Consider the following 72,089-nt stretch of genomic DNA (forward strand, 5'->3'; position numbering starts at 1 on the left):
CCAAATTTGGATTTGGTTTGTATTTGAGTGGGTTTGTCACTTCTCTACTTTTTTCCTTTTGTGTCTAGATTTCTGTCCACACATGTTTCAAGCAAATGACTCTTTTTGGACTAGTGGTTCAACCCTCCATTTCCCCCCTTCTTTCTTTCTTTTGGCCAAAATCTAAATCTGTCCATTAATATTATTTATACTCTCAAGATTCTTTGCCTTTTCACAGTTCTGATTTATGACTGTGGGTTAATTAGATCTTCTTACCGGGCTTTCATCTTGTCCTGTATGCTCCTGTTTAGTTGTTTTGGCTGGAAGCCAGATTCTTGTGCAACTATGTTGTCATGCTGCTGCCCCGACTCTGACTCAGAGAGCAAATCTCCGACATACGAGGGACTTGTTGCACTCCCTTTGAGTCTGATGGGATGCTGCCCCTTCTTCATACACACACTCAGGGGGGTTCTGATCCAAAATGGATATCGGAATTGGTTTGTCAGACTCTTCAGAGCTTACACCCCCTCATCTGTCCAGCTGGAGAACTTCCAATCGACTCCCGCACTTGGTAAAACTTGTATGGTGCTCAAATTGGTAGCAACCATTTGCATGGTGCTCAAATTGGTAGCAACTTCATGAGAATTACAAAGTTATTTTTCCTCCTAGCATCTGGAAATAAACTATAATATATATTAAAGAGAGAGAACTGCGGTCATGATTAAACAGACGACTAAAACAAGGCTGATTCTAGGACTTTTGATCTTTGGTAAATGTCATCTGTGTGCTGATGTCATGATCAGACTGAAACATTTATTAAGGCAATCTATCTAATTTATAGCCTTGGATGAATGATGTAAATTGTCACACTAGATGAAAGATCAGGGAAAAAATGCAAGAAGTTGAAGACTGTTGCTAGAACCAACACACGCTGATCAACCAAAGTTGATTTGTTTTGCTGACGCCGACTGGGCGAGCGACAAGAAGTCACGCAAAAGCACTTCTGGTTACATGATGTTCCTAAATGGTTGTCCTGTTTACTGGCAAGTGAGAAAACAGAGTTTTGTTTCATGTTCATCTACTGAAGCTGAATATGCTTGTGTTTCAGATGCTTGTAATTCTCTAACGTGGTTTGATGCTTTGATCACAGATATCTGGACACGTCCGATTCGACCAATCACCGTGATGGAAGATAATGTATCTGTGGTTTATATTTCTGAGTCACATTTTACAGGTTCTAGGTCCAGACACATTGACATTCGTTATCAAAACACAAAGCAATTAGTTAAGCAAGGTTTTGTTAAATTGCAATATGTTTCTACACATGATCAGATCGCAGACATGCTTAACAAACCACTTGCCGCAAATCAACACGAGTATCTGCGAAAGAAGATGTGCCTTAAGTGATGATTTGATGACGTCAGCCCAGACTAGCAAAAGAAGGGGTGTCACGATGTTAAAAAGTTTGCTAGGCATGAACTGACATTCAAGAGTTAAACTAAGAAAGAGTTATTGCGCAGGTCATAAAAGTTCTTATCTGAAAGTGATTTATTGCGCATGCGTTACACATTCCAGAATTCCTTTCTTCTTTGTTCGGCTGCCAACTTGGCAACCGAAGCTTTCATTATCAAAATGTAACCATTAGTTATTTCTGTTTCATTTACTTTTTTTATTTTATTATTAAAGTTTGTTTATTAATTAGAATACTTGTCAAAGACTTTTATTTTATTTTATTTTTTTAATATCTCAAAAGATATGCGGAAGGGAATCAGCCCGATCCATTGATCTCAGATTTTCCCAGGGCATTTTTTCCCTGTCAGGGAGGTGCATAGAGGCAGATATGAGGTCAATGCACCAGTATCCAGGTAGGACTTTACTCTCCTCTCTCTTCATTTTGTCCAGTGAATTCTAAGTATTCATTTGCACTACCCAAAGCATTAACTAAAGCAACATCACAATTCAAGGAACCAAAGCAATCAACAGAGTGTGTAAACATTGCCCATCCCATTGCCATTATTCTGAATTATATGTCAGCTCTCAGCTTCCTGCTGTGCTAGCTAACCAGACACTGAAGATGCTATTGGCTGCTGCAACTCTTATTGCTTTCCATATTCCATATACCTAGACTTTTTGGTTCCCCTTAAAATATGTCTCAGAACTTATCAGATATGATATCATACACTGTATATATTGAATATACAGAGTTGTCATATACTAGAATATATTGTTTGAAGAGATCTCATAATTACCAGAAACCACAGATTGCCTGCTGCATAACTAAAATACTTAAAACAGTAGCTAAATAATGCAAGATAGGAGAGAGAGGGGGGGGAGAGGGAGGGAGGGAGGGAGAGAGAGGGGGGGGGAATATATACACACCAAGATATATTTTACTGAGTCTAAACATATTGCACAAATCCAATGGCCATGTTATTTTTAGAAACTGGCATGAATAATTTAATTATTCAATTACCTTAATTTAGACAGCCACTTAAGATATACAGGAGCCAGGGTAATATAGCAATAATGCTGATAGAAACTAATGTTTACAATTTTAGAAAAGGCATAGAAGTTTTTTTTTTTTTTTTACAGAGAAAAAAAATTGACAAACGATTGCAGTGTGGGAACATTGTGGGAACATAACATCTCTGTTATCTTCTACATAAGAAAATGATCGTTTGTTCATTTTTTACCATGGTATAAACTATTCTTTCCTTCCTGGATTCAAAATGAAATTTTGTTTTGTTCTTCTTTCTATTTGTCTCTCTTTGAAGCAAATGTGAATATACACCCAGCACCATACATTTTAATTTGTTATCTTTTTACCTGTCTATCTATGCACTAAGAAATGTTTCAATTTTTTCACTATTATTTTTTTTTAAAAAATATAGCAAATATAATACATACATGCATACATACATATAATATATGTATTATATATTGTAAAATCCTAATTCTATTATAAGATCTTTAGGCCAATAACCATCATTATCACAGCAGAACCTTTGTACAAATATGTAGAAAGCATGGCCCTTTTTTAAATCAATCCATAATTTATTTAGCTGTATTTTAAATCTAGATTTTGTGTGCTAATTTTTATTTTGGAGGGGATTAGATGATATTCCCCAATTTTGCATAACTAGCTATGTAAAAAAATGTATGTGTTTCAATAAACTTCAGTGACCTGTTAATATGCTAATATAAATACATATTTAAAGGAGCCCTTGTGGCACAGAGCGTAGAATGCATTATTGCAGGCTAACTCTGCCCACAGCCTGGAGTTTGATCCTGATAGGGCTTGAGGTTGACTCAGTCTTCCATCTTTCCAAGATCCATAACATGAGGAACCAAATTGTTGGGGACAAAGACTAACATTGTGAATTACTCAAAGAGTGAGAGAGTTTAGAAGTTTTAGTGCTATTGCTAAATAGCAATCACATGGGGAAAATGTACCCAGATATACAGAAAAATCAGCTGTGTCCCATGTGCTAAATGTGATTACATTGGGATACATTCAATTTCAACTTCTTTAGACTATTGCAGGCGTGAAAATTTCAACTCATCCAGAATACAAATGTAACTATAGTAAGGACATGATTCCCTTATTAAAATAATTTGACTGGTATATAGTTCATTTCTTTGCACAGTTTAAAGTACTGTGTATGATCTCTACATAAGCTCCAAGTAATATAGACTGTTTGAGAGACTATATTCTCCCATGTGAACTCGAGACTTATGATCTTAAAAGGCTCTTTTTATGGGACCTCCTCACCCTTCAGACACCTATGAGATATATCATGCTCATCACTTGTTCCAGGATTTCTTGGTGATGGACACCAGATTTAGTGCATTTTTGTATGCATTTCTGTCACTGGGCAGAATATATATATATATTTATGACAAGCTTTTAAACATTTAAATTCATTGCTAAAATTGATTTTAATCTGGGAAAGATTATAATATTTCTTTGAGATTTTGGAAGCTATTTTTAGTGGAAAGGCAAAATAATGCTTTTGTAGATAGGTTTTTAAATATTCTGAAGGAATGGCTGCTCTAAAATAAAATCATCTATTTTGTACAAGAATATATGTATACATTTGTATGTGTGTGAGAGAATGTGAAAATGTGAAAAAGAGTGACAGAAAAATGTGGGAAGCTAATCAATTCCTGAGAACCCCCCCCCCCCTTGGGCAAACATTGGATAAAATAATATAAAGTGTAACAGGTAAACAAATAAATGTAAAATATGCAAGTTCTCAGTTTCGGTGTGCATTTATTTTCTGTTCCCAGCCTCCCTTGTTTTCATTTCCTATCTTTGCCAGTTGCTGTGATAGCTCATATCTTATCTGATAAATGTGCACTCTGTACTTGACAATGACTGAAGCTGACAAATATTTTCCAAGATGTCATTTGCAATCACACAGGTTCTTGAAGTATCTTTATTTTTTGCTTGGGTACTGTGGCAATGGATGTTAATGTGGTATAAGTGAGCATGTCAGCTCTCTTGCACCTGTGCTGACAAGTGCTAGAAAGGTTTGTTTAAGACTGACATGTGAAGAGACCTTTTACTGTCCCTCATGGTTACATCAAACAGAGATGTACCTGTACTGGCCTTTTTAAATGTATAATATTTTAATGTCTATTATCTGAATAATTTCTCAGTATTTAGAATTGTATAGCAATCATGCATTCTAGTTTCCCCTACAAATTTTCATATTTTTACATACATATTTTTTCTCCATGTTTTTATCAGGATTTCTTCTGAATTATGAAATCAAAAAGTCCCATTGTTGCCTTCCTTGTGAGGAAGAAAAGACCCATCCAAAAAAGGAATGTTCTTTGTCTCATCATATGAATGAATTGTTTGTCAGAAAGATATGGTAAGATTTGGCCTGATGCATTCCTACTTAGGCATAGCTACAACTCAAGGTTCATCTACACCTTGCTCTAAGTAATTACAGATAACAACCTGATCATTAAGCCACAAGGAAATGTCTGCTCTTGGCAATTAATACCAAATCCATATGGATATATTTCTACATATGACAGTTAAAGTCTGGAATGTAAAGAGATAAGCCATTCTCTTCCAAAAGAGAATACTTGAGATGGAATGTTGGACTCTTTTAGGTATACTGTCTTGTGTGCATCAAAGCAATTCTTTGCACACCCCTAATAGATATTTTTGAGGTGTTTATCTTTTTCATATAATGTATATAATGTCAAATTGTGTTACGAGTTAGTGTACATCTGAAAGTATTTATTTATTTAAACAATTTATATGGCCACCCATCTTACAGCAGTGACTCTAGGCAGCAAGCAGAAGATTAAAACTGAAAGGCAGCCCAACACAATTTGCTGAAATAAACAACCCAAAGCCATCAATATAACACATGCCGGTGGTCTAAAACATTCCATATTCACAGTCGGTAAAGAAAAAACAACCAAATCAATCAACCAGCAGGGCTCATTTAACACCCTAGCCCAAATGCCAGACAGAAGAACAGTCAAAAGTCTTTAATGCCTTGAAAAGGGCAATAAAGGTTGCATCCATCTGGGTTTCTTGGACGGAACTGTTCCACCAGTTGATGTTGCTACAGAAAAGGCATGACACCTAGATTCTACAAGAAAATATTACTTAATAGAGGGAACCTGGCACATGCCCATCTTATTCGTTTTGCAAGTAATGTGGCCTTATTTAATATGAGGTTTTATAAGTGATATCAAGTATAATGGATTGTAGTTGGAGATTGACTAGATGCCAATGCAACTCATTCAACAGTGGTACTATATGAAAATATTATGAAGATTAAAAGGTTCCTATTGGCACTCTCAGCCAATGTAATTATTCTTGAATTTCAGTAAAAATTCTGATTTGCACTGCTATGATACCATATAGCTATGCTACTGTTTCTTTCTAAATATCTGTAGCTAAATACAGAGCATATTTCAAGTAAGTTAACTTTCCTTATCAGAAGGCTTAAAGTTGTTTAATTAACCAAAAAGGTTAAGAATATTTGAGATGGTGAGAAGTCATAGCATAAGAGGGAGTGTGATACTGCAAATTCTGGCAAATGACTTTCTACAGCCTAGACAAATGCTCCTCCTCCCCACCCCACCCATGTTAGATGTACTGTGCTCAGCTTATCACATACTCTGGGTCATTAAAAAAAAATAGAGATGAATCTATGAGTTCAACAAGGCAGGACAGGTCTAGCAACTGGTGTGGAGAAAGTTTGTCAGCAAATGTCCTTTTAAAAATGAGTAAGATTGAAAAACAAAAGAAGAATGGGGAATCCCTTATCATTTTCTTTCCTTCCACAGGGCCCCCACTTTACTAAATTAAAGTACCCCCCCCAAAAAAAAGCTAAATGGTGGGTTGCCCTAGAGTCAAACATTTAATATTGTCACTCATCTGCAGGAATAGTAGTCCATTTTCAGCCATTCTTGTTCACTCCAATATCAAGAAGCATGAGTGAAGAATGGCTTTCCTTGAGCTCTGCTTAATGCCTGCTGCTTTGCCTCATCACTTCACTTCCCAAATCACCCTACCAAGACCAGGCCAATAGCCTATAATCCAGTCTTTCTCAAGCTTAGTATCTCAGTGGTTGGGGAATTCTGGGACTTAAAATCAACATATATTAACATTGCTAAAGTTGAGAAACATTGTGTTATACTCACAATGTGGAATTATTTGCATCCTTATCCTTGTCATCGCAAGCTTCAATACAGAAGCCTAATTGTGACTCTAAAAAGACATTCAAAAGATTCCAAATGATCCAACCTCAACACAACTATACTTCCTAATTTATAATATTTGCTTCAATTTCAAACTAAAATCTGGGAGAAAAAACCCACATGCATTTTATATCAGGCTTGAAAGATTAGAATACTGTATGGCCTATTTAAAGATTTTACACATCTCTAGAGAGCAGCTGAAAATTTCCTGCTACTGTCTCCAAAGCAGAAAATTTTAGTTACTCTGAGCTCTCTAAGGTCCTGAATTCTGTACCTATTTCTGCAGATGATTTTTTAAAAACTTTTAGCTGCATTGTTCCTGCCCACTTCCTTTGTTATTTCAACTGGATTTGACCATGACTTCTCTTCCTGGGTTAGATTTTCATATACACACACGCTCAAAAAAACCTCATTCTTGGGGAGGAAAAACATGTTAACTTTCAAAGGCAAACTAAGTCTTAAAACAAGCAATATCAAACAACAAATATACTCTGATTTGCTGCAATACCTTGTTGTAATTATCTTCTTTAATCGATAAACATTTTGCTGTTAGTCAGATTCCCAGGTATTTGACTTTCTTAGTCATCTTCATATCCATTTTTTCCTGCAGGTTTTTTTCGGTTTGTTGGTAAGATTTTTTGTTATTATCTTTGTCTTATTCTTATATATTATACATTATAAAATGTAAAAAATATTTAGAATAGTAATTACCATATTTTTCAGAGTATAAGACTCACCAAGATTTTGAAGAGGCAAATTAAAAAAAAGTTTTTGTACACTGCTCACCTCCAAAAAACGGCCCATTTTTTCAAATAAATGGGCCCATTTTTTGTCAAAAAAAATGGATAGCCTTTAGGAGGCTTATAGAGTGCTACTGGGGGCTGGGGGGAGGCAAAATTGAGCAAACAAACAGTGTGTTTTTTGCTCATTTCTGCCTTCCCCAGCTCCCAGGAGCTTTCTGAAAGCTATGCACAGCCATTTTGGTGAAGGGGGCAAAAAATGCTGTATTCAGTGCATAAGACGCACCCAGATTTTCAGCCTCTTTTTTGAGGGAAAAGGGTGTGTCTTATACTCCAAATATAAATATTGGATGTATACTGATACTTAAATGTTGTAAAAATGAAAACTGTGATAAAAATTAAGATAAATGTTCAATAAAAATCATTTTAAAATATTCTGAGATTATCTTATCCTTCACCAATAGGTTACATGAACTTCCCCTTCCATTTTTGGCTTATTTATTATAGTAATTAATTGCCTTTCTACCCAAGGGGCTTTGAAACTGAAAAACAACATTAAGAGAGTTACATTAAAATAGGTAAGATACAAGCAGGACAGAGAAAATTATATAACAAATGTAAAAGTAAATTCAGGCCCATCAAAAACCAGATATAACAAAATCACTTTAAAGACTCCCTCAGGCTAATGAAAAATGAAGCCAAACTAATTTTGTAAGCAAGGAAACTCTGGAAAAAAGCTCTGCCCTCTGGACCAAACAACTTAAAAAGTCTTTTGCTACTGTTAACAAGCAAATGACATTTTAAAATATATATTGTTAATTTTGATCAAATGCATAGTGAAGGGTTATACCTTACTCCCAGCCTAGCAAGTAATAAGCAAGAAGTCCTAGTATTTCAATTCCAAGTGAAAGCAACAAGTCAGGTTTGTTTAAACATTTTGTAGACTACAAAAGTACACATAAATACTGGAAAGTAGATCCCAGTCACATAAATCTAGGTAGGGTTGTTTTTCAGTTGTTATTTTTTTCTGGCTTACACAATGAACACTGAATATGTCTTTGGTTTCTTGTACCCTAGAACAATGAAGTACAAGAAAAAGAATGACCATTTTCAAGTCAAGAACGACAAGAGTAAAAATGATCAAGCCTCAAGTGCCCCCTTGGTCCTACTAATCTTACATTTGGTGCCATGACAGGAAAGTATGTAACAAAAAATAGAAATGTTACATGCTACCAGATTCATCTTATGACTGAATTTTTTTGTGCATTGTGTGGCTTTTTCATGGACAAAAGACCAAAGTTGACAAGGTATGTGCCCATATTCTGTTAGTGTTGCTAAAAGGGATTATACTCATTTTGTCATTTCATGTTTTCCTTTTCAGGTTTCCATGGACACAAACCTTTGCCTATGACTGGGGAAAAAAAGATGAGTATATATAATTTCTGTCAAAAACTAGGACAGTTGTGAATGTTTCGGTGTTTCCATAGAAACACAAATGTGTTGGCGTACTTTATTATCACACCCCTTTGTGCAGCATCCCCATTTCAGTAAACACAGACAAATGTTTTCATCTCATGTGCAATATACCATGTTACAACAAGAAAGCTTTCTGTAGTAATGAGTATCTATTCTTCAAGACTGAAGTACCACAATGGACTATATATCTGCATCATAACCCAAGTCACACATAAATCATCAGACAGACACTCCTATGGCTTTCAAATAGATAGGATATTATGCCTTTTTAGGGCTTAATATACAAATATATGACAGCAAACCTGTATGCTTTCAGAATTGCTTTTTGCTTGGAAAGGTGTCAATTCATCTTGTAGAATCTAGGAGAGACTCTGTTGTTTTTAAAAAATATATATGTTATTAAATTTTTACAAAGAATAAAATATTAAAAAGGGGGGAAGAAAAAATGGGGAAAAATTAGGAAGAGGCACAGTGCAAAGAAAAGGAAGGAGAAAAAATAAAAAGAGAGCAATTGCCTGCTTTTTTCAATACTGTTACAAATATAAAATACATTAACCTTTTAATCTTAAACTCAGTAATACACAATATTTTTACAATGATAAACAATTCTAATCATCAAATACAAAAAATAGTACAGCATTTCTTTTGGTTTCAAGCAAAAAGTCCAAAATTGGTTTCCACATAAAAAGCAAAGCTAGACAAAGTCTTTTCTTTAAGCGAAGTACTTAATTTCACTGTCTCAGCCAATTACATTAATTTTATCAGCTATTTATCCATGGTGGCAAAAAGTAAGCCCTTTCAATATGGTACCTAACAAGTAAGTTAGATTTCAAATTTTCAGAATTTCAGGCTAGCAGAAAGGGCACTCTAGGACTAGCAAATCCAAATTGCAATATCTTAACATCATTCAATTTGGTCTCTCTGTTATAGGATAGCATCAGTTTCCCCGAAGTTTATAATTCTAACTCATCATTTTATCTCCAGAAAAGTCCCGACATGAATTGTCCCTTTAATTAATTAATTAAATAATTAATTAAAAATAAGATGAGTGAGACATACAAACTAGGTAAGCTTATTTTAGAGGGACGCAGGGACTAGTGGCTAAGATGCTGAGCTTGTTGATCAGAAAGGTTGGCAGTTCAAATCCCTAATGCCATGTAATGGAGTAAGCTCCCATTACTTGTCCCAGCTTCTGCCAACCTAGCAGTTCAAAAGCATGTAAAAATGCAAGTAGAAAAATAGTAACTGTTAGGGATGTAACCCTTGTCTTGGCTTGGCAATGTATATAAGCCATGATTCTAACAAATGTATCTGTTACTTTAAATGCTAGAGAGATGTAATTGTATGCTAATTGCTTTAAGCAGCCATATAAGAAAGAAGGAACTATTACGGTCTCCCACCCTCCCATAGCTACTGATGTTCCTGATTGTTCCTGACTGTTTCTGACTGTTACTGAGCTTTGTATTGGAGAGAAGACCGTGTATTGGATGGTGGCTAGTCTGTAACTAAGTTACCTGTTTACATGGTGAATTGTGAGTTGAGCAACTGTAACTTCAACGAAGTGTAAATAGACTGTATATACTTCAAGACTGCTTATAGTCTGTTTGGAGACTATTTATCCTATTTTTGTTACGCAAGTAAAGCTGTTCTTTGTTTTACCTTTGGTGGTTGTGAGTGACTATTCAACGGCTTATTCTTTACTACATTCCGCTGCTGAACTCTAGTCTCCTAATGGGGATAGACTTAACACTAACCACCTTTGATGGGAAGGTAACAGCTTTCCGTGTGCCTTTGGCGTTTAGTCATGCTGGCCATATGCCCACGGAGATGTCTGCGAACAGCGCTGGCTCTTTGGCTTTGAAACTGAAATGTGCACCACCCCTAGAGTCGGGAACGACTAGCACGCATGTGTGAGGGGAACCTTTACCTTTACCTTATTTTAAATTGATGTCTACTTACTTTCTAAGACTTTGCTATTGAAAGACAATTTTCTATTGAAAGACAATTTATTCAAAACAGTGATGTGATCTTTGGAATAGAATCATTATATAAAGAACCTTTCTGGCTTCAAGAAGAGACCTTTTACAGATAAGAGTAAAAAAAAATAACATCAGTACTTAATTATTTCCTGATAGTCAAATTCTTAAAAAGACTTACAAATTAATTATTAATACTAAGTAGTTTTCAAATTTATATCTAAAAGGAAGTAAAAACATAAAAATGAAGTATAATAATATTGAGTAAGTGTTCTTAGTTGTATAGAATATTATAGCTACTGAATAAGTGCTATTAAGGCCAAACCACTCAAAAAATCAGAAAAAAAAAATATTTGTCTAATTCAAATTACTTTTCATACTACATTGATATCCATGTGAGATAGAATTGCCTCAATATTAGACTGAATTTGAAAATATCATTGGCATAATTTGTTAAACATTCAACTGTGAAATTATTCTTTGCTCTCCAATCACTTTACTAGATTATGTACAAGAAGCTGTTCAACCAATATTAAATTATACAATAACATAATGTAACCCAAAGCAAACAACCCTTACCCTAACCCTAACCCTAAAAGCATATGTACAATATAAATTTATTTGATACAAAAAAAACTATGACCTGTTGTGTCATCATTTCAGGGATATTTCCTTACCCTAACTGAGAAACAGAATTACCATAGGCAGGTAAAAAGCATGCTAATGGGAAGGTGGCAAGAAGTCTTAGCAATCGTATCAATTCTTTCAGATTTCTCCATTGACTTGTTGGAAGCTGTCAAGGAACTTTGGAAATTAGGATCACATGACCATGGCTGATCAGAGCAGTACACAGTGGCACTGAACAGCAGGGGCATAGTGGTGCTGAAGTGACCACAACTTTCCCAAACTTCATTCACACAGGAATCACGGGTCCTGGCAATCTGTAAATTCACCTATTTGAGTTATTCTGGTTCAATAATTGTTGCCCTATGTATTCCAATTTCACCAAACTGAAGGCTACAAGCAATCAAGCACAAGAGTTTTAGTAGTATATGGATTATTTCTGTTTACTCTCTTTCAGTTTGTAAAGTAATGCTGAAACTTTTTAGGGATAGTTTTGGACTGGCAAATTGACCATATTTTTCATACCATCATATGAGAAGTATTCATAATCTCTGTGGTTTAAAACAGAGAAGGTGAAAGAATTCTTTTGGAAACCTATGATACAATAGCTGGCTGAGCTCAACAGTCTTCTGTTTGGGTTTTTGTTTTTATTTTCTGCTTCTTAATATTGCCGCAGAAGTTTCACATCTAATTTATATCTAGCTTCCAATAGTGCCTGGGGACAAGACAAGATGATACAGTACCATTAGTGCATTAGAGTACAATAAAAGGCAGTTTACAGTTTAAAGGTAATCCTCATTGATCAAAGCCTTCCGTGAAATAAAGTAGGGCAGATTATTTTTCTAGGAAACAGAGGGCGGACAATGTTTCCCTTATTGATAGGAGTGTGTTCAGTAGCTGCTGTTAAATCTTCATCCAGAAAATGATGTCTTTCTTGTTCACAGTCTACAACAGGTTCTTAGTATTTATCTTAGTATGGATCTCTGAGCATTTCTGACATTTTGAGAGTATGCTGCAGGTACTCTGACAAAATGGATGTCCTGGCAGACATGATCAATAACCAAGAAATCCTATATTAGATCCTATATCCTATGCCATCCTCCCCTAGCCTGTCAAGACAATCTCTATCTTCTCACCTTACTTTTACTTTTCTGGGAAACAGAGAACAGTCATTTTCAAACAAAGCAATGAGCCAAGCCCTTCATGACATTTTCTAAGACTGCTTCTGCAATTTTTGTGGTTTTGCAAATCATTATATCTGGCACCATATAAGAGATTATAATTGAGAATGGTCTATAAAATACTCAACCACTCTTTTAATTAAAAGGATGCTTTAAAATCATAGGGCCAATGAGTTTAACAGGTACCAAAGAAGGGACCACTGACACTTTAAGAAAACAAGAATAAAACAACAATGCTTTTGCCTGGATCTGACTTATAGTCTTTCATATTGTTTGTCACATACATAGATGCTTCTGGGATTCTTATAAGCAGCAGACAGAAACATATTCCTCTCAATGCATTGTTTACCTGCAATTGACATTTAGTGGTGTGCTCTCCCTAATTTGGGAATAACTCTAATTCTTCATAAGGCATGAAGTATGTTGTTTCCCATCTCACAAAATAAACAATTCTGGCAAACTTTGGCTCCAATCCTTATTCCCAGTCTACTTAAGGCTGCTTTGAGTAATTCAAAAATGGTAGGAGCATCTCTTCTATTCCTTCATCACAAGTGATGTGAATTATCAGCCAATTGTGACTCCATCTGGTAATTTAACTATCCATCCCATATTATTGCAGTTTGAAGAAGATGTACTGAAGCTATGGTCTTCTTTATCTAAAGCCTAAATGAAGTCTAAGTAAACTACATCCATAGCATTCCCTTGCTCCACTTATTGAGTCATATTGTCAAATAATGCAATAAGATTTCTTTGACCTATTTTTAACAAATTCCTACTGGCTTTTGATAATCACCTTGTTTGTTTTTGAGTACTTGGAAATCTACTATTGTTCTTGGTTTTCCCAATTATTGATCAGTACACATTAGCTTGCCCTGATCACTTGTCAGTCTTGTTATTCAATCAGAAAAGAACTTGGCTGGTAGGACAGACTAATTTATGCAACTGTTGTTTGACTTAAACTTTTGTTACACCTTGTGGACTAAGGAAAAACACAATACACTGGTTGTCTCAATGTGTTTTCCAACAGCCTGTTCTCTTAGGGAACTCCATTACTAGAGCCTCACCACTTTGAAGAAAAGGTACAGAGAAGAAAAACATAGTAGGCTTTTCCCAGAGATAGTCTCATACAACTTATGTGAAATAGTTTCCAAAATTCCCACCATTATCATATGTTTGATTAATGCATGATTAATTAGAGGAGCAAGTAATTTTAACTAGCTTCACAATGGTGCTGGAGGAAGTCAGATTTTCTTTTTAAAATGTTGGCATGTCATGTTCTTCATACTCCTTTCCTCATATTATTATATTATATTGATTGGTAATTTTGATATTATGCAAATGTTGTCCCAGAGAAAGGGAAATATCATCTGAAGAGCAATCAACAGCACCACACTTATATCATAATTTGGCAAAGAGATACAATTATTTTTTTCATGAACACCTCTGTTACGTTATCACTGTGAGTTTTTTTTTAATTATGCATTATTCCAGCTTTAAAATCTACAAAGTGGAAAAGTGATAGACTAAACCCCACTCACAGTAGATTAATCTTCCACTAATATGGCACAATGGTATCATAATGAATTGGAATATGTTTATAGAACTGGTTCATAGAGATTCATTCAGAAAAGTAAGATTATGGTAATGAATTTTGTATTGTTCAGTTTTTCAAACTTAACAACAACAATAACAATAAAAGTACAATCACAGCAGTGGTTAGATTCAATTATTTTCACTACCGGTTCTGTGGGCATGGCTTGGCTTATTGGGCGCAGCTTGTTGGGTGTGACAGGGAAGGATAAAATCTCCATTTCCACCCCACTTCTGGGAAAGGATACTGTAAAATCTCCATTTCCACCCCACTCCAGGGAAAGGATACTGTAAAATCTCCATTTCCACCCCACTCCAGGGATAGGATACTGTAAAATCTCCATTTCCACCCCACTCCAGGGAAAGGATACTGTAAAATGTCCATTTCCACCCCATTCCAGGGAATGGATACTGTAAAATCTCAATTTCCAACCCATTCCAGGGCAAGGATACTGTAAAATCCCCATTCCCTCCCCACCCCACTAACCTGCTTTCCAGCTCTATTTTTCTGTGCAGGGCAACAGAAAAAGACCCAGCCAATCAGCAGGATTTGGGAGGCAGCAAATAGATGGGGGCAGAGCCAGCCAGAAGTGGCCTTTGCTGGTTCTCCAAATTACTCAAAATTTCTACTACCGGTTCGCCAGAAACGGTCAGAACTGACTGAATACTACCACTGAATGACAGCTAAAATCATGGATCAATATTCTTAACCTGGCCTTAGAAAAGTTGGAAAGTATTACATTTTCTCTATGCCATACTTTTTTCTATTGTTTTGACCATTCTAATTCAAGTTTCAATTATCTAGTGGCATTTTATTAATGTTTATCATGATTTCTTTGTTATTCTTTCTAAAATAATATATGTAATCAATTGCTCTTTTTATGCTGCAACAAAGGACCCAGGAAAGTTGTTTATATGTCACAGCAGTCATAAAAGCAAAGGACAATAAGGATTTTCTTTTAATAAAAAAGAAAATGAAGACCAGACATAGAAAAATAAAGCCACTGCTGCTGTTTTCCCATCATGCATTCAATAATTTCATATTTTGACATTTTAAAGGTTGCAATTGTTAGCAATGTTTGGAAGTCTTTGAAGGCTATCTTCGTAATTTGGGGAAGAGGATGTGCAATGCATATTACCTATGGTATTTTCACCTTTATGGAATCCTGTAAAATGTAACAGTTCACTTCTGTTTATTTTATGTGCAATTACTCATCTGTGGTTGAGTAAGAGGTAGCATCTAGCCAGCTACTGTCATATAAATGAGCAGAGCTGACAATGTTAGCATATGGATGGGAGGCCATTAGGGAATTTCTAGGTGCCTACACTACACTTGGAAGTAAAATAATAAAAATCATAGAAGACAATAAAAAGTCACTTCTATACTGTTGTTAAGAAAAACACTTGGAAATCATGAATAATTTGAGCTCAGCTTAACTTTGTCTCAATAATAGGCAAGAGTTTTAAACATTATTTGGTAAATGATATACAAAGAATTGGAACAGCAAGAGTCTTTCTAATAGACATCTGTCCATAAGAGAAATTTAAATATAAGTTTAAATGAGACACTTGGCAAACTCAATTAAAGAAAACAATACACTGTTCAAATGAAAGGTGGGACATTCATGAAAATAAGGCATCTACTTGAAATAAAATAATCTTCGGTTCATAAAAATAAGGAACAGATAGAAATGCAAAGTCCTTCAGGACTTCATTAGTGAAAAACTATAAAAAAAGGAAACTATTGCAGATGATAAAGAAAAAGAAACTTAAAATAGAAAATAAAGAACACAGTGACTACAGAATTCTTAATGTTTGTACTGCATTTTTACCTCCTAAATGCTGATTTAGTATATATTATTGGATACTAACCCTGTGGCACAATAGGCCAAATATATCCATTTAAGCACATTTACTGTGCCTGTGTCATTTCAAATCCATAACAAAGTGTTGGGAGAATTCAGATTTGATCTGTTTTCCAGAAGGCCTGGTTCAATTTGTCCATCTTCCAAGTATGTCAAAATAAAACTTTTATTTGGTTCAGGATTTATATAAATTTCAAGGTCATGCCTACTATATAGAAAACCATCTCTGGCATTACATTGTTGATATAATTCTTAGAAACAGTGACTTATGTCCAAATGTGTTCAAAGATTTTACAGTCCAGAAATAGATAGTTTCACACTCCTTGGGTTTTTTTTTTTTTTGCATTCCGACTATCTCCTCCATTTTTCCAGTCAGAAACAATAAAATAAAATATTCTAAGCAATATAAGAGGAACATTGTGATGGACAGTTCTGTTCCAAATAAATAAAAATGCTAATTAATATTCAGAAACAGAAATAGCCTGTGAAAAACAAGAAACCTACCATATTTAAAATGCTTTGGAGATCCTACAAAGAAAATTACAAAGGTGGCAATTAACTTTCAAGCAATTGGGGAAAAAACTCTGGGGCAGAGTTCAATGACATTGATGAACCCTTAAGCACAAAGGATTAAGTAAGAATCAATAAGACTGTATTTTTATTCGTTATTATGACAAATGTGGAATATATTCTAAAAAAGGCCTGATAAACATTTTAGGAAATCTAAGACTATGGTTTCTCTTTGTGCTGGTAGCATCTTAGAGACCAATTTGGTCCTAGTGATTAAGGCATCAGGCTAGAAAGCAGAAGACCATGGTTTCTAGTCCTACCTTAGCCATGAAAGCCAATTGCCTGAATTTGGGCCAATCAGTCTCTCTCTGACTAACTTACCTTACAGGGTTGTTGTTATGGGAAAATAGGAGGAAGAAATATTAGAGATATTCACTGCCTTGAGTGTTTATTAAAATAATAAAAGTGGGATATAAATAAATAAAATAAAAATCTATGGAAGGAATGGATAAGAATATTGAAAACACAATATTGACTTACTGGGAAAAGTTTAGTTAAACTTTATGGGTTGCAGATTACGAGAATTTGGTGTAGCAAAACACAAGGATTCATAAGATCTTTATGAAGCTATGCATAAATGGAGAAAACAGCAGAAAAAGGCTTGGGCTGAATATCCCACCTGCACACATGAAAGTAAGGGCATTTTCTGAATATCTAAGCTGCTGGCACAACTTTCAGGTAAGTTACTCTGTTTTAAAGATTTTAAAGCAGGGAAGAAGAATGTTTAATTTATGGTTGTACTCTAGACCACTCGACCGCTTTTCAGTTCACGGGGATACTAAAATTCTTCATAACAAGAGTGTGGTTGTAACTGTCACAATGAACATTTGGCCTGACTGCTTGTGTTACAGCTGTCTTGAACTTTCTCTGAATGTGAATCAACCATTTGGAGCAATTTTAGTGGAAGACATGGGGTGACTGAGGGCAATGAAGTTAATGCTTGAAGAGTTTGGAAGAGTCATTTCAAACCCTTTCCCCCCTTGAATTCTACTGCTCTCTTCAGCCAAAAGATGTCATGATGTTATTGGAATGAGGCATTTGTTTATCCGTCCTTCAGTGTTGTTGGCTTACCTGAATTAGGCTAAAGCATCCTGTTCCTTCCTCTTGCTTTAAAAGCCAAGGCTAACATATTCAATTTAATATGTATAGCCCAAGCTGGGGAGGGGGGGGCTTTCTGTCGTATTGAATATTTATGTTGTTATTTTTATTATTTCCCTAAAACTAGATCCTTTTATTATATGCCATGATTCTGCTAGACTACAGTAATATACTATCCAATCTTTCTGGGTGGGCAGTAAGAGGCACGATAATTATTCGGAAGCATTTCTAGTCACATCTGAGGTAATTGAATGCAATAGTTATTGCTGAAGCTTTGCCTTTAAAAACAGGGAAAAAAAGAATCATTTATCTAGGATGAATAATATGTTAACCATTCATTATACACATAGTCACACATACATTTAAAAAAAAAAGATTACAAGCTTGTTGGTTACCCAGGAAATAATTTGGCACTTAGAAAGGAAGAGAGAATACAGCTTTCATACTGTATATCTATATAAAAATGTCTGAAAATAAGCTATTTTAATTCCAGAATTTTTATTTAGCATTTTTTAGTCTTTGAAGTGGTTCACCATCTTTGTATTCTCTTTACCCAGTGAAATCTCACGAAAACATGAAAATAGAGTTGAATAAATCCTATCTAAATCCCATAATTTCCCTTTGTTTACAATGTACAGTTCTCACACATTACTCTTCCCTCCTGGATATCTTGTTCCGTCTTTAACTTTGAAGTACCATAAATCTTATAATCATAAGAGGCGAGAATCTGAAAGGAGCATATTGGAAATAAAGGGAACTGTAGTTCTCTATCTGTCACAGATCCTTGGGAAGTAGAAAAAAGATCAGAGAACCATGACATTTATAAACATTTTAGGCCTGGAAGAGGTTTATGTTGAATAGACATGATTATGTAGAAATATCATTTGGTGGCAAGTTGAAGTATTTCTTCCTCTATGAAGCTGAATAGAAAAACTGTTATTAGCTGATACTACAGCTTATTACACTTCTATAGAAAAAGTATTTGACATCTTTCAGACTTTCTGATTTTTTTGTGTAGTTTTGCTGTTGAATGTTATAAGAACATCATGTGGAATTTACTGATATAAAAAGAGAATGTTGTTTGTTTCATCCAATAAGAAACATTCCTAGATGAAAATCTAGTTCAATCAATCTACTTAAAAGCAGTAACTTGGGCAGTTATTATGAGTGCCTACACAGAAAAGAAGAATAGCATTAGCAAAGAAACTCACGAGCCATTAGCAGATAAAAGAGACACAAATGATATTCAGTCATGGAAATAGTAAGAGTATGAAAAAGTGATTCAAAATGGCTTCACTTGATTCTGTATGGAATGAGAGGGGCCAGGGGAAACTTTGACAGGTTTTCAAGATTGCTATTATGACTGACAATAAAATAGTATTCCAATAGTACTTGTGGCTTCTTGATTTGGCCTATCTTCCACAGGTGATTGTACTTCATTAAAAAATCTGGATTGATTTGACCAGCCATGCTGTCTGTATCTTACAAACTTTGCTTCTGCTTATCACACCACTCAGTTTGTAGAGACACATCGTGCCACTTTCAAAAGAAATTTCTGAAATCCTGATAAAAAAAATGTCATTGGTGTCTATCAATCTAGAAACTGTGACAAAGCTATTTCTAATGCTCTAAGGCTTAACCTATCTATGGTAAGACATCTTGAAAAAGAAATTTGGGACTACAGTAAATCTTCCCAAGAAGAACCATCCTGTCAAAATCACTCAAAATCATCCTGGAAGTTACTAAGAACAGAAGAACAATGTCCAGAGATCTTCAGGCCTATTTTGCTTTAGCTAAAGTTAATCTTCAAGACTCTTAACGGCAAAAGAACATTTTTGTAAAAAAATAATATTGGATTAATGGGAAGGTAGCAAAATGGAGTCTATGGTTCACTGAGAAGTACAATGATATCTTATCTCAAGTTTCCAAACTGCACCTGTCATCTATGGAATGATAATTTTTCGTGTATTATTATATCTGGTGAAAACAAAACATTGAATTTCACAATAAGAACCTTACTGTTAAACAAGGAGACGTAATGTCTGCAATATGAAGTACTGCCTCAAGACCTGGGCAAAATTCTGCTTAATATCAAATAAATCTACAGGATATTATTAAGTCATCTATCCCAGTGCCAAAGTATATAGTATAATAAAGATATTTTTCTTAAAACTTTGTTTATTATGAGCTGCTTTGGGGGGGAAATCATTTTTCTTAATTTAAAGGTGAAATCTCTGAAATACAATTAGTTTGAAATGAAAATGATGGCTGACCTTTCTTTTGGACAGCATACATTAAAAGGGAAGCAGTGATAATAGGAGTGCTGTAGATAGAGAAATAATATTGATTTGGTGAATAAGTAATCATGTAGTGGTAACTACCCAGGATTCCAGATGCAATAATGACCTACTGGTTCAATTAAGTTTGAAGCTTCTGAAGAAAGGTAATGCCATTGAGGGCTATTGCAAACCAAAAACATCTCTTTTCATTGGATTCATTGATCCTTGGAGATATTATATCAAATATAGTGAATGATCTTCCCCCTGGACTACAAGGATCTTACTGAGGTTTACTCCCAGTTACAAATCTCTTCCAGGGGTCCATGCAATTCTATTGCACTGATATCCATCAAACATCCCTTCATTTACTCCAAAGTTTCAAATAAAAGGAAAAAGCTCTTACCACAGCTGTTCAGAAATAAAGATTAATGGCCAGGAATGAAGACGAATATATGTATCCCAGGATAATGTTGCAGGATCCAATCTGAGTCAATCACCGGGACCAGAGATTTACTCATCCATGCTTTCGGATCCGTCCTAGAGCCTGTTTTCAGGAAACTTCTCTTTAGCAAAGGGTGTGGAATTAATTTAATTAATTTCCACACTTTATATATTTGTATATTTTGATATATGTATTTTTTTAAAAACTGGGCTGCTTTTTAGTTTGTCTTGTTTATTATTTTAAAGTTTTAAAATTAAGTAGATTAAAATGCAGTAAATAAACATATATAGACTAAAGTTTAAAGGAAGCAGTCAATGTGTAGAAATTATGAAGAATTGAATATTGGTGCAGTAGATAAAGGACCAAAACTGGAAATCGGCATCATGAGTTTAGATCCTGCCTTAGCCATGAAAGCTAGGTGACATTGGGCCAATCACTCTCAGTCCAACGTAACTCACAGGATTGTTGTTGCAGAGAAAAAAGAAGGAGTAAGGAGTATTAGGTATGCTTGCCATCTTGAGCTACTTGTAAAAATAAAAATGTTGGGTACAAACAAAAAAACAAACAAATAGATGTAATATGTATTCAAATAAGACATAGAGATGCAATTTATTTATTTTCATCTATCTGCAGCATTATTTTCAGTTTCAATTTAGCACATCTCTACCAAAAACCTTACCATATTCTGCAATCTAATTACTGAAAAATATGAATAAAAGGGTGGGGGGAATAACTGGTCAATTGACAACAGAAACTTATTTTAGCAAGACATTTTTTTTCTACAAAGGGATTAAAATTAGGACAAATTAGCCCTCTTGTGCCAACTAAACTTTGTCTCCTGAAATTGCATAAGAAGTTATAAATCCATTTCCCACTACCCAATTACTTAAGTAATAATTACAAAAATGTTAACAATTGGGTGACTCTTTAATGGCCCAAAACAAAAGACTGCAGGGTTTTGTTGTGTTTTGAGTTTTTTGTTTTGTTTTTTTTGCTCCATGCATGCATTATAAACTTGTCATTTTTGAACACTATCAATGTGCAGGGCATACTCCGTTATATTTATAAATTCATTAAAAGCCCTTCAAACCAGATAACATAATATAAGAAAGATTTGAAGTACTCCATAATTAAAGCTGTTCAATTCATAATGGTCTAGCAGTATATTTGATAGTTTGCTATATACATTTATGCACAAAAATGGGTAAATAACACTTCCATTTCATTTTTCTAACTCCTGGGATTTCACAGCATTCAGATGGAAGTGTTTGTCACTACCATAAATTTCTATTTTTATTCTTGACTGCTGCAGTCATTCACTCTTTTCTTTTCCTTAAGGGTAGGGGATATAAGTCTATTCTGGCAGTTATTACATGCTCACAATTTGATTTATCAACCATGCTAAGATTTAAATGTAGCGGTCAGCTGTTCACTTCCTCAGAAAACTAAATATTCTAGTTCTAGTTGGTGAAAGATCAAAATGTCTGTATGTTGTTTTCATTTTCCTCTGAGGTTCAAGCCTGCCCACCTTCTTCCGAACAGAGTTCAACCAGTTTCGGCTTGCCGAATAAGAACAAGGAGAGCTGGCAATGAGATGCCAAAAAACAAAAACAAACCAACGAAACGAGCCTTCCAGTAAAAGAACAGAAGTATTTTTAAAGTGTGGTAGTTATTTAGTCTTTTCAGAGGCCTCTTTTGTTATGCAAAGAAAATACCGTGTTTCCAAAACTATTATCAATAGAAACAAACATTTTTTCAAGCTAAAATGACAGCTTTAGGAGATAGCACTTTATCTGTGTATGCATTATAAATGGTTATTATTGGCTTACAGCTAAGATATTTAAGATACTTCAATTCCTAAAATGAGATTGGCCTATCTACCCCTCCTGGAACACCCCAGAATTCATTGCATAGTCCATGAACAGATTTGGAAGGTAATAGGAAGGCCTGAAAGCGTATCTGTGTGTGTGTGTGTGTGTGTGTGTGTGTGTGTGTGTGTGTGTGTGTGTGCGCGCGCACGCGTGTGCGTGTGCGTGTGCATGTGCATGTGCATATGCATATGCATATATATGTATGTATGTATGTATTTGTGTCAACTGATAAGGAGGCGAGCCTGTGGCTTGGTGGCTAAGACTCCTGCCTAAGATATAATACAGCCCAGGTTCAAATCCCAGTAAGGGTATGGCTAGCTGATGAGAGCTAATTAGCTCGAAATAGATCTATACTAGTCTCCCTTTATTTATTTATCAGTACAAATACAACATATATATGTGTGTGTGTGTGTGTGTGTGTGTGTGTGTGTATGTATGTATGTATTTGTGTTACAACCCCTGGTATGCCCAAATATTTATCAGCACAAATACCACACACACACACACACACACACACACACACACACACACACACACATATATATATATATATATATATATATATATATATATATATATATATATATATATATATTCAATAGGCAAATGCGATTTGATCCAAACAGAAAGATAAATGGATGATTTTCACTGGCAGAAACCTATTTTTCTCCTCTGTTAACCTTCTTTTTGTTAGAAATCTGTCTGCATAAAATACTGGTGGATGTTGTTAGATCTGGGCAACGAGAGAACAGACTACGGACACGAAGTGACTTAACAGCTCTTTATTAATAGTAGTAGTGATCCAGCTTGCTCTGTGGTCGGAGGGTTCCCCTTTTATAGGGATCGGGTACCCCCCTCGACCAATCAGAATGATACCTGTTTCCCGCTGTAGCAGCGGACCAGAGAGGAGACTTGCCACGATATATGTTAATATCTAACACCCCTCCCCTCTTAGACGGAACGTTGTGGTTAGTAATATAGTCCTTAAGATACGTTGGTGTTTGCCTTACTCGGGTGGAGCGTCGCAGTTCGGGTTGGTCAGAAGTAGTTGTAGGATCGGTTTCTTTCTGTGTTTCATTTCCGGGCGTTTGCAGGCTCTCGTTGCTTTGGCGTTCGGGGATCTGCTCGCTTTCGTTGCTTGGGGGTTGTTCCGTTTCGCGCTCGACCTCTTGTTCTGTCCTTGGCTCGCAGGTGTCGTAGTTCTCTGTGTTGGGGCTCTCGAGTGGCTGGCTTTGCAATGGCAGGTAGCTCTCGTTCTCTGTTCGTAGATCTGAGTGCGCCAGGCGACCCCGTAGTTGATCGATGTGCCTTTTCCAGTTCCGCCCATCTTCTAGTTCCAATAGATACGATCGTGGACCCGTGATGCCAATGACCTTTGCCGGCATCCACAATGTCCCCCCTGCATAGTTGTGGGCGTATACTGAATCCCCTATGCTAAAACTCCGAATTTTGCTTGTAGAGTCTGGGGGAGCTGTGGCAGAGTAATTTGGGTGAAGACGGTCCAGGTGAGACCGTAGACGGCGGCCCATGAGTAGTTCAGCGGGGCTCCTACCCGTCGTTGCGCTGGGGGCAATGTGTTGGATCAATAGGTAATGGTCAATGCGTGTTTGCCAATCACCTGGACCCATCCTAGCGAGGGCCTCTTTTGCGAATCGCACCATTCTCTCCGCCTGTCCATTTGATGCCGGATGGAATGGCGCGACGAGGGCGTGCCGAATTCCCTGACCTGCTAGATATGTCTCAAATTGCATGGCCGTGAACTGGGGCCCGTTATCGGAAACCAGGAGGTCGGGCAGGCCATGAGTGGCGAAAAGTCGCCGTAGAACCTTAATGACTGCCTCTGCCGTGGTTGAAGTCATTAGGACTACTTCTAGCCATTTGGAGTATGCATCCACAACTATGAGGAAGGTCTGACCTTGAACTGGCCCTGCGAAGTCGATGTGTATTCTCGACCAGGGTTCTTTAGGCTTTTCCCATTCTGTGGCGGGCGCTTCCGGGGGTGCTGGTCTCGATTCCTGGCATGGGTCGCAAGTGGCCACCCATTCCTCTATTTCTTTGTCCATGTTTGGCCACCAAACGTAACTTCTTGCTAACGCCTTCATCCTAACAATCCCCGGGTGACCAACATGTAAAGCATCTAATACATTCCTACGTAAAGCATACGGAATAACAACTCGATCCCCCCACAATAAACAACCTTGTAACACTGAGAGTTCGTCCCGTTTTGACCAAAACACTTTGAATTCCGGGCCCACGTTTCCCTTCGGCCACCCCGTCCAAACCCAAGTTTGAACTTGCTTTATTAAATTGTCTTTAGAAGAAAACCTTGCAACATCGTAGGAAGAAACCGGTCCTGAGTCCAAACAATCAATGAGCAGCACCGGTACTTCGGGAGTGGGGTCTGGCAAAAGGTCCGGTAGTGGGCAACGGCTGAGTGCGTCTGTGTGTCCTAGAGTGGAGCCCGGTCGATGAATTAACTTGTATGAGTACGCAGCCAGGAAAACAGTCCACCTGGTCATGCGTGGAGAAAGGGAGACTGGAGTGGGGCGGTTTCCTGCCAAAAGTCCCAACAGCGGTTTGTGATCTGTGATCAGTTCAAAATCGCGGCCGTAGAGGTATTCGTGGAAACGTTTTACTCCAGCTACAGCAGCTAGTGCTTCCCTGTCCATCTGGCTGTAATTCCTCTCGGCCGATGAAAGAGTCCTGGAGTAGAAGGCGATGGGTGCTTCTTTTCCGTCTGGCATCCGGTGGCTGAAGACTGCGCCGACTCCAAAAGGTGATGCGTCGCAGGTCAATACCAGCGGTAGTGTCTGGCTGTATTGGACTAACAGCGAGTCAGTGGTGAACAGATGCTTTACTCCGGCAAAAGCTGCTGCTTCGGATCGTCCCCATTTCTATGGTGTGTTCCTCTGGAGTAGACGGTGTAGTGGCTCAGCAACGGTCGCCTTCTGTCTCAGAAAGAAGCTGTAGAAGTTAAGTAGTCCGAGGAAGGCCTGCAACTCGGTCTGATTCCGTGGTGTGGGGGCGTCCTGGATCGCCTTAATTTTCTTTGAAGTGGGGTGTATTCCCTGACCATCGATTCTATAACCCAGGAATTCTACGCTAGGCACGTTAATTTGGCATTTTTTCCTTTTTGAGGCGGAGACCCTTCTCTCTGATTCTGGCCAAAACAGTTCTGACTCTTTTATTTAATTGCTCCTCGTTTGCAGCGGACACCAAGATGTCGTCAAAATAGGGGACAACTCCCGGTATCCCTTGCAAAAGCTGTTCCATGACGCTCTGGAACAATCCTGGAGCAATACTCACACCGAATTGTAGCCGGTTGCATTTGAATGCTCCTCTATGCGTCACTATAGTTTGGGCCTCCGCTGTGGCGCTATCTACGGGCAGCTGCTGGTAAGCTTGTGCCATGTCTAATTTAGCAAATACCTTTCCTGGCCCCAACGAGTGCAATAAGTGCTGTACTACAGGCACAGGATATGCGCTTTGTTGTAGCGCGACATTAATTGTGCATTTATAGTCCGCGCAGATGCGGACTGATCCATCTGGTTTGACTGGGGTCACAATGGGCGTTTCCCAGCGCGCGTGATCCACCGGCTCAAGGATTCCTTGCTCCACTAACTTATCTATTTCCTTATCTATTTTTGGGCGGAGTGCAAAAGGCACTCGTCTCGGTTTAAGTCAGATTGGCGCCACTTTGGGGTCTAAATTGAATGAGATCGGTTTACCCACATACTTACCAAGACCGTGGCTGAACACATCCTCGAACTCCTTAAAAATCTGTTCAGCGCTGCTGTTTTCCACGGCGTTGATTCCGGTGACTTCTAGCCCCAAGGATTCAAACCAATCCAGTCCTAGGAGGTTTTGTAATGGTGCGCTGGCGATGGTCACGGGCAGCTGGGCTACGATGTCCTTGAAACGGATCTGGAACGTGCCTTGGCCCACGATGGGGACTCGGTTCCCCTGGTAGTCTCGTAGCAGGATGTCTGGAGCGCGTAGTTGGCTCTTTTTGAGGCTAGGGATAGCCTGTTTCATGGATGCCCATGAAATGATCGTCAGGGACGATCCTGTGTCAACTTCCAGCTCGCAAGGTGAGCCCTCCAAGAGGACTGTGACTTTCAGCTTTTTAGGCCGCTTGGTGCGGACCTGGCTTATTGTTGTGAGATACGTTCGCAATTCCTCTCTCTGGGTCAACTCTATCTCAGCATCTGTATCCTGAAAATACTCTTGTTGAGCGTCTTGATAGAACGCTCTCTCAGCTCTTTGTGTTTAGTCTCTCTGGGAATACACTCGCTCAGCTCCTTGTGTGTAATCTCTCTGGGGATACGCTCGCTCAGCTCTTTGGGAATTTTCTCTCTGGGTAAACACTTGTGGATTTCTCTCTGGGCGCCCTTTTTGATTTCGCCAAGCCCCTGGGTTGGGCTTCTGTTGGCGGTACATGGGTGGCTGCCGTGAGGCAGGGACTTCGCTCCGGCACACTCGTGCGATGTGCCCAAGTTTGTTGCAGTGCGAACAAACAACGTTCCTGAACCTACAGGTAGACCTGGGGTGATTCCCTCCGCAGCTTGCGCAGGGCGGCAAACGGAATCCAGGTCTCCCCCCAGGCCTCAAGTGACTGCTCCGCATCAGGTGACTGTCCTCGAACTCGGGATCCTCATAGTCGGGGCTTGTGTCCTCGTAGTGAACTCTGGTTTGCCTTGGTACTGGCTGGTTTACGCTGAAACCGCGTTGTATGGTTACCAATGATTTCTTGCTTCGTTTAGAGCTATCTGTAGGGTTAAATTTGGGTTTGCCCACAGCTTCTTTTGTAGTGAAATGTCTCTTAACCCACAGATAAGCTGCGCTAAGATATGCTCATCCAGATCCCTGAACTCTCAGTGAGTTGCTGCTTTACGCAGGGCCGCAACATATTGATTGATTGATTCTCCCGCTTTCTGGTTCCGCGTGTTGAATTCCTTGCGGCAAACATGGCGGGAAGGTTTTGGCGCGTAATGAGTCTGTAGAGCCTGTTGCAACGCCGTCCATGATACTGCCTGTATCGGAGTAGGCGCGGTGAGGTCTCTGGCCGTGTTGAAGACTTCTTTCCCGCAGTAGCTGAGGAACATGTTTTTCTTCCAGGCGTCGGTGATCCCCGTGTATTCGTTCGCTTCGAGAAAACACTCGAATCAAATCATGAAGGCTTCCCACTCGTCGTTCGCTGGGTCGAATGGAGCGGGGGGAGTGTGCATCGCCATCTTCTCTCGTTTGAATCTGCCGCGCTGCGGTGACCTGAGATGGCTGCTGGAATTTCTGCCGAATTCCTGGGCTGGATCAAATCCGGAGATTCTGGAGGTAGCGTTCTTCGTCCTATCTGCCTCTCGATCCCACCTTCGTCGCCAATGTTAGATCTGGGCAACGAGAGAACAGACTGCGGACACGAAGTGACTTAACAGCTCTTTATTAATAGTAGTAGTGATCCAGCTTGCTCTGTGGTCGGAGGGTTCCCCTTTTATAGGGATCGGGTACGCCCCTCGACCAATCAGAACGATACCTGTTTCCCGCTGTAGCAGCGGAGCAGAGAGGAGACTTGCTACGATATATGTTAATATCTAACAGATGTTTATAATGCTATGGAAGATCAGTAATGTGCTGTTTCATTCTAAGTTTGCATAATGCTCAGAATTCAATAAAAGGGAGTATCTGTAGCTCAGACTTCTTTGTGCTCTCTGAGCTTGGTTATTTGTTTGCAAACATTTCATTACCCATGTGGTTTATCATGACAAAAACTCCTTAATTTCACAACATGTAGACAGACTGAACCTTAGTTTAAATGGCTAAACTATTTGCATTTTAGACGAAGCAAAATCCCACAAAGCTAGGGAATTCCTGAAAGCTTAGCATTTAGACAAATCAGCTATCAAATGACCCATAGAGATAAACCACATTTATAGATTCAAAAGTGACAGTAGGGAAACCCAAGAAAACAAAAAGACTAGAGCACATCCCCTCTAGCTGCCAGCAATCAGATAAGCAGGGAAGAACAACAGACAAACAATGAGGCACAAAATAATACTTTAATCAAGAAACCGCTAAGGAGGTAACCACTTCCCCATCAAAACTGACAGGGCAAGCTACTAAAGTACAAATAAACTGACAGCAAACCCCACGATCATTCCTACTGATGATGTTATCTAGTTGGGGAATGAAATACCTGCAGCAAACAATTTGTCTGCTCTTTGAGATAGTCCAGGGGAAAAAAAAAACCTAAGTACAAATACTGCAGTTGTTGTAAGGTTACAATAACAGAATCTTACAAGTTGGAAAGCATTTCTCCTTCCCTTTAGACTATAGGCAGAGTCCCAGAGGTGAAATCAATTTACCTTCACACATGTGAGCGCATGCGCAGAGTGTCAAAAACGGGGTGTGATTATGTCCAGGTGGGTGGGCGGAGCCTCCCACTGCCACCACTACCTGTTTGCCCAAACCAGATAAAACCGGATGAATTGCACCACTGCAGAGTCCCTTCTGAGAGGCTTTCCATGTCTTTTCTTCCATATGTGGACTGAGATACCTTTTGTCTTAAGGTTGTAGCTCTTTTTTTTTTTTTGGGAGCTCTCTTATTGTCACCCAAGATCATTCCCACATACCATTGTGCAACCAAGCACCAAGAACCACATGGGGTTCAGAATCTCTTAAAGCAAAGTTAGGCAACTCACATTGGAAGACATGCAGCCTCTAGTCTCCAATTTGTGAACCCTGAATTACTCAGGAGTAGTAAAATGGCCAAGGTTGAAAATTGTCATTCCTTTTTGAAATCAAGTGAAAAACAGAAGAAAACTGTCCACTTTTGCTGTTTTATAATACTGCCACAGGTCAGGTGGCTAAGTCATACTGTTGATGCAGGCTAAAGAACACACCTCTTTAAAATGCTTTGTTTAATTTTAAGTATATGTCTGTCAATCAAAGATATAAATATACAGCTATCTACAAAGGAAAATTAGAATTACAAATCAAAAAGATATCACCAGATTCTCATGCAAAATTAATGCAATAGGAAAATATATTTTAAAATGCTGCATTTGGAAAGTCAGGGTAGATGGGGAATAATAGCTAATACACACTGCCAAAATGTGTGTATGTGTATATGAAGTATGATGTGGACTATATGCTCACTGCTGTATTTCACCAAAGGATGTGAAAACTCACAGCGGAGCATTTTAATCTGAAAAACAGAGAGTGCCAGTGAAAACAAGCACAGCTTCATCACCTTCCACCTCACTGCTTAACAATCCTTTAAGCTTTGCTTGTTTATTTTATGGAGTCCTTGGTACTCCATAAATACATGTAGCTCAGGGTTGTACGATGGAGTCCTTGATGCTCTCAAGCACTCCATCGTACAACCCTGAGCTACATGTATTCTATTTAGTTTATTTTTCAGAAAATATTTCATTCTCACTTGTATGTTTGCTTGTTTCAATGAAGCATAGATGCAGCCTGTAAAAAAGCAAGACACTTAGATGACTATAGAATAGAAAAAGCAGGTATTTGAAGGTGAGAGTTGTAAGTAGCCATGCTAGGATGGCCAGCATGGTTGAAGCAGGGCTGATCAAATTCATTATGAATTAATTGCACCTACATCTTCAAAAACAATTTACCACTGAATATTAAACAGGAGGGGCTGTGGCATGGGAAGGGGATCATTTCCATGCCCATCTTCTAGACTAAGTAGAAGCATCTATTTGTGCTCTTGCTTCTCTGTTTCTTGAAAATCATTGTCTTTGTAGGTAAGTTTCACTCAATTGGACATGAGAGTTTGAGAGGACGTTTGGGGTTTTTTTTCCCCTTCTGGGAAAAATGTATGTGATGGAGAGGAAAGAAAAATCTCTACTTGATTGATTTCTGTTTCAACTAATCCTTGGCTATATAAAGAATGAAATGTGTGGGTGAGCACAGCAGCAACCCCTTTCATTGCAAAGAAACCAGTACATAAGGTGCAGCTGAGGAACAGTGCCCCAAATTATGACTGTGTCATTGTGAGAAAGCTTTGTGTTGATTGTAGTCTGTAGATATGGTTAAAGGTGCATTTTGGTTTTACAATTTACAATTTAAACATAATTTTATAAACTTTACATTATTTGCATGACTTGCAATGCACAAAGCACTCTCAGGGAAGTGTGCTAAATATATTACAGAATGTATTTACATTTTTTCCCTAAAAGTTGTTCTTTTCTTTTTCAAATGTCATTAATATGTTATCATTGTTTTGAACTGCTCATAATTAAACCCCCTTTTCTCTTTCTTCAACAGCTATCAAGGAGATTCGACACAAGAAATATGAGTTAAATATCAGGGTCATCCCGCAAAGGTGAAGCATTGAACAGAAGCAATTAATAGCGTTAGCTAGCAAAAAGTTCTAATATTAAACAAACACTATTTGCATTAATAATGACAATAAATCTGTGGGTGTAATAACAAAGCTAAAACCTCCTTCAGAGAGACAGGCATCGCATATATCAAGCCATAGTCCTTTCTACTTCAAAACAGAATGGTGGGACAGATGGAAAGAACTGTAGTTTGCCAGAAACAGCAAGTTACTGTACAGATTCGTAGCGGAAGAAGTGATGAGAGCCACCTACCTGAAAAAAAATCACTGCCATCAAAAACATTTGAGATTAAGACCAAGCCAAGAATAAATCACTTAATAGTTTTTTGGAAGCAAAGCTTGAGCCCAGTTCCAAGACAACAATGCTCAAAGCTAAGAAATAAAAACTAGGAACTGTGAACAAAAATGGATCCTGGAAACTGCTATGTATAATGCCATAGCGAAAAACCATTAGGTGTAAGGTCCACTACAATGCTGAAGTTCAAGGTTAATTATACAAAGACAGATTAGTGCCAAGAACAGGGTGACTGCAGATGCCTGTGAGTTCTTATGATTTAATAGATATGCAATGCAAAATACTACTTCAGCCCCCCTCCTTTTTTTTTAATTAAGAAGTACATTAAAGTGAGAAACATGAACAGTTTCAATTTTTTAGCCTCATGTGGCAAGCAGACTAATTGCATGGCATTCCATTGTGAATTCCTCCCTTGTCCCAAGAGCAGATAACACAGCTAAGCCATTTGCCTTTTAAATCTGCGAGATGAGAGCTTCTCTTCTTCTGTGCTCAAGATTTCAGTCTAAAATACTTCTAAACATATTTACACATTATGAAGTGAGCTTAATTTGTGTGTCCATTGTTTCATTTGTAACATCAGCTATTTCCTAATTTTAGAGTTAAAGAAGGACTCGTATAGATTAAAGACAGTTGTCTCTCATAGTTAGGCTGGGTGATGGCTTCTCCTTGGCTGCAAAACCTTTGATAATCCTCATCTCATGTCATCTTCAAAAACTTTCTACATTAAGTAAAAATATCTCTATAGCGTCATTTTTTTAACTGTAACACAACCCTAGGAATCATGCCCAACAATGTCCTTCTTCAAAGTCACCCTCAAATCATCAATACTTTGCTGATGATACCCAATTCAACTCATGTCTGTTTACTGATCCATATTGTTCTTTATTAAAGCCATATATCTTGGATTGGCGTTGGAGGTGTTTAATCCATTTTAGTTGCCAGCCACTTCAATCTTCTGTATTATTCTTCAGATAACCCTATCTTCTAAAAGTAACCTATCTATGGTCTTTCTTTCCTTTCCCATACATACAAGGTATCTTTACACTCCTTATCAACAAAGCTAGCAGCCTGGTTTGTTTGGAGGTCAATAGAAAAGTTTAGCCAAATATAGACAACAAGTATGGAGGGAGAGGAGGAAGCATTTATGGACACAAGCAGGCAGTAGAAATCTGAAATTGAAATTATTCAGTTTTTCACCTATGGAAGATTCACAAGTAGCAAGTGTTCTGAGTGTCTACTCCAAGCAAGATTTTTATGAACGAAGGGAGCACCATTTCAAAATTGTAGTTAAGTAGAACTTTAAAATTAAGTAACTGGAAAATATGACATATTATTTTTGGATGCAAGCTAAAAGATAAGAAAAGGCTTCTTCCTTAGCAAAATGGTTAGTGAATAGTGACATGTTGATAATATTTGAAATAAAAGAAATAGCATTAGCAGTTAGACTTGTATACCACCCCATAATGCGTACATATATATATATATATATATATATATATATATATATATATATATATATATATATATATATATATATATATATATATATATATATATATATATATATATATATATATATATATATATATATATGTTTTCTGAGGTTTTCGCGGGTGTTTGTATGTATGTCTTTGGTTGTTCGGGTTTTCTCCCGCGTAGAATTGGAAGTATCTTCACGACGTTTCGATGAAGTCTCATTCATCATCTTCAGGCTGGTGCTTCCGGCTTGGTGCTTCCAGGAGCAATGTGAGATCTCAGCCGGTTCCTCCTTTTAACTGCCAGTGGGGGTTTGTGCTGATTGGGTGGGAGCTTGGCTGCATTCTGATTGGGTGGAGGTGTATTCTGATTGGTAGGGGGCTTGGCTGTGTTCTGATTGGATGGGAGTTTGGCTGTGCTCTGATTGGATGGGGGCGTGTTCTGTTTGGGTGGGGGCCTGGTTGTGCTTGTGTTAGTCTGAGTTGCAGAGGGATTTGAGCTGGTGAGCAGCTTTACTGTTGTTTGGCTTCGCGTTTGTGGTCGTGCCACATCTCCGTGGTGGGCATCAGTTTGCTTAATGTATGGATCTGAGGGGTTTAAAGTGGCTAATAATGCAGCTGTGGTCTGGCTTCTGGTTTGTGGTCCGGCTTCTGGTTTGTGGTCTTTATCGGTGTGGGTTTGGGCTTGCTTTTTGCGTGGATGTGTGATAGTGACATCCTGTGTGGTTTTCGCGAGTGTGGGTCTGGTATCATTCTTTGTGTTAGGGACTCGTTTGTCAGTGAGGGCGGGTTTCCAAATGGCTGGTAGGCGGGAGGTATCATCTCGTTTATTCATGCTGTGTGGTCGTTTTTCTATCTCAATAGCTTCTCTGATTATTCTGTTGTTAAAGTGTTCAATTTTGGCAATAGTTCTGGTCTTTTTAAAGTCTATATCATGTCCTGTGGCTTTGAGGTGTTGGACCAGGGAAGAAGTTGGTTCCTCCTTTCTGACTGAGTTTTTGTGTTCTTCAATGTGTGCCTTTATTCTTCTGTTGGTTTGTCCGATGTATGTGGTGGTGCAGGTGGTGCATGGGATTTCATATACTCCTTGATTTTCTAACTCTATTTTGTCTTTGGGGTTTCTTAGGATGGTGGATATTTTTCGGTTTGTGTAGAATGCTGTCTTGATGTTGTGTTTGTGGAGGATCTTGCTGATTCTGTCTGTGGTGCCTTTTATGTATGGGAGGAGGGCTTTGCCGTTTTCTTGTTCACTGTCTTGGATTTTAGTGGGGTTTTCTTTTTGGATTAGGTTAGTGATATTGTTTCTTTGGAATCCGTTGGCTGTTAGTACGTTGGTGAGAGTGTGTAGTTCGGTTTTGAGGTGTTGTTCGTCTGCTAAGCGTTTTGTTCTGGAGATGAGTGTCTTGGCTACAGAGTTGATCTGTGCTGGGTGGTGGTGTGAGAGTGCGTGCAAATAGCGGTTTGTGTGTGTTTTCTTCTGGTAGATGGTGTGTCCTAGGGATCCATCGGATTTCTTATAGACTAAGACATCCAGGAAGGGGAGTTGGTTATTGGCTTCTGTTTCCATGGTGAACTGTATTTTGGGGTGTAGGCTGTTGAGGTGTGTGAGGAAGTTGTCCAGTTTATCTTTCCCGTGTGGCCAGATTATGAAGGTGTCGTCTACATATCTGAGCCAGAGTTTGGGTTTGTGATCGGATTTTTCTAGAGCTTGGGTTTCAAAGTGTTCCATGAAGAGGTTAGCAATGACAGGTGAGAGGGGTGATCCCATGGGTGCTCCTTCTATTTGTTTGTATTTTTGTCCATTATAGATGAAGTATGTGTTGGATAGGCAGTGGTTGGTCAGATCTAGGATATGTTTGGAGGGGTTGTATTTATTTTGGATAGCTGTCAGGGCTTCTTTGATTGGTACTTGGGTGAAGAGGGATACAACATCGAAGCTCACGAGTAGGTCGCTGGGCTGTAAGTTTTGTTTCTTTATGATCTCTATGAACTGGAATGAGTTTTTTACGTGTGAGGTGATGGATTCTGCATAGGGCTGTAGTTGTTTGGCGAGAAATTTGGCTAGGTTTTGTAGAGGTGAGCCTATGGAGCTGACTATGGGTCTGAGTGGGGTTCCTTCTTTGTGTATCTTGGGGAGACCATAGAGCTTAGGGCATCTGGATGATTTTTCTCTGGGAATGATTCTTTGCTGAATCTCTTCGCTGATGGGGGAGGCTTTTATTTTGGATCTGGTGGTTTTTTCTAAGTAGGTGGTGGGATCCGTGCTTAGGGGTTTGTAAGTGGAGTCTTGGAGTAGGTTGGTTAATTTGGTTTGGTAGTCAGATGTGTTCATGACCACCGTGGAGTTCCCCTTGTCTGTTGGAAGGATTATTATGCTAGTGTCTTCTTTTAGGTTAAGTAGTGCTGTCTGTTCCTCTTTGGGTAAGTTGCTTTTGGGGGGCTTGCTGGTGCAGAGGATGTTGGTAATTTCGAGTCTGATTCTGTTAGCGTCATCGGGGTTGATTTTGGTCAGGCTGGTTTCAACTCCGCATATAATGGTTTCAGTGGGGATGTGTTTGGGAGCGACTGCAAAGTTGAATCCTCTGGCAAGGACATTGGTTTCAGCTTTGGTGAGGATCTTATCTGAGATGTTATGCACTGTTTGTTTCATGTGTGGCTGTGAGGGGGGAGGGGTTTGTTTCTGGCGTTCTTTTAGTCTTCGGAGTTTATTGGTATGTGTGTCTGTCTTGAGGGTGGTCTGTGTTTCGGCTCTCCAGGTGGCGAGTTGTTTGGATTTGTCCCAAAGTGTGGGATGGATCTTGTTGCTGAGTTTGAGGTGAAGTGTAAGGAGATTTTTGTTGATTCGGTCTAGGTGGAATCTTTTTGTGTGAAGTTCATTTCTGATTAGGGCCATTTCTGTTCTTTTCAGGATGCGTTTGGTGGCTGTAGAGTTGGAGTGGAATTTTAATTGGAAGCATGTGGGGGTTAAATTTTGATCTCGGCAGTTGCGTAGGAATGTGAGGTCACATAAAATGGAAGCTCTTTGGACTTCGAGTTTTTCGTAGGTCCTGGTCAGATGGTGGATTTCCTCCCCGTAGAGGTACGATATTTGTTTTCTGAGGTTTTCGCGGGTGTTTGTATGTATGTCTTTGGTTGTTCGGGTTTTCTCCCGCGTAGAATTGGAAGTATCTTCACGACGTTTCTCACTACGTTTCAAAATGTTCCATGTATAAGTTTGTGATGATGGGTGAGAAGGGTGATCCCATGGATGCTTCTTCTATCTGTTTGTATCTTTGTCCATTATAGATGAAGCTAGCACTCCACACACACACACCAGGATTTATAGAAAGACGGCAGCTCCAACCACGCTTTACTCACACAAACACGAAGCCAAAAACACCAGCCTGAAGATGGCGAGTGAGACCTTGCTGAAACCATCCAGGCAGAAAACCATATTTTTATTTTTAATGTTGCCTTTTTATATTTGTGTTGTATTTGTGCTGATAAATAAATAAAGGGAGACTAGTATAGATCTATTTCAAGCTATTTAGCTCTCATCAGCTAGTCATATACTTACTGGGATTTGAACCTGTGCTGTATTACATATTAGGCAGGAGTCTTAGCCACTAAGCCACAGGCTCTTCTCCTTATCAGCTGATCCAGGGAAATAGGCATGTATTTGTGTTACAACCCCTGGTATGCCCAAATAACACAAATACACACATACAACACAAAAACAACTTAGAAAGGCTATAAAAGGTACTGAATATCATCAACACTAGAAGACCAAATATTGTAGCTGTACTCAGAATAACAGGCAGAAAGATATCAGTCTACAAAAACGAGACTGGCAAGTAATAAAGAAAATAATGAGATACCTGAAGGTCATGCTTCACAAGAAGCCAAGAATACTATGGTAGTGCACACAGACCTGAGACTAATTGGTTTTATGCTCAAATTGAGCTGGTGTCACAAAGGACTATAAATCCACCACATGATACCTGTTTTCAGCTCAGAAAAAGAATCATTATCTGGGCTTGCCTTATCCTCAACAGAAGCAGAGAACATTGTTGGAGCCTCATACAAACTAAAATCAATGTGGTTGGCACATTTGCTAATGCTGGATTTAATGTACATAAGCCTATACTGGAAGACAACCAAGGATGTATCAAGGTAGTGCATAAAAATATCAAGGTAGTGCATAAAAATAGACTAAATCCATGTTCCAAACATACCAATATCTAATGTGATGTCAAAGATTTCAAGAAACAAGTAATGATGGAGATCCAATATTGCCCTAAAAGGAAATGGAAGCTGAAGTGCTAATCTGGCCACTATCCAATGATCATCACTAATATCATAAGAAGAATATAAATCTTCAAATGTAATCTAATTCCTGATGAAATGAAATATTGGGGGAAAATACCATATATGCATATTATTATAATGCCACTCACTTTTTTCATGGCATAAGGTCCTAATGTGATTGCTTAACAAGGACTACTGTATTCAACTCAAAGAGCCTAAGATCCTGCTAAAAAAATCATAGTAATCAGCAGGCCATGCAATTTATACTGCCAAAAAAAGTTATATTAATATATATCTCAGCGCATGGGGACCCAAGCCAAGGCCTAAATGAGCATGATTACTCTAGTTTAATATAAATAGATGGACAGAAACAAATTATCAAACATTTGATTTGATTTTTTTAAAAACTGAACTGTTTTTCAGTTTTGTTCAAAACTGTTACAAATCATAAAGGACTTGCCAATACAAAAAGACATGTAACTTACTTCATGCCAAGGAAGGTGCAATTGTTGTAGGAAATATGTCATATTTTTATGCATCCTATTGCCTTAGATGGCTAAAATACTTTGGGACCTCTTTGTCCTATTACCAAACATTTTGCTCTAAGTTACCCAGAGTTATCACTAGCATATGTTCTTTTTTCTATTAAGCAATGATGCATAATATTTTTAAGCATGGGCTACACTTGACTTTTGTGTGGCATGCCAGGGCTAATACTCCAAGAAAACGGTAGATGAAAAATGATTCATTATAGTTTACCTTTATTTTTTTTTAATTTTAAACACTGTTTAATAGAATTTACTGTCTGAATATTTAATAACTTTTCCCCTTTGTCAAATATACAATTCAGTAATAATCTTTGGATAATAATTATGTATGTTGATGGTCACTTCACTTCAGTTCTATTATCCACTTCAAGTGGAGATTGTGTTAGCCATTGAGTAGATCATGAAGTATACAGATCATGAAGTATCATGACAGTACATCTTGAACCTAGTGATCTTGGCAGGCTCCTAGGTCATCTACTCTTAAAACTAGCCATAAGTTAAAATTGTGAAAATTGTGAAAATGCTAGAATCTGCCTCTGCACCAGATATTTCAAGTTTGGGTCTCATTTTTATAGCATTGGTTATTTGGCAAGTTTTCAAGCCTTTTTACCGTAATTATTTTCTTTTCTTTCTGTTTGAATGAGAGGATATTTGGGCATGTAAAAGAAGTTTAAAAAGTGATTGCTTAATCTGAATTTCATTATATATTTACAAGGTCCATACACTTAAATCAAGACAAAAATTCCAAATTAATGTCTCAAAAAGTTGCTAAAGTCTGGAAATCTCTGGTTTATTTTATGAATTTAGGAAAAAAAATAACACTAAGGATTTTTGAGGCTGTATGAGGCTGAAACTTATACAAGCTTAGAATTTCTGCAGGTTTGAGTTCTCTCCTTATAGAAGACAATTTTGAATTAATATGGTCCAGAACCATCCCACCAAAATTCCAGTTTCTTGGTTTCTGTCGGTAAGTGCTTTTAATAATGGGATATGAGCATGCACTTAGTGCATTTAAACAATGTGCTAAATATCTAGAAATCCAACAAGATTGGGCTCTTACCAAGAATATTTATTTTAGCAATCCCCTTTAAAGCAATGATATTTGAGATATTTATATTGAATAACCATCCCAAACATCCAAAAGACATTAAACTTAGCATGTTGCAGTGCACTTCCCACAGCAGCTTTGGAGGGTAAAGATGTATCATATGAACTGAGACTCAATGGACAAGGAGCCATTGAAACTATAGATCACATCCTGCTATACTGTGTCTTCTATAAGGACTCACAGATTCAATTTATAACATCTTACCTAATAAAATATCTGGGAGATACTGATCTCTTTTACGTTCAGTACTGTTATCAGATCAGTATGAAGCAGTTTCTCTGAATGTGACCAAATGCTGTTGTGCTGCATGCAAAATTAGGCAGACTGTAATTACCCACTGATAAACCGCCACCAATCACAATGCAGTATTCTTTCTAATAATTTTCAAATATTATTATTGTTTTCAATGCTTTTATTTGTAATGCTGGTCTATGAGTGTAATAAAAATAGATTGTTTGATTGGTGAACTTAGACTCTTATTTAAATTATCAATAATAGAAGAAGCTAATGAAGTTTTTTTTTTAAAAAAAAAAAACCTATCACAATCTCAAAGAGAATATACCCTACTTCCTTAAGAAAGACAGCTTCCTCAATGTTCAACCAATGTCCGTAATATTCTCAGGAATCTTCTTTGACCCCAAGTTCAAAAGCATTACTAGTCTTCCTGTCTTCTTTGTTCAAAGTTCAATTTTTGCTTCCATGGAGTACAAGCAATACCATGGTTTGCATAATTTTGCTCTTTATAGCTGCAGAAACATCAAGGCACTGGAGTACCTTTTCCAAGTGCTAGTCTGCAATATATTTCTTGACTTAGTGTTCTTTTATTATTGATAGCTGATCTTAAATGACAGAGATATCTGCTACTTCAATATCTTCCTTGTCATTTCTAAGACTGGTTGTTTTTTTCTGTTGACATCAGTTTGGTCTTCTTTACAGCTAATGTTAGTCCTATTTTTCACCGTTCTTTGATTTTTATTATTTTTGTTACAGATCCTTTGCATTTTCAGCATCAGAATATGATGTTGATATAATGCAGGCTATGATTTTTCTTCCTCCTATTTTAAAACTACACTCACCTTCTTCCACAACAGCTTCCCTTAATATACATTCAGCATATAGGTTGAATAAATAAGGTTGAAATATACAGCCTTGTCTCACTCTTTGCTAATCTGCAACCAGTCTGTAGAGCGTCCCATCAGTAGGCATATTTTTAGTCAACTCCTTTTCTATAGAATTGAAAACCCTGAATGATGACCCTGATTTCATGGTTTTCTAGAAGCTGGTAAATACTTGGTTTTTCCCCCCAGAAATGTTTAGAGTCGCTGAAATATATGTATTTCTTATCTTAGCTTTAATTATCAAATATAATATGTACTATTAATTATTTTTATTATCTGTAAACTGCCTAGAACTCACACTGAGATAAATTGCATCGATATTTATAAAATACATAGAATAATAGAGGTAGAATATGTTAATTGACAATTAGTCTCTATGAAAAAAAGAGTAGATAGAAAATAATTAAAACTACAAATAAAAATCCTGTATAATTCCCAGTTCCGTGCACCTTTGGTGTTTAGTCATGCCGGTCACATGACCACAGAGATGTCTTCGGCTGGCTCTTCGGCTTAGAAACAGAGATGAGTATCGCCCCCTAGAGTCGGGAACAACTAGCACATATGTGCAAGGGGAACCTTTACCTTTAAACACATAGTTGCTAATTAATGTTAAAAGCAATCCTAGAAACTTTCCCTTCCGCCAGTATGAACATTTATATAAAATGAATTAATAACAACTAATTAAAATTAATTCCCTATGAAATGATACAGCCTATTTATATCAGTAACTGATCCTGATCTCTTTACACAATAATTCTTTCTCAATAGCGATTCATACTTCTAATACTACAGAGATGCACACATGCACCCCTTCCTTTGTTTCAGCTGAAAGGAGGAAAAAGAAAGAAAAATATCAGTACACGATGGGTTGAGTAAGGAGAAAAGTAAAGTCACAAGAAAAGGAGAGAAAATAGAACACTGAGACAAAGAGGATGGAGATACAATAAGAAAATAAGTAACTGAAAAGGAAAGAAATAATTCTGTTTAAGCTTTACAGAGAGGGTTAAATACACCAGGCAGACAGCCAGTTCTAAGCTACAGCTAATTTTCAAAATCATCCATATTTTTCTGGTGTCTGTTGCATATTTGTCCATTTCCAATGCATTTTCTATTATCATCAAACTCCCTCCCCAAAAAAGAACAATTTATAGTCAATTTGGGAACCCTCATTTTTGTATTAGCTCAGTATGATATAGAACATTCTATTGTAGTTACAATTTAATTAAACATAGCATTTAAATATGTCATCCTTTCTATTTATGCTATGCTAGTAATTTATGGGTTTCTTTTTACGTTCACTTCCTGCAGATTCCAAACACTCTAGAGTGAATTGCTAAATGCAATTCTGTCTTTGGATACATATTGGAACTATAATTCTATATCTGCAGGTGCATATGTATACAATTTGCATATGTTAAGTTTAAAAATATGATTCATAATATTCATAGTTGAGAAATACTCAACAGAATTTCTTTCCTATTACATTCTTTTCTACTAAAGAGAGAAAGAAAGAAAAAAGAGCACTTTCAATAAAAGCTTTTCTCCCTCAGAAAACACCAATTTTCATAGCATATGTTTTAAAACCATCCATATTCTACTAATCATAGAGCAATAATAAACATCTGAACATAATAAGAGGGAAATTCCTCTAGAGGATTTTTCACCCTAATAGTACCATAATGGCCAGTTCCCCTGTAGTTCAAACGAAAATTAGTCATTTTGTCCCCTTAAACCAGGGGTGTCCAAACTTGGGAACTTTAAGACTTGTGGACTTCGACTCCCAGAATTCCCCAGCCAGCATGGCTGGCTGGGGAATTCTGGGAGTTGAAGTCCACAAGTCTTAAAGTTCCCAAGTTTGGACACCCCTGGTTTAAACCAATTCAATTATTCTGAATTATATCTACATTTTTGAAATATCCTTTATAATCCTGATTTTAACAGTAGTAAGTTATAACATATTAATAAACTGTTCAAAATCAGAAGGAGTCTGGCAGGACCTTTACAGACTTACCCTTTTTTTAAAAAAAAATGTAAGTTTATATGAATGACAGCTGACTTCATCAGATGCATGAGATGGCTAAATTGATTTGATTTTAAATAGGGATGAAGCAGAAGGAAAATGGAGATGGGGCATTAGAAAGGGAGATAATGCAGATACAGGTTCCATGTAAGACAGATTATAAGTAGCTTGCCATTTAACAATTTTAAAAACCCACTGCATTTGTTAAGATTTTTTAAATATTTTGCTTTTAAATAACACAGCAATTGTTGCGATTTTTAATATTATGTCCCTGAGTGAATTTCATCATTTGGGGGAAAATAGCCATATCTCTTAATAAAGAATCACTTATATTTGCATTGTTAGTTATAAATCTAAATAATTCTAATAAAACCTATTCCAGGGTTGCTTAAAATTTTTACATAGTTTTTAATAGTTATTATAAAATATTTGTCAGCGTTCCAAATATCATGCAGAATTAAATCATTGTCCAAGGCAAAGTTATCCTTAAAACATATATATAAATATGTGGCAGGCCAAAGATCCTAAAAGGAACAGAATTACAGGCCTGACAATATTATCAAAGAGAATACAAGTAATCCTCAACTTGCAGCAGTTCGTTTACTCACTGTTCAAAGTTACAACAGCACGGAAAAAGTAACCTATGACTATTTTTCACATTTACAACCATTGATTATCTGATCAAAATTCAGATGCTAGGCAGCTAGTTCCTATTTATGACTGTAGCTGGGTCCCCGGAACAAATGATCAAGCATAGTCAATGGTAAAACCAGATTCATTTAACCATCAGGTTACTAACTTATCAACTGCTGTGATTCACTTAGCAAATGTGGCAAGGAAGGTCTTAAAATGGGGCAAAACTCACTTAACAAATGTATCACCTAACAACAGAAATTTTGGGATTCAGTTGTCGAGGACTACCTTTATTGAAATTCAGAAAAGGAAACTTGATCAATTCCTCATTTATCTCTTAAAATTGAATACAATTTTATTTAGTATGATTTCAATACGTTTTGGATTATGTGTGCTCACACTGAAAGGATAAAAACCATAGTTTACATTTTGATAATGATAAAAAATTAATATTGCCACGTAGCCAAGAGGGAAAGACTGATTATAACTATTGCTTACCATATAATTTTGTATAATCATTTTCTAAACTATAAAAACAAATGGCTAAATATAAATAAAAGGAATCACATGATCAATCGCTTTTGGACAATTGATTACTTTACAATAGTAATCAAGCGTACGGAACCAAACATTCATTTCAATTATTCAAACTTGCCCATTTGAGTTGTATATCAATGGTATAGGAAGAGTTTTGACCTTTTGAACACTGGTATCCAAGAAAACTCGTGAGAAAACCATGGACAGTCAAGAAAACAAACAATTCAGAACCAATCAATCCAGAGCTTATATCTGAGGCAGAAATGATCAAGCTAAATAATTGTGTTTTGTAGACATTATATGAAGACCCAGAACGACCCGAGGGGGACGTTCCACCAGGTTCGCCTGGTGCGCCAATTGCGACCCCTTTTGGACCGGGAGGCCTTGCGCACAGTCACTCACGCGCTGGTGACGTCTCGCCTGGACTACTGTAATGCTCTCTACATGGGGCTCCCCTTGAGGTGCACCCGGAGGCTGCAGTTGGTCCAGAATGCAGCCGCGCGGGTAATTATGGGGAGATCGAGGTTCTCCCATATAACACCGCTCCTGCGTGAGCTGCACTGGCTTCCTGTGGCCTACCGGGTGCGCTTCAAGGTGTTAGTTACCATCTTCAAAGCGCTCCATGGCATAGGGCCTAGCTACCTGCGGGATCGTGTCCTGCCCCATACATCCCTGCGGCCCATTCGCTCACACAGAGAGGGTCTCCTCCGGGTGCCGTCCTCTAGAGATTGTCAGAGGGCGGTGCCCAGGAGTAGGTCCTTCTCTGTGGCGGGCCCTACCCTTTGGAACGACCTCCCCCCAGACATTAGAACAACAACCGATCTCCGCTCCTTCCGCAGTAAACTGAAGACCCACCTGTTTCGGCTAGCCGGCCTGGCATAACTTGACAACCTATCCACCCCTAGGTCATTTTTAATTGTTAATTTTAGTTTTTAAACTATTAATGTTATTGAGGTTTTAACCTTTTTCAGTATTGTAATTATTTATTTATTTTTTACCTCCCCTGTATGACACTGTGTTGACTGTTGCTTGTGCACGTCGCCCCGAGTCCCTGTGGGGAGAGGGGGCGACTAATAAGTTTAATTAAATAAATAAAATAAATAAATAAATACCTTAGTAAGTTCATAATACTGAGAAAAGTGGAAAGAAAATAACCTTCAGCAAAATGAGTGGAGCTTAATTGCAGAAGTGATTGGTACAACACTGGGAGATATTGAAGGCTGAATTGGGGGCAGATTATCCTGGAGCTCTATCTATGTCACTCACGGGTGATGTTATACAGTTATTATTTATTACATGTAGTTAAGTTTTCATTAACACTTTTAATATAATATCAGTATTCAACGATCTTGTTTAGCTGTAAGTTTCCACAAGTTTTCTCATTAACTTCAAACTTGTGATATTGAGCATTGCCCTTCATCATGAGATACTTTCTAGCTTCAAATTCATAGCTTTTACTGTTGTTCCATTAAATTTATGCTTCGGAAGTAAAAAAAATATTAAACTCTTTCAGGGTTCGAAATGACTTTTGAAAGTTTGTTTTCTAAGATTTCTGTTGGACTTTTATCTGTGGCATCTGCATAGCTGTTCTGAATATTATAATAGTTCTCTTCTGTCAGCAGTTTCATTTCTTCAGATGGAAAAGGGGCTTTGGGAATGGCAAACAGAAACTTTTGTTCCATTTTTTTTTTCAGTTTTGTCTAAGGTTGTCTATTTGCGATTTAAATTGTTCCAGTCAGTTAGTCTTCACAATTAGGAATGGTCATTGAAAAATCAGGATCAGTTTTCTAACACAATATAATATTCTGATTTAGTGAAGCATTTACAGGCATAAAATATTTATCATTATTCAGTTCATAGAAGTTATGTCTTCTACAAGAAAAACTGTTTTTATACTGTATTTAGAACTGTATTTATGTATTTATGCTAATTTGGTATATTGAGTCTAACAATAGAAAGAGAGATGGAGGAAGGGAAGGGAGGGGAGAAAGAGAGAGAGAGAGAGAAACCCAGAGCAAAAGTGATTTCCAGGAAGTAAGAAAGTGAGCTTCTTAATGTCATCATAAATCTTTTTTTTTAAGGAGAATTAAAAATCAGGAATAGGCTTTATAATCTATTAATTTAATGTTTCCTCCTCCATATTTCATTTTATTGCTTTTATTCTCCTGAAAATATCTTGATGTCTAGTATGCTTTGATGTTGTACAACATCACAGTTGAAATCAATGCTTCTTAAACAGAATCTACCAATGCTAATAATTGCTGCAATTTCTACTTATAAATTAAAGAGTACTTAGAGATTGCTTAGAGATATTATTTTTTCTTATATGTAGGCAACTTCCATTAAATGAGAAGAATTTGTTCCATTTAAGTGTCATTCAGATCAGACACCAACATATCGTTCACTGATATTGTTTATAGGTGAATCACATTAGGATGCAGTCTGTTTTCCATTTTTCTTTAACTAAGAAGAAAATTAGAGCAGGATAAGAGGAAAACAGCAAATTGTAGAACTGTTGATCTGGTGAATGAAATTGCCTCTGGGGAGGTGAAAAGCAAGTGTTTTGGAGTAATATCTCATGCCTTTGTTGCTCTGAAACATTTAAATGCTCATTAATGTTGTGCTGTTTACTAGTAAAAGCTCTTTTGTTTTAGGGGTTTTTTTTCTTAAGCATCCCTTTTCTGAATTGCAGATTAAACTCATGACAAAAGATGAAAGGATTTTACAAGGCAACACTAGGGTAAATAGAAGATAAAGGATCAAAGTGAAAAGTGTACATCACATGGGACTTATAATTATAAATTGGTGGAATTCCACCAATATCTCAACTAGGAAATGGCCTTGCAGTTTTTCTTGTCTTAGCTTGCCTCCTATTGGAGTGCTGCAGTAACATGAGGAAGAAACCAGTGCTTAGAAGTCACAAAGCATGGCACATTTCCTTGGGATGGATAGCAATTGTAATTTACAAAATTAGAGTTCTGTGCAAGAACATCTGTGGAATTTTGCTATTCTTTTTTTCTAACACGAATCTAAATAATATGAATCGGTAATAAGAAATTCCTTATTATCACTTGTTATTTCAGAATAATACACAAACAATAGTTCTCTGTTCATTTTTATCTTTTACACACCCTACAACAGTCTTTCTCAATTTTAGCATCTTTAAGATGTAGGATTTCATTTCCCATGCTGGCTGGGAGAATTGCTGAGGTTAAGAAACAATGCTCAATAATATCTATCTGTCATCTATCTATCTATCTATCTATCTATCTATCTATCTATCTATCTATCTATCTATCTATCATCTATCATCTATCTATCTATCTATCTATCTATCTATCTATCTATCTATCTATCATCTATATCTATCTATCTATCTATCTATCTATCTATCTATCTATCTATCTATCTATCTATCTATCTATCTATCTATCTATCTATCTATGCTGGTCGTGTTGTATTCAGGTCTTTCCCGTGTAAGTTTGAGATTGTCTTGGCAATGTTTCGACAAGGTCTCACTTGCCATCTTCAGGCTGGGTTTTGGGCGATCGGAGCTGCCGTCTTTAAGCCCAAACTCCAGCCTGAAGATGGCGATATTAAATATTATATATAGTATAGAGCATTGTTTCTTAACCTCAGCATTTCTCAAATATATGATGTTTTGTCAAGGCACCTGGTATGCCCCAAATATAGGGTATGGCTACCTGATTAGAGCTAAAGAGATTGAAATAATTGAATATCAGTCTCCCTTCATTTATTTATCAGCAATGTGTGTGTGTGTGTGTGTATTTTCACTGAATGAACAACTTTATTGTTCAAATTGTAATGAAATTACACTGAATGTAATGTTATTACTATTATATGATCTTTGTATATTTTCCCCATTGAATTGTTATTGTATGGTAAGGAGGAAGATACAGCTTTGTGTGCTATCTATGTTGCTGGTTCTTGCATCTTCCAAAGAATGAAGATGATCCTCTGAAAGAAAGAAAAAGAATATTGTTCCCCAAAAAGTAGCTACCTACTTTGTTTATCATATTCTACATAAATAAATTCTTACTGTAGATTTTCTTTCGGCATATATAAGAGAGTGAGACATTTCAGAGGAGGCAAGGTCAGCAACACAAATGTGAAGAGCTTTCAGGCATTTCAGATTTAATGTATTCATTATTCATATAAGCTTTGGGACACCAGAATCAGTTCATTCAATGCAATAATTATTTATTATGGTTATAAAAAATTATTTGCTTTGATTAATGTCTTTATACACAAGTATAAAGGATGATGAAATGTAAATATTATGAAAGCATCAATAAAATTCAAAAGTGCACTTAGACCATTTTTAATCCCAATAGCACTTAGACTACGTCCTACTCCATATTGCTTTAAGTACTTTCTGGGTGGTTTACAAATGTCAGCATGTATCCCTCAACAATGTGGGTCCTCATTTTACCAACCTTGGAAGGATGGAAGGTTGAATCAACTGGTCAGGATTGAATTCCTGGCAGTAGGCAGAGTTAACCTACAATATTGCATTCTAATCACACAGTCTTTTAATAATGATTATTTCCTATCATTCTGGTCTGTGAGCACTCATGGTAACTAATAACATTTAAATTTAAATAAAACTGAACATAAAAGATTTAAAACCAATGTTAAAATTAACAAACTTTTTCTTCTTTTTATAACCCTCTAATCCCTTTCATCGGGGGGGGGGGAGTCAGGGTAACTGAATGGAGCTAAGAATTTACTGGCTGGATGCCGTTCCTGATGCCTACACAGAGTTCGCGGCAGATATTTTGCTCTTTGCACCATGATAGAGAAGCATATCCTATATTGCTGTCTAGGATTGAACTCTCAACCTTCTGAGTCGGAGACAAATGTCTTTAGCTCTAACCTACCAAAATTGCTACCTTTTGTATCAAATGGAGCTTCCAGACACTTAGGTTTTTTTAACTAGAATTTATATGTCACTCCAATTCAGGAAGTCTCTGAGAGGTGTACACCTCTCTTTTATGGAAACAAGCAAAAGGCATGAAGTGTAACAATGTAAAACAGCATAACAATTAAAATTACAAATAGTCTGCTGCATTGTTTTAGTTGGAGCATGACCACAGGATGTTCCTTTACAGAAGAAGGCAAAATTTACACACCAGTAAAAACATTTATCAAACTGTTTAGCAACATCATCTTCTTGTTCCTTATTTGGAACAAACAGGACTTGTCACATAGTAACTGGATGATTCAGAAAAAGAAGAACTTCACCTTTGACTAGGCACTATTATTCTTTTATAGGGATCACTCTAAAACAGTTACTCTCTTATTATTTATTTTCATTCCTCACAGTGCATTGTTTACAAACTTTATCTGCTTTTTATAGACCTTATCTGCCTCCTGGTCAGTTCTCTCTGGAAAACTAACTAAATGGCTTCAGCCTCATCCACATGCTTTAAAGATGGTTTCATCTATGTTTGCTAATTTCTGCTGAGTCTGGTCTCTGCACTAGACTGATCTCATAAACCATGCTATTCCAAAGACGAACAGCTGCAACTGGGAGAGCTAAATAGTGGTCTCTGAAATTGGCCATCTCTTAGAAAAGACTAACGACTGAGAGGAGGAGCCAATGTAACAATGAGACAATGTGCGATCTTAATTCTCTGAGATTGCTGTCAATACTTTTGCCACTGGGTGGTCCAAACGGATCTAAACCATCCGGCAGAGATGGTGAACAGAAAGAATATGTCTTGCTGATCTCAGGGACATCACAAAGTCCCTGATCGATCCAAGAGAAGTTCTTCAAGCCGGCGACAAAAAATCCAGCCATTAGGGACGGCTCCAAAATGAAAGGATATGGAAAGAGAAAATGTTTGCAGCTGGTGAGGAATTTTTACCTTTTTAAAAGAGACTGCCTATAAAAAACTTAAAATTAATTTAAATTGGAGAACAGAAGAAATAAGCAACGGAATTATATTTGGAATGGTTTTGGACAGTGGGTTATCTTACTTTTTAAATGCTATCTTCATGGATGGAATTTATGCAAGTCTTAAAATGAATAGATTAAGTTTTCTTCTTCTATTTTTTTTTCTTTTATTATTCTTTGTAACTTATGGACTAAAATTCTTCTCTTTCACTACTGTAGGTGTTCTTCTAACTCATTCAAGAATCGGATTTTTTTTAAACTTGAAATACAAAAAAGATACAAAAAGAAACAAAAAAATTACAACAATAACACTGCTACTCGGAGGCTAGATGTTTGTGTATTGGAAACAAAACACTCTTACTTTTCTCACTGATTATCCTGACTTGGCATTCCAAAGTCTCACTGTTTGTTTATAGAGCGTGATAAGAAGAAAAGCATACAGATGTCCCTTTGAAGTATATCTTTAACCAGAGAAAAGTGAAAATAAAACTTTATTGGGAATCAATGCTTAATCTTGTTAGCCTTCCAAGCTAGAGCAGGAGTGTTTGTTAGCTGGAGATAATGGCACAATTTCAACAGCAGAAAGAAACTTTGTCTGCAAAAGATATTCTCAGAAATACAGAAATTATCAAATACATATAAGAGGATAGAGAAGAAGTTGGAAGACTTAGATCATCTAAGAGCAAAATATGATGAAGAAGTTGGAAATGTTTATCAAGTGGAAAAAGTGGTCGTTAAAATCCTAAAAATCGAAAAAGAAAATGAATATAAAGAAATTAAATTTACTCATATTTATGGTGATTGGTTTGTCTCTGAAAATGGAAAGAGTGGAATACTGAAAGAGGAATTAAATGGAGGGGAAACCTGTTAGGTACTGGTGCGATTAAGCACTAGCAATGAACCCCAGGTCGAGGTTATAACAGAGCAACCCTGTAAAGTATACGCAGCGTGCGATAGATAAAGCAACCACACTGAATAATGGATAGTAAAGTAACAAAATAAACTTTACTTTTTGAAGAATATAGCAAAATCCATAAACACAGCCAAAAAGTCATACACAGAAAAAACAGTCCAATACTACCAAGATAACTTGGATACAAGTAGCAAATAACTTACACACAGTAAGTAGTAGCAACAGTAGTAACAGTTAGACAGCAGTTATCATACATCAATCAAGAGAGAGAGAGAGAGAGAGAGAGAGAGAGAGCAACAACATCAGCTGCAATTTAAATGCTGTAATCTACTAATTAACAGAGTTCCTCTCTTAAAGATACATAACATGCCTGGTGCAATATATTGTCTACCCAACTTGTTGGTTACACCCTAACATTCTCCCCTTTGGGTAGATCAATATATCCACTCACAATGTAAGATGATAACCTTCACATGATGAGGTATGTTTCACTGAACTTTGTGCCTTAGTGAAGTTGTCTGCTAAATTGTCTTCAGTTGAACAATATTCCAACTTTATCAGGCCATCCTTAATGCTTTGTCGAACATTAAGATACCTCAAATCAGTATACTTCGATCTCGTCTTAATAGCTAAACTAGTCGCCATTTTTATTGCTGCCTGATTATCTTCATAAACAGTAAAAGGTTCATTGATACTTAATCCCATATCTATAAGCAACTGCTTATAATATATCAGCTCAGTACATGTCAACGACAAACATGAAAACTCAGCTTCCATTGTGGATAAGCTTATGTGTTTCTGTCGTATCGACTTCCATCCAATCAGTACACCACCTAGCATAAAGGCTATGCCGGAAGTTGACTTCCTATTATCTATAGCAGCTGCAAAATTCGCATCAGCATAAACAGTCAAAACTAAATCCCTATTCGGTTCTAAATATAATGCATAGTGGATAGTTTTCTTCAAATAACGCAGCACACGCTTTGCTGCTTGCCAATGCCTCTCTGAAGGACTATCATTGAATCTAGCCAGTTGGTTCACACTAAATGATATATCTGGTCTAGACCAATTACTTAGGTACATTAGGCTACCTATCAAAGATTGATAGATTCCCTTATCAAAACCAGTACCCTCAGTAACCTCAGGTTTAAACTCCAATGCCATTGGTGTCTTTGCAGTCTTACATAGCTCCATGCTATATTTCTTAAGTAAATGATTAATTTTACCAGCCTGCGACAGCTTAAAACCTTTACTGGTTCTAACCACGTCTAAGCCCAGATAATGCTTAATTTCACCCAAATTCCGGATTTTAAATTTACTCCCTAATTGTGAAACAATGTCAATAGCTTCCTGCTCAGACCTAGTAATAATAGCTATATCGTCCGTGAACAAAAGCAACAACGAGATCAAACCATTTTTCACCCGTCTAAATAAACAAGGATCAGCCAAACCTGGAATAAATCCCATAGCTTTTAGTTCATTTACTATGCATCTGTTCCACTCAAAACCGGACTGTTTTAAACCATAAAGGCTCTTTTTAAGTCTCCAACAACCAGTCTGGCCATTAGAATCCACACCTGGTGGCATCTTCATATAAATGGTATGCTGCAATGGAGCATGCAGATACGCTGTTTCAACATCAATATGGGTAACATTACACCGATACTTAGCAGACCACACCAATGCTGCCCTCAACGTAGAGGCTTTCAAGCTCGGAGCAAAAACCTCATCGTAATCCCTCTCAGTTTGGGAAAACCCTTGAGCAACTAAACGAGCCTTATAAATGGCATTGCCAGCAGCATCATTTTTAATTTTAAACACCCATCTACAGCCAATTGCACTCTCCCCTGAAGGGAGCCTAGCTTCTTCATAAACCTTCAATTCCTGTAAGGATTTCAACTCCTTCTCCATAGCTGTTTTCCACAATGTCTTTTCCTTTTCAGGATACAGCCTTAACTCTGCAAAACTAGAAGGTTCTATGCTAACTTGCAATACTACACTGGCTTGGTATCTGTCGGGTGGATGCCTGTCCCTAGTAGACCTCCTAGGCAATACAGGACTTGCAGAATCATCCTGTTCCACCTCACGAGTAGATTCTACATCTACATCTTCCTCCCTTTTCAGAGTAATAGACGGACCATCCTGATTCTCTAACTGCTCATTTGGTGTATCATGATTAACCAAACGATCAACATCTATATCATCACAAACCTTGTGAAACTCTTGTTCTAGCTTCTCCCAACCAACATGTTCTGAAAATTTAGCACTAGCACTGTGCATAATTCTCCGAGTTCCAGGTTCCCAGAACCTAAACGATCTATGATTGGAATTGTACCCAACAAAAACCATCTTCCTAGCTCTGCTTTGATCCTTCCGTCTAGTCTGTGAGGGAATATGCACCCAAGCAGGGACACCAAATGTGTGTAAATAACTCAAATCAGGCTTCCTACCATGCCAAAGAGTATAAGGAATCTTACCTGTAGTTGAGTTAACTACTATGTTCAGAATATGGTTTGCACACATTATAGCCTCACCCCAAAGCTTTTCTGACAAACCAGAATCAACCAGCATAGTTCTGGTCATTGCCTGCAATGATTGACCACGTCTTTCAATAAATGAATTATGTTCTGGCCTGTAGGGGGCAGAACGCCTATGTTCTATACCAGCATTCTCCAACATTGATGTAAACCTATGATTAGTGAATTCAGACCCATTATCAGTGACTAGGCAAAGTACCTTTTTATCCATCTTACGTTCAACAAACTTTAACCATTTAGTAAAATGTTGGAAAGTTTCTGCCTTTGATTTCATTACATAACAGAAACCATACCTAGAATAATGGTCCATAATGCTGAGTATATAGCAGGCACCTCCTAAGCTAGGTTTCTTAGGGCCAATTAGGTCTGCAAACACTACATCCAGTGGTTTAGATGTCTTGAATCCTTGAAACCGGTTTGCAGGGGTAACCTTACTTTTAGCCTGGTTACAGGCATTACAGTTAAGATATTTTGAACAAGGTTTCAAATTGATTCCATTAGATAGAATAACAGTTTGACATACCATTTTAAAATTTACATGGCCTAAACGTCTATGAAGTAGATGTATACAGTTATCATGGGGCTGTTTATTCTTATAACCAGGTTCAGAACTCGCAATATTTAAAGAGTTCTCATGTAGAATAAATAAATTATTCTCCAAATTGGCAATAACACTATTACCTTCCTTTTCAATAATGCATCTATCATTCTTAAATGTTACTGTAAACCCACATTTCACAAGGTCTTTTACAGATAATAGGTTAAATTTCATTTTAGGTACATATAACATTTCCAATTTTTCATTAATACATGGACAATACGCTGTACCTTCACCTGAAGCCTTAATTTTCCAACCATTTGCTAAGGAAATGTGCTGTTTGCTAGCCTTCATAGTAACAAACCTTTCTTTAACCTTAGTTATAGAATGGGATGCGCCACTGTCAACTACCCAGAAACTATGGTTTACAGCCTTATCTACCTTAGCTACAGTTACAGTAACATTGTTGCTTTTTCTTTTACTATTAGCAACACTCCTTTTCTTGCTATTTTTACAGTTCTTAGCAATATGCCCCTTACCACCACAAGAATAACATTTCTTAACAAAATTTACAGTTGAAAACTGTGTTTCTTCTTGTGATTGATTGTCTCTGAACTGAACTCTATCCTCTCTTCGTCTGGACTCTTCAAGCAATCTCCCGGTAACCTCAGATAATGTCAGTTTATCTCGTGAAAGAACTTCCAATGAGGAAACAAAAGAGTCGTAGCTTTCATCAAGCGATGATAGAATAATATACACCTGTTGAAGCTCAGAAAAAATTAACTCTTTTTCTTGCAAATCCTGCAAAGTTTTCTTCATGAAGTCTAAATGAGCCAACATATCACCACCTTTTTGCAAACGGGCTCTAAACAGTTTCCGTGTGAGATAAATATGAGCACCCACACTGTCCCGAACATAAATTCTCCGCAATGTGTTCCAACACCTAGCAGCAGACTCTTCGCCACGACTATGGACCAGTTGCTGGTCATTCAGTGTTAGTCCAATAATGCAGAGAGCTCTCTCATTGTCCCTGTTAAACTGCGCAATCTTCTTCGCATCCTCATTATCAGCAGGATCCCAATCTGTAACATCTGGTGGGTTCTTAACCACAAACCACAGTCCTTCTTTACGCAGAAGTAGGGAACACTTCAAGGACCAGGAAACATAGTTGGTTCCATCAAACCGGGTAATCATGGAGAGTGCAGCAGACTGTTCTTGTGCCATATTCACAAAAATAAACTATCCAAAAAGTGGTGCTTAAAAAAAAAATTATGGTTAAGGCAGGGCGTCTGGGCCCATAACCAATGTTAGGTACTGGTGCGATTAAGCACTAGCAATGAACCCCAGGTCGAGGTTATAACAGAGCAACCCTGTAAAGTATACGCAGCGTGCGATAGATAAAGCAACCACACTGAATAATGGATAGTAAAGTAACAAAATAAACTTTACTTTTTGAAGAATATAGCAAAATCCATAAACACAGCCAAAAAGTCATACACAGAAAAAACAGTCCAATACTACCAAGATAACTTGGATACAAGTAGCAAATAACTTACACACAGTAAGTAGTAGCAACAGTAGTAACAGTTAGACAGCAGTTATCATACATCAAGAGAGAGAGAGAGAGAGAGAGAGCAACAACATCAGCTGCAATTTAAATGCTGTAATCTACTAATTAACAGAGTTCCTCTCTTAAAGATACATAACATGCCTGGTGCAATATATTGTCTACCCAACTTGTTGGTTACACCCTAACAAAACCTACCCCAGATGGCGAGATATAGAAGAAGAAGAAACAAAAGAATTTATGGATTTAAAGAGAGAAATTTTATTAGCAATATTATTGATAACACTACCGACAATCAAAGATAAGCTGATTAAGGAAACAGAAGAAGGGCATCGAAATTACATGAGAGATTTTACAAGCAAGGAGTTGCTACGAGGAGTCCATACAAAGTTGATTAAGGAGATAATTAGAGGACTGATGCCACAAATGGCAGAAGATATGATGCTGTTTTTCTACTGGAAAGATACAGGTTGATAGATGGAAGAGTATAATTTAAAGCTAGTTAAACTTAGTGAAATTTAGTGACAATATAGTTAAATTAATAATTGATAATGATAATAATGTATACTATGTGTAGTGTTATGATAAGTAATAATTGGATATGAATATTGAATGGTACCCATGAAAGGAAGATTAGAAATCCTTTTGGATTATATATAAAGGTTAATAAAAAAGAACTAAGTTAGATACAGTTAAGTCTTGATTATTAGGGGGGAAATGTTATGATGCATGATATAGTTAAATAAAGGAGGGATAATGATAACAATGTATATACAGGTATGGGTACAACATAAGGAAACTGGATGTAAATTGTAAACAGTGATTTAGAAAAGAGGATTATAAAACTTTTTTATTAAATATTATGAATTTTTAGCTAGAATAGGACATAAGGATTTAGTGTTATTGGAGGATTTTAGAAATAGTAAATGAAATGCCGGTATTTGGTTATATATTAAATCTTGGTATATTTTATGATGAAGGATGTTTAAACAATTATAGTCAAATGAAAATGGAGGTATGATGATGGTACCATGTATAAATATCTGAGTTAAAATACTTGAGCTGATATGAATTATGTTTGTTGTCTGTGGAAGAGATGCACAAAAGCCTTTTTGTAACCAACTGCTACACTTTCTACAGTATGTAAAGAAGGATGTGTTCTGTTTGTTTTGAAGAAAATTTTTAAAAAAAAATTAAAAAAGACTACCCTTATTAAGCTTAATGTGTGAGTAGACAGACAGTCCTGGGGAAGCCAGTCCTATCCATATCCAGGTGGTAAACCATGTAAGATTTTAAAAGTGACAAAAGGCACCCTGAATTGCAAATGGAGCATTCTGATAGAGTTGTCTGGAAGTTGTTTGAAACACTTTGCTGCTTACCAAACAGCTTCTTCAGTTACTTATATAAGCAGCAAAATATTTCAAACAAACAAACAAACAAGAAAGTCCAATTGTCATGACACAACTTCTAGACCACTCTATCTGGATGACTGAGAAACTTCATAAACAGACAGACAGGCAGGCAGGCAGGCAGGCGATTAATTAACCAAGGCCTCTAGTTGAACAATGGTTGCAAATTGCAATCCAAGTTTAATTGGGGGGAAAGGCTCATTTGGCCCCAGATATTCCTTTGTTTTTGAGCAGGAATGAGTCCAAATAGATTCCCACATGTGGTCCAGTTCTACATAAGGAAGTGTGACCCCATGAATAACTACCGTATTTTTGGAGTATAAGATGCACCTTTTTTCCTCAAAAAAGAGGCTGAAAATCTGGGTGCAAAAATCTATCCCTTTATCTATGTACCTACCTACCTAATCTCTCTCTCTCCCTCTCTACCTACTGTGTCTTTCTCTCGCTCTATCTACCTACCTACTTTTTTTAATTTGCCTATTCAAAACCTTGTTGCGTCTTATACTCCAGTGCATCTTATACTCCGAAAAATATGGTAATTGTGGGATATCTCTAGAATCAAAAGGTTACCATACCCCCTAAGAATTAATCCTGAGCCTATTTTTTTCCCATTCTAATAACCCCCAGGCAGCAGAAAATACCTTTGTTACACCTTTATTAAGTTTGGGGTTCAGATATATAAATGGGTGCCATCCACATATTAACATTCCTGACCTTGTGCCAATGGATGATCTTCTATAGAAAAAAGAGTGATAGAGCCTGGGGATAGAGTCAAAAGAGAAATCAGCCTGGAATTTCTATGTAGTCACAAATGGATTAGACCCAATCCCTCTCGAATTCTGTTAACCATTACCAGTAACAAAATAGTGGTAACTGTTAGTTGAATAGGTTCTGATGCATAGTCATGAGCAATAAATCTATTTAATTTGAACTTATGTTTGGTCCTGGTCTTTTATTCTGACAAACACTAAGCAAAAAGCCACATTGTTTCCCATCAAGCATTTCATCAACGTCCATGTGCCTACTGGTAACATGAAAATGGTTCAGCAACGCTTGGAGCTCTATTGTCCTTCTCTTCCACAATGTTAGTATTGAAAGCAGCACACCAGCACTGAAAGATCTGTTGAGCTTTCAATACCTACTTTCTTCCTCCTGTCAGTTAAGATCTCATGAAATTATTTTCATTTCTTTGTAAAAGAAAATATCCAGAAATTTACTAAGTTCTTGTAAGAACAACCTCCCCTGATCATTTACTGTTCCTAGGTTTGTCTTGTGCAGAGCTAATTAGGAAACTCTCAAGCAGGTCAATAGTTCTTTCACTTTATTGACAAAACTGGTATTTAGTGATCTTGAATAAAGGCTCTTATAAAAATGGCTAATTAAGTACTGTGAATAACAAGCCATTGGAAAAGAGTTATAACAAAGGAAATATAGGTAAACTAGTGGGCCTATTTTTTAAAAAAAAACATTTTCATATGAAGAACTCTACCCTTAATTGAAATTTTAGAAAATAATTAGGAAAGAGCAAGGAACTCTTTGAATACATGTTTATCAAATCCTTCTTTCAATTACTTCAAGGTGAAATATATGTTAGCCTATGTTTTATTCTCTTGCAATCCTTATGAGATTTTTTTACATTGAAATTTACCTAAAACCACTCTATTGCCTTCATTATCAGCTGAGCAAGTATCCAGAATTTTCTAGGGTAAGTGTAACGTGCATATGCAGTGTATTTTCAAATTAGATAACTCTTGCTTGTTTTATTTTCAACAATATTTCCTACATGGTCCCTAGACAAGTAATAGTAGAATAAAAGACAGAATTTTTTAAAAAAACCATGAAATAGAATAGCACATGACAAAGCCCCAAGAATCTCTAAGAGCTGAAACCCTTCTTGACTAATACATTTTTCACTTTTTTTTGTAAAATACAGGTAGAATGGAAACTATCTATACCTCCAGTGTGAAAATATTCCAAAAAATGTATGGTTTGAAAAACTCTATCATCTACACTCACACCCTATGAATCTTAAGAACTGAAGATCTCAGCAAACCCTCTATAGAAATCTAGATTAGATGGAAAATATATTACCTTAGTCATTCTGGGGATGTTCCTTATTTGCATTGTATGTTTGTTCTTTGTCAACTTCTTGCAATCTCTCATAAATATATATTACATTAAATTAATATGCAAAGTTTATGGCATATATGGCTAACATTGCATTATTTGTTTGCCTGCATTTTAATGACCTCAGGCATTATTACATAATGCTCTGCTTTTCCTTGTTATAAAAATCATTGCTGTAAGGGGGGGGGGATACCTTCTTCCTCCCCCCCACCTTGCAATAACATATTCTCATGGCAGATAGTCTCAACTACTTTTGCATTCATAATACTCACAAAAGATGATTAATGCATGGTATATCAAGAAGCACTCTGGGAATTACTTAGGGGTAATACCTTGGGCCATAATTACTAAAGGTTTGTGTAACTTCCAAATGATGCAAATCATGTTTCCTGCAAATATTTAACAAATCAGCAATAGCACAAAATGTTCCTCAAAACAACTCTAAACTGTTCTTCATTCATTTGGGGCTTTCCATAACTTAAGCTAATTATGGTTGTTAGCTGTAGATAAACACGTTATTAAAATACCCTTTAGCACCCCAAAGAAGAAATGTAGGCATGCCATACTGACTAAACTGCTGATAAACAAACTGCTTTTTAAAAAATATACAAACATCAGAAACAGGTCCCCAATACATGCAATTTGCTATTTTTGGCTAAACTTGAAGTCAGTACATATAGATGAGTTATATTTTACATGTGATAAAATGTATTATGCTGGAAATAATATAGCAAGGCAACATTTAAGCTATCTTTCTCCATGATGTCCCTTTGTCCCCATTTTCTCTTGAAGGTTGACAATATAGCCCTGCTGCACATTAATGCACTAGAAGTTATGAACATCTAGTTACCTTCTTTAGGAAATTATGGTGATTTTTATTGTTATGGTAGTTTTATAGTATCTGACTATATTCATTGTTGAGGAATTAAATAGCTGAAGTCAGCTTTATTTCCACATTTGTAAAAGGGCGAAAGAGAATTGCAAAATGCAATGAATAATATCAAAATCAATATTTTATGGGTGATTACTGAAGGCAAAAAGTAGGTCAACTAGAATTAACCCAGTTGCATCAAAATTTGAATCTTCCTGAAGCTAGGATTGGAGCTGCTGGAGAGAAGGAGGGGGTGAGTCACAAGACAAAGACACTGAGGTGGGGGCCCGCGCGCCTAACGGCGCGCGAATCATATATCTATAAACCAAAATAGCAATAATACATTCTGGATTAGTGTGTTTGAGATTGTGATTTTATTTATTTCAAAATGACTGGCTTAGTTCAATGTAATAGCTGTTTTGCACCTGTCTTTCGCAGTACTCTTTTCAAATTTGGATACTGTCCCCTTTGTAAACAAATTACGAGTCTACATAGGCAGATTACCTATCTAGAATCTGTAATCTGTGCTCTCCAAGCAGAAACTAGGTGTCTACGTCAGCCATTCCACTCTATGGTGAAGCCACACTATCAGCCCCCTCTACCACAAAGATCTTGCAGGAGAAGAGCTGTCTGGACAACTGTGGGATCTGGCAGGTTGAGAGCTGTGAACCATAAACCCAAAGCTTTTGCTGTGACCCAGCAAAACAGATATAGTGCCCTTGCTGACCTTAATGGGGACACTAAAGAGATAGGTCAAGGCAGTTGTGATAATGATGACTCAAATAAGCAGGGGATCGTGGTCCAAAACGAAGAACTTTCTTCGGAAAGGCGAAAAGGGGAACCAGGTATCACACATCAGTCGCAGAAGAAGATCAAGGTATGTAAAAAGAGAAGTCACCTTCTGGTTGGTGATTCAATCGTAAGAGATGTTAATTTAGGAGAGGATACGGAGGTTTTAAAAGAGGTCAGGTGTCTGCCAGGTGCTACTGCCAGCAGAGACAAGAGGCGTATTCTTAAGATAGTCAAGAATGCAAGTAAGGACTGTGACGTTGATGCTATTATACATCTTGGCACTAATGATCTATCCCAGAAAGATGTACTTTCTGTGCAGAATGATTTCCAGAACTTGGGGTATGAACTTAATAGTATAGGTTGTAGGCTTATCTTTTCAGAGGTTTTACCTGTATATAAGGAACAAAAAGGGAAGGGCCAGCGTGTAGCAGAGTTTAATGTTTGGCTAAAGGAGTGGTGTAAAAGGGAAGGCTTTGGTTTTATTAGTCATGAAGCCTGTAGCTGGTCCAATGAAAAACTGTACAAAAGAGATGGGTTGCACCCATCCAAGAAAGGAACTGAGTTACTTGGCATTAAATTCACAGATTTTCTTGATAAACATTTAAACTGAAGAGCGGGGACAGAGAATTAATAGATACAGAACATCTCTGTCCCCAGCAAACTAAAATTCATAGGGTTATAAATGCATGTAACATAGATGTGTGTGTGGGTAAGATTATCACTCCTGCTGTCAAGCAAAACCAAGCATGTAATAGTGATTGTCATACCATGTGCATGAATCACACAAGTGGCAAGAAAATAGGGGCAGTCAGGCATAATACAGGTTATGTAGACAGTAAACACAAGGTCAATCAAAATGGACTCAAATGTCTATATACCAATGCACAGAGCATGAGGAATAAACAGGGAGAATTAGAAATTCAAGTAAAAGAGGGCAGATATGATATTATTGCCATTACAGAAACTTGGTGGGATGAAACTGACAAATGGAACATACAGCTAGAAGGATTTAAATTATTTAAAAGAAATAGACCAAATAAAAGAGGAGGTGGAGTTGCACTATATATAAGAAATAACTATGTCTCTACAGAAATAGAGCACAACAATAATGAGAACTATCTTGAATGCATTTGGGTCAATATTAAAGGTTGTGGGGGAAATGACATTGCCATAGGTCTATACTACAGGCCACCCAACCAAGCAGAGGAAGAAGATGAACTTTTTGCTAGTCAGCTAACTAAGGTATGTAGGAAGCACACCACAATAGTAATGGGAGATTTTAACTACCCTGACATCAACTGGGAAACAAACTCTGCACCAAGTGGAAGATCCAACAGGTTCCTAACAAACCTAGCAGACAACTTTGTTTTCCAAAAAGTAGAGAAGGAAACAAGGGGATCAGCCATACTGGACTTAATTCTCACTAACAGAGAGGAAATGATAGAAGGTGTTGAAGTCATAGGAACCCTGGGGGCAAGTGACCATGCAATATTAGAATTCAACATTATCCAAACACAAGTAGTAGAACAAAGTCAAACTAGAGTCTTGGACTTTAAGAAAGCTAATTTCAATAAACTTAGAGAGAGCTTGGGAAAAATTCCATGGATGAGAATCCTCGAGGGGAAAACAACTCAAGAAGCTTGGGAAATTTTGAAAAATGAGATTAGAAAAGCCCAGTCTAACACAATACCAATGAAGAAGAAAAACAACAGCTCCCAAAAGAAACCAGCATGGCTGCATAAACAACTATCTGACAAACTGAAAGACAAAAAAAGTAAGTATAAAAAGTGGAAGGAGGGGGACATAACTAAGGCAGAATATCAGCAAATAGCCCGAGCCTGTAAAGATGAAGTGAGGAAAGCTAAGGCTCACAATGAAGAAAGGCTTGCCACAAAAGTAAAAATTAACAAAAAAAGCTTCTTCCAACATGTTAAAAACAAGAAAAAAGTTAAGGAAACAATTGGTCCATTGCTAGGAGAAAGTGGCAAGAAGGTGACAAGCAACAGGGAGAAAACAGAACTATTTAACTCATGTTTTGCATCTGTCTTTACACAAAGGGATAAAACAGTCCAACCTATCAAAAGCAGCACCACAAAATTAGGAACACAAATTGAAATAGGGAAGAAAATGGTAAGTGAGCACCTGTCTACCCTAGATGAGTTCAAATCACCAGGACCGGATGGATTACACCCCAGAGTTCTGAAGGAACTAGCAGACGAGATCTCAGAACCACTGAATTATATCTTTCAGAGATCCTGGAACACCGGGGAACTACCAGAGGACTGGAAAAGAGCTGATGTGGTTCCCATCTTCAAAAAAGGGAAAAAATTAGATCCAGGAAACTACAGACCTATCAGCCTAACCTCAATACCAGGAAAGATTCTGGAAAAAATAATCAAGCAACGAATTTGCGAACACCTAGAAGCAAACAAAGTAATAGCCAAAAGCCAACATGGATTTGTCAAAAACAGATCATGCCAGACTAATCTTATTGCATTCTTTGATAATGTGACAAAATTAGTGGACCAGAGGAATGCCGTTGATATAGTTTACTTGGACTTCAGTAAGGCTTTTGATAAGGTAGACCATAACCTACTACTAGATAAAGTAGAAGAATGTGGGTTAGACAGCATCACCACCAGATGGATTGGTAACTGGCTGACCAACCGCACTCAACGTGTAGTTCTCAATGGAACTGCATCTACATGGAGGGAAGTATGCAGTGGAGTACCCCAAGGCTCTGTTTTAGGCCCAGTACTCTTCAACATCTTCATCAATGATTTGGATGAGGGAATAAATGGGGAACTCATCAAATTTGCAGATGATACCAAGCTGGCAGGAATAGCCAACACTCCAGAAGATAGGCTTAAGATACAGAAGGATCTTGACAAACTTGAACATTGGGCACTATCTAATAAAATGAAATTCAATGGTGAAAAGAGTAAGGTTCTACATTTAGGCAACAAAAACGGAATGCACAGGTACAGTATAGGTGATACCTTACTCAGTAGTAGTAACTGTGAAAGGGATCTTGGAGTCCTAGTGGACAACCATTTAAATATGAGCCAGCAGTGTGCAGCAGCTGCCAAAAAAGCCAACACAGTTCTAGGCTGCATCAACAGAGGGATAGAATCAAGATCACGTGAAGTGTTAATACCACTTTATAATGCCTTGGTAAGGCCACACTTGGAATACTGCATTCAGTTCTGGTCGCCACGATGTAAAAAAGATGTGGAGACTCTAGAAAGAGTGCAGAGAAGAGCAACAAAGATGATTAGGGGACTGGAGACTAAAACATATGAAGAACGGTTGCAGGAACTGGGTATGTTTAGCTTAAGAGAAAGAAGGACTAGGGGAGACATGATAGCATTATTCCAATATCTCAGAGGTTGCCACAAAGAAGAGGGAGTCAAACTATTCTCCAAAGCACCTGAGGGTAGAACAAGAAGCAATGGGTGGAAACTAATCAAGGAGAGAAGCAACTTAGAACTGAGGAGAAATTTCCTGACAGTGAGAACAATTAATCAGTGGAACAGCTTGCCTCCAGAAGTTGTGAATGCCCCAACACTGGAAGTCTTTAAGAAGATGTTGGATAGCTATTTGTCTGAAACGGTATAGGGTTTCCTGCCTAGGCAGGGGGTTGGACTAGAAGACCTCCAAGGTCCCTTCCAACTTTACTATTGTATTGTATTAAAAAGAAACCATGAATGGCAATGGCAGCTTAAAGACTGTTAGGTTGAAATTACCTTCTTATGCACATTTGTAGAATTATTCTCTGAAAATAAATCTCACTTTCTTTCAAATAAATATCCATATAATCACGCTGTCAATATGTCCACCTTGTCAGATAGAGAAAATGCTACCCTCAGGTGGTGTTAGATATAGAAATTATTTATAAACAGCAAAAAAAATGAGACTCTGGATTCTACAAGCAGGGCAAACCTTAGAGATGTAATAGTCTTGAAAAATATGACTATATAATCAAATTTTGTTCCAGGTAGGGTACATAAAAGAGTAGTGGGTAGATCAGAAAGCACAGAATGTCACTTATACATTCTTTATACTTTGAAAGGGGTAACTTTTGGTCTAAGTAGACTCACTGGATCTCTTCTAATCTAGATTATGGTAGAATCTGTGCAGATATAGGAGTCCTTTCCCTTCTAAATAAATAAATAAATAAATAAATAAATAAATGAGTGAGTGAGTGAGTGAGTGAGTGAGTGAGTGAGTGAATGAATGAATGAATGAATGAATGAATGAATGAATGAATGAATAAATAAATAAATAAATAAATAATAAATAAATAAATAAATAAATATTCAGTTCCACACTTTCCTCTGCAGACCTCTTCTCTGAGGGGGAGAGGTCTGATCCATGACAACATTTTAAAGGGGGCAGGGACTTCAAACATCTGGACATAGAAGAGGACATTCTGTTCTACATTATCTAAAGAGGGACTTTGTCTTGTCATTGTTTTATCTTTGAAAAAAACATTCCAGTAAGATAAGAAAAATCTTTTCCTATATATGTAGTAAAATTTCCCAAGTACCATCATGTATAGTCTCATGTCATGATACTTGAAATTATTCAATCAGTTGTAGTAAGCTTGTTTACTTTTAAAATGGCAAGGTGTTTTTGAAGTAAAGTTCTGTTTAAATGTGTTTCTTTCTGAGAATAGCATATCAAAAGAAGAGAACTGACAGTATATACTGGTAAGCAGTTCTAGATACGTTATCCAGCATTGACATGCACTGATCTTTTTTTCTGTTTTTGTTTTCCTTCTCTTTTTCCCTGGCACTTGGATAATGTACTATGTTTGATTCCTTCGATTTCCTATTTTAAATGCAAATTACATTTAAAATCCCTGCTAGTTAAAAGCAGTTCATAGTAACATTTCTCTGTTGAAATCAAGCAATGGAATTTACTTCTAAACTAATGTGTGTAAAATCATGGTTTAAATCTTTTAATTTCAAATTCTTCAGTTTAATTGTGTCACGTAATTAATTGTGTTACGCCAAAAACTATTTTATGCATCATACAAACAAATGAGAATAAGATAGAATTTACAACCCAGTCTCAAATAACCTTACTGCTAAATGGGATTATTATAAACTTCACCAGATTATTGCAAAAAAGCAATATATTGTTCAATATTTTGCTGCATTTGTATTTCTTCAACTTTCCTTCTGCAGGAATATTGAGATCAATATTCTAATGCATAAAGATTAATAAATTACTCAAATCGCTCACATGAATTAAATTTCATTTTGTTGTTCCGAAAATACTTGAAACCAAGGATAAAGATCAATAGACTTCATTCCCATCTGTGAGAAAACTTTTAGCAGCATTAGTGTTCAATTATGCTTGCTACTTTCAATAAGCTTCAATAAGCTTTCAATAATGCCAAGTCTGCCTTTAGCTGAAATCATTGGTACTTGGTATCATGATTTCACTGCAGGCAACATCAAACCACTTTAGGAAAGCTATAAATGGATACCCACAGGTGAAACCAGAACAATATGTGTCATGTTGTCACAAATCTGCAGCAACAAGCCTTGCAAATCAGGATAGACATTATTATGTGTGTATTGTAGGAGGCTTAATAAATACATATATATCCAAAGCTCAAACTCTCAAATTAAAATATTCTATTGAGATGTTTACAGTCAGCTGACTTGTGATCAAACTGAAATCAGTATGCTTTCGATTTTTCTGAAAGAATGAGAACACGGAACAAGGGCCTTGTTCTCTTCCCCCCCCCCAACACACACACACACACACACACACACACACACACACACACAGATCACAAGAGAAAGTGAAATGGTGGTTTTATGCTGTCTGCTCATTGCAAGCTAGTTTGCAGAAAAATTGCTTTAAGGCAAGGGTGTCAAACTTGATTTCATTAAGGGCCTCATTAGGTTTGTGTTTGACCTCAGGGAGACAGGGGGCATTGCAGGGTGGGTGTGGCCAACTTAATATCACTCACTCCATTTTTGGTTGCGATGGTTTCCTGCAGCCCTCTGCCAGCAAAAAATAAAGCCGGTTTTTGCTGACAGAGGCACCATGGGCCACTCCTTCACTGATTCCAGGGCAGCCCTGCAGGCCAGATCTAAGCACTCTGCAGGCCGGATCTGACCTGCAGGCCTTGAGATTGACACCCCTGCTTTAAGGGATGTCTTAAAAGACTTTGACAAGCCTTAATCTAAACTTAATCTTTGGGGAGGGACAGGAGGGTAGTCTGCATTTATTCACTGCAAAAATAACATTAATAAACATATAGCTCAAATAAACACAAACTTGCAGAGAGATTATTCATATACAATGTCAACTAAAAATAGCATAACTGCAATTTGAAATATATTCTAAAGTTCCACGTCAAGAGGACCTGAGAACCTAATATATCAATAAGGAAACAATAAAACTTCCCACAGAGTCCAACTGTATTTTAAAGCTCAGCAAAAGAAGCCTAAACATCATTGCAACCTCAACAACATTAAAACTATTTGTGTATGGAAGGGCGGGGCTGACATCACGATGATACGACATGCCATTGATATCTCTGCCGCTGGACGGTCCTTTTGGACCTATGCTGTCCCGTAGAGATGGTGATAGAGAAGTGCACATCCTGCTGATTTCAGGGACATCGCAAAGTCCCTGATTGATCCAAGAGAAGCTGTTTTTTTCTGGCGACAGAGAAGCAGCCATTGAAGCTGCTGAAGTTGGGACAGCTCTAGAACAGAAGGAAAGCAGGAGAGAAAGTGTATCGAATTGGTGAGATAAATTTTATTATTAGAGAAGAGATCACCCAAAAAAACCAAAAGTTAAATTAAAATTGAAGACAGAAGAGAGTAAGTGGCGAGATTAAGCCAGAATTAAACTTAGTGTGTTATCTTTTTTTAATTTTTTCTTTTTATGGATGGAATTTTTACAAATCTTTCCTACTTTTTAAATTGGATTGGTTAATTTTTCTTCTTCTATTTTTCTTTTTTTTTCATACTTATGGATTAATATATATTTTTTTACAATGCTTGATTGAATTGTTTTTCTTTTAAGAACTTTTCTCCTTAAGTTTGGAATACAAAGAGGGATGTAAAAACAGAGGGAAAAGAAGCAACACTTAGAGGCTGGAGGTTTGGAAACATTGTTTTTCTCTTTTCTTTTTGAACATTTGGCTTATATCGCAAGGCTTTTGAGTTTGTTTATTGAAAGTGATAGTGGGAAGAGCACAGGTTGTTTATACAGGTGCTCTTCTGGAGTACTATCAGTAGCTGGACTGGAGTGAAGAGAAAGCCTTGACTTGAAAGATTATAATGAACTTTCTTGAAATTTAACAAAAAAGCCTTGGATGTTATAGTGGCAGTGTTTATAAGTTGGAAGAATGGTGCAACATGAAAAAGAAACATTAATATTGCAAATTATTATGCAATAAATTCAAAAAATACTAGTAACAACAGAGAACATTGAGAAGAGAATGGAGAATATAGAACACAGAACAGGAAAAACAGATGGAAAAATTGAGGATACTTATCAAACCATGATGAAATTGAGGACAGAGTTCTAAAAATTGAAGAAACAGATGGACAAAGAGATAAGAAAATTGTTGATATTGACAGTAAACTGAGCGTGGTTGGAAATGGCAAGAGTGGAATATGGAAAGGGGAGATCTATGGATTGGAACTCTATCTCAGACCTCAAAATATAGAAGAAAAGGGAGAAAGGTTGACAGAATTAATGAGAGAAATTTTGGCAGAAGCATTGGTGATAAGCATCAGCAAGCTGATGGAAGGAACAGATGGACGGTTTCAAGTCTTTACAAGATATGCAATGAGCAACAAATTGCTAAAAGAAATCCATATAAATGGTAAGAGATATAAGATTGCACTACTACTGGGAGGACACAGATGATGTAATGAAAGGTCATAATAAAAACTAAGTTAAATTTAGTTAAGTTTAGAGTATTATGTATAAAATGGAATGATAATATTTATAGTCAAATAAATGAGTAACAATGATAATAATGCCTATATACACCAAATTGATAATATGAAACTTTATACAAATTGTAATTGAGGACTATGGAGACAATGTTTAAAAGCCTTGTTATTAAATATAAACAATTTTTATATAGAATATGGTATAAAGATGTAATAACATTGGATGATTTTAGGATGATGTAATGAAATGCCATAATATAGATTTACTTTAAATTTATAATATTTTATATAAAAGGATGTAATAACAGTTATAGCCAAATGAATGTGTGTGTGTGTGTGTCTGTGTGTATGTATGTATGTATGTATGTATGTATATGTGTGTGTGTGTGTGTGTGTGTGTGTGTGTGTGTGTTACAACCCCTAGTATGCCTAAATATGGGAGGAAGGTCACTACTCCCTCTTTCTGTCCTTGGGCTTATCACAGAAGACCATGCAGGCAGAAAACCATATTTTTATTTTTAATGTTGCCTTTTTTATCTTTGTGTTGTATTTGTGTTGTATTTATTTATCAGTACAAACACAACACACACACACACACACACATATACACACACACACACACACATTTGGATTGATGATATGAGAATTTGTGTATTGTGTGTCTATGTTTGTTTTATGTTTGTTTAAAAATTTAAAAAATTAAAAAAACTATTTGTGTATGTTAACACAAGTGCATGGTTTTTTTTACATTAACTGCTCACAGAATAATGTGAAATTCATTTTATTTAGTTGTTTCTTTGTTAAAGTTACATGGTTGCCCATTCAATACCCAACTCTGGTTGGCTGAAAAACAACTGATAGTTAATCATAATCATATTCATAATCATCTATTTGATAGCAAGTAAATATCCAAGGCAAAGGACTCAATGGCTCAGTGGCTGAGATGTTGAGTTTGTTGACCAGAAAGGTCGGCAGTTCAGCAGTTCAAATCCCTAGCGCCGCATAACGGAGTGAGCAGCCATTACTTTCCCAGCTTCTGCCAACCTAGCAGTGAGAAAGCATGTAAAAATGCAAGTAGAAAAATAGGAACCACCTTTGGTGGGAAGGTAACAGCATTTCGTGCACCTTTGGAGTTTAGTCATGCCGGCCACAGGACCACAAAGATGTCTTCGGACAGTGCTGGCTGTTCGACTTTGAAACAGAGAGGAGCACTGCCCCCTAGAGTCTGGAACGACTAGCACATATGTGTGAGGGGAACCTTTACCTTTACCTTTAAACATCCAAGGCATCCAGGGGAAGTCAATACTTACATCAAGAACCACAGAAGAAAAATCAGATCTTCAGTGCTTTACTAAAAAATAGCAGGTTCAGGGCCACTCAGGAGTCTGGTGTGGTACACGGGAAGGGCTACAACAAAAAGGCACTTTTCCTGGATCTCCTTAAATGGCATTATTCAATAGACCTGGAGTATGCCTATTCTGTCAGAGCTTGTAGGACAGGCAGAGATAATTGAAAATAAGCAGTTCCACAATGACCCCACAAGATTATTGACTCTATTTTCCCTTTAATAAAAATATCTTTTCTAAATACAGTAACATGTAAGCTAAGTACTCAGCAAAAAGCAGTCTTCTGTTTGACCATATTCTTCACTGCTCCTAGCACTTTATTCCCACATCACCTTAGCTAGTTTAAATCAATAGTGGCAGGATATATTTGATCCCTACTGCTATACTTAGTATCTCAATTCTAGCATTTGGAACAGACAGAACACTTGAAAGAAGATGGTGCTTTATTTCAAGGCTAAATACTCGAAATGTTTGTCTTTGGAAAAGAATTGGTGTTCTGCTACTGGAATCTTCAAGAAACAAAGTGAACACCACTCATGCATGAAGTATAGTGTAGTATTTGTAATTTTGTTTTGCTTGCAAGAGTGTATGTTTTAAGCAATAAGTGATTCAATTACAACTGTGTGCCAGCTGATTAAATATATAGAGCAGATACACTGTATAAATTACAACTATATTAGAGACTTAGTATTGTGAGAGAAAAACAAATCCAGCTTTTCTTTTTTAAAATACTTTGCAAGAATAGCATAATGGGCATGTCAGTTTCCTGCTGAAATGCCAGGGTTCTCAATGGAGCTTTTATATTTTACTTCTCAGTAAAAGCCAAACCAGGACAGAAGTTGAGTTGAAAAGTCAGCATTTTTGTTGCTCAACCTTACTCTAGTCCTAAAGGACTTATTTCTTCCTTCTTCTATGGAAGGAAAAACAGAAAAATGATGGTGGAGAACATTTTGTGCAAAATTATCTAAAGGTATCTAGAGAATGGATACTTAGCCACAGTGACGTGCGGTGAGGTTTATGGCTGGTGAGGCTGGTGACGTCATCAGGAAGGCGGGCAATTCTTAGCAAGGCGCTGGCCACAACTCGCTTTCCAGGGTCCTTTCGTGAGCGAGCTGGCAGGGAAACGGTAGCCGACGGTCCGAAAAGTCCGCCCTTTTGCAAGCAACTTCCTGCAAACTTGCCGTTGCTCAGTGCGAAGAAGGGAGCCACTCGCACATGCGCATTCACTCTGGAACCATGAGCTCCAGCGTCAGAACCCGACATAAGGCGGGGAATGGGACCACATGTGCAGGAGGGAGGCTGAGGCTAGAGGAGCCTCCTGCACCTCCCTCTGTCCTGCACACCGCCTTCCTGAGTCAACATGAAGGGGACTGCGGCTCGCGAGAGCGAGCCGTGGTCACCTTCATGTTGACTCAGAACGGCGGGGAATGGGACCACGTGGGCAGGAGGGAGGCTGAGACTAGAGGAGCCTCCTGTACCTCCCTCAGTCCTGCACACATGGTCCCATTCCCCACCCTCCTGAGTCAACATGAAGGGGACCACGGCTCGCGCAGTCACATTCCCCAAGGCTCCTCAGTGCCTTTTCCCTTTTTTTTTCATGATGAGAGCGGTGAGGCTCTGCCTCCCCTGCCTCCCCTGACCACACGTCCCTGCTTAGCCAATACAAGGACTCTGTAATGCCACTTACACAAAGAGCATTTGTATTCTAGATGGTGCTAAATTTTCCTCAACACATCATTTTATCAGGTCTGTATTGTCAGAAATAAAGCATGAACTCTGAGGAAACCAGTGAGAATCAGGATCTTCATTTATCTCAAAAAACGTTGTAGTCAACTTATAACAGAATATATTGCAGAACAATGTGTTCCATTATATGGCACTACTTAAAATTCAAAATATTGCAGAAAAACAGATATACACTTTTTGTGATAGCAAATAATTGATTAAAATCATCTTCAGCAAACTAAAATTACATTTAAAAAAAGGTTGGCAATATGAAAGCCCCACCTTAAAACTATTAAACGGAGGTCAAGGTATACATGCCCAGTTTTCAAAAATAATATCCAGCCAGTCACAGTCCAAAAATAAAATGCTTGTTGAATGTCAAGCAATTCATACACAGTTCACAGTCTGCAAAATAAGATTCCAACAGATTCCAATAGGCTCATTCCCGCAGCGAGAAAGAAATTACCCCCTTTTATTACATGTTTTTGTTTTTTTAAGTTTTTAACAGGCAGAAGCTGATTGGATAAAGCTATATACATGTTCAATTATATATATATATATATATATATATATATATATATATATATATATATATATATATATATATATATATATATATATATATATATATATATATATATATATATATATATATATATATATATATTTGCAGAGGGTTTAAATTCTTCTGTTTTCAAGCAATCAAAATCAAAGCCTGACAATCTGGCTTTCAGGAGGGGCTCCATAATTGATGCCTCACAATGATATGCATAGTATAGTACATAGTCTCTGTTCTTAAGTTCTACAATGTAAAATTCTTCAGACTACAAGTTAAATCAATGAAGGAATTCTAAATTCTTCTTGACACCCTACTCATTTTTTATTTGGTAAGTCAGTGTTCATTTCATCTCCTGCCACAACTCAGTTTATGTTACTATGACATAATTTCAACTTTGTGTCTTCCACCCACCCAGAAGTGATAGTATTTCTAGGTGATGTCTGACTTAAAAGCATGTATTCTTTTTCAAGGAAATTCCAGTTACAAAGAATGTAAATATATAGGACGGAATTCCAGTGAGCTGTTTACCAGACTGTCAGCTACCATACAGTCAGATAACAAATAGTTCATGATGGAAATCCAACATAAATTGGGCAGAGCCATAATTTTTTTCTTCCAATACAAGTTCAAATGGAACCAAGTTCTTATTGGGAAGAAGTTCAAGGACATGATGTTAATATCCAAGAATTGGCTTAAGGAGAAATAAAGACACTATAGCACCATCCTTATTATAGATGATTTATTAAACAGAGTTCCTGGCTTTCATTTAATCTCAGCTACTTCCAGTCACCCCTGATTCCCATACGAGGCTATTCACAAATAGCCCATATGATCTCAGCTTCCCCATAGGACAAATATTTTTCTGTCTTTCCTCCCTGTGGATCTTTATTTGGAAATAAGTAAGCTGATGCTTGATATTTCAGTACACTGAGCAGAGGAGACTTTGGTTCAGAATTTGGTTACATCTTCCACTAGTTGCTGGGACCTGAACTTTCTAAATTTCCTCTGCATATAAGAATGATTCATACACTAAATTCAT

The sequence above is a fragment of the Natrix helvetica genome (genome assembly GCF_964273705.1).
Source record: "Natrix helvetica genome assembly, chromosome: 4".
Taxonomy (NCBI): Eukaryota; Metazoa; Chordata; class Lepidosauria; order Squamata; family Natricidae; genus Natrix; species Natrix helvetica.